This window comes from Triturus cristatus, chromosome 7, assembly GCF_964204655.1.
Source record: "Triturus cristatus chromosome 7, aTriCri1.1, whole genome shotgun sequence".
Taxonomy (NCBI): domain Eukaryota; kingdom Metazoa; phylum Chordata; class Amphibia; order Caudata; family Salamandridae; genus Triturus; species Triturus cristatus.
Genome location: NC_140590.1, coordinates 469,658,895 through 469,730,983, shown reverse-complemented (window position 1 = coordinate 469,730,983; position 72,089 = coordinate 469,658,895).

The window sequence follows — 72,089 nt, the reverse complement described above, 5'->3', positions numbered from 1 at the left end:
TTGGCTAAAAAAAACTTGCTTTGTTTCTCCATGGTTACACCTTTGGATTACAATTGCATTACGTTTCCTAGTCCTTTAGACTGGTTTTGTGACAGTGTTCCTTTTGCTTCTGAACGGTCATTTTATCCGAGAACACTCTACAGTGCACATGGTAAATTTGGTTCTGAAACCACATGCATCTTCACACCTTGAACTGAGAGACTAGCAGAAGGCAGCTGGTGCCAGGTAAGTGAGTTTCCTACATATACACCACGCTTGGTGTGAACCTTTTGATTTATTGAAAGACTGCACCCCTTTTGACTTTATTATTCAGGCTGTTAGTATTGCAGGACAGGAGGTTAAAAGCAGAGGAGGTGGTCATAATATATGTCCAGGCAGAGTTGTATTAGCGAGCTGCTGCTGCTGTGGTGTTGTGAAACAAAAAACATAATAGACAAACTAAAACAATAAAAACTGAGTTAAAACAATTCCCCAATGTCCCCACCAACACTTCCAGAACTGAAGCATCTGTCGCCTCTTCCCAACATTGAAACCATGTTACCGGAGAAAGTGGTCCCACATGGGCACCGCCCCCGTATACTACAGATAATTAGTGCCGACCGTTGTTGCATTGTGGTGGTGCAAAGTCAAGTCTCCTTCACCCAAGAGAATATATCACTTACCCATCATCCCTGAGATCCTCCTCCACCTGAAGAGTTGGTATAAAGTCAATGAGGTAAAGTAGAGCCAGCTGGAAGTTATTCTGGATTGGAGGAGTTCCAAAGGGTTTTCGAGTGGACCTTGGCTGGTCTCAAGGAATCATCACTACCTTCTTCCTTATTCACTCTATCTCGGTGGTGAGAGCCATCTGCATCAGGCACCCCTCGCGATCAGGTGCAGATAGTGGGGTATGGTGCAGAAAATCCTAAAATGAAAAGGATTTGTGAATAGAGCAACCCTTCTTCTGCTATACAGATAAATCACTTTGTTGGAGGTGACTATATTCAGACCACCGTAATACACCCTTGAAGAGAAGAGTGTATGGATATATGATCAAGTAACAATTGTTTCATTGTTTGAAGTTTTTATATATATGAATTTGTCCTGAAGAAGGCGGGGGATTGTCTCCGAAAATTACTGAAACGCCGTGTCGACAGATTTTTTATGTAAAATGACTTATGTGATAGAATCTTGATATACAGAGATTGATTGTAATTTGTTTTTAATTATATTTGTATGTTTACAATGTGAAATGTATAAAGTGTGTCTATAAAAAACGGAGGTGCTGTTCAAGAAATATTCTAAATGACTGTACTTTATGTCTGGGACAACGTACAGATTATGTTTGGTATGTATTAAGATGATAGGTGCATTTTCCTAATATTTTAAAATTATTTTTTACTATATATTAACTGACATGTGGACACAAACTTATTTGAATAATTTAAATAAACATACTTTATTATAATAAAGTAGACAGTCATAATTGGTGATATATATAAATAACATACATGTAGTATTATATTCTGTGATTCCAGTTGGGTGACTAATTCAGATATAGATGATTCACAAATATGTAGTGTGAGCACAAAAGGGAAATTGTTGTTTTTTATTTGCTTTCTTTACTTGAACATTTTTATTTCCTTTTTATACTGTTTCTAATCAAGAAAGTGTTTCTAATTCTTAACTGTTTCTACATTTAATTTTACTAGTTGTTGGTTTAGTAGTTTGAAGGTTATTTTGTACCTTATATGGAAAACACTCATTACGTGTTTTTTTCTGCAATTCGTTTATTTCATGTATCTGCATATATTTATATTGATTTAAAGAAATACAGGCAAATATATTTGTAATGATTTTTACGGATATTTTGGATGACAATATTTTACCTTTTTGCCTTTTGTCAAGTTCTTTTATGTTTTATTGTAATCTTTATTTTGTATTTCTCTATTTTTGTTTTTGATTTTTAGGGTTTGTACTCAGTGTTTGTGTTTTTGTGTGTTATGTCTACGGTGGCGATATTTGTATTCTCTATATTTTTTAACTTAATGTATGTAGCTGATAATATTCATAATGATATTATTTCACAAAAGCCAGCCAACATCAGAGGATATGTATCACATAAACCTATTAAGTACTGAATATAGAAAAGCATATGGTGTAGACCAATTTGACTCATATTTGGTGCCACACATTGATTAGTGTCAGACTCCATTTCGGGAGCCACAGGAGAGACAGGAGTTACTGGGCCCTAACCATTGTTGCTGAGGTTATTTTCCATTGGTCTCTTGGTTCTACTAAGCCTCTGCAAACTGGGCCAAGTACAACCCTTTCTGTACTTGACTGAGAGTAGAGAGGTCCAAAAGTCACAGGTTTCATGGGTAGGTAGTGTGGGGTTATGGTCAGGAACTCTGAACTCAGCAACCAATCAACAGACGCAATAAAGTAATATTTAGCCCAATGCTTAGCTATATGTAGAACAAAGTACTATTAATCACTTATCAGAAATAATACTACACAATGCAATTTGAATAGCAAATACAAGTAGGTACCCCTGGTAACGACTTCCGGTGGGCTCCACACCCTCTCCCAATACTCATCCTGGTCGAGCGACCCTATCAGTTATATTCTCTAGTGCTATGTGACAGAGACATGAATTACGCACAGATGAAAATTACTTTATGCTGACCTAACAGAAGCAGAATCAGTTTGCTTGTTTTAGCCCTGTTATTGAAATGATACAAGTCCTCTCACTTAAGTCTTCATGTGCTTACAGACTTTTTGTCTGGCTGCAAGCACAGCCTACGTTACCTGATTGTTGGTTCTGCAGCAGTCATTGAAGAAGGTTGGTTGCAGCCCATGTCTTCGGCGTATGCAGCAGCGTTCCTATGAAACAGATTTTCCAGATGAACACAACAGGTCAGGTCCTTTTGTAGCAGTCATAGCAGTCATAGCATCTTTAGCAGCTGCCGCCCTCCACTGGCCCAATGCAGACGGGTCATATGGCAAAGAAGTTAGTCAGTGAGGATGTTTCACTAGCAGTTGTAGCCTTTCCAGGCTGACTAGTTCTATTTCTGCGGCAAAGCAGCTTCTTCTTCCTCCTGTAGCAGCAGCACCAGGTTGTGGCCCAAAGTGGTTATCAGGTGGGCACAAGGGTTATTAGGTGTCTGCAGTCTTTGGGTCCAGTTCTCAACTGGTGCGTTAGAGAGAAACCATAGAACTCACACACCCACCCACAGGTCATTCCTTCTTTTTCCGGGTGTTCCTCATCCCAGGAAGATGTTGGACTTCTCCTTCTTGACAGTCTCTCTTACTACAGCTGTCTCAGGTGGCAATTAGACGCATAGGCATGAATAAGATACTCTGCTCCTGCAGCGGAATGTACAGACTTCAAGGGATGACCCTTCACCTCTGTGAGAAAGAGACCTGCTCTGGGCATACATCAGTCTTCAAGTACTCTGCTGAGCAATCCCTTTTTTGGTCATGAAACACTTGTAACTGTAAACAAATGTGGGGTGGTTTGGATCTCTCTTTTATAAACATTTTCAAGACAGGATATGTAGGTTTCAGGAATGGATTTGGGCTGGTTCTTTTTCAAATATTCTTCCCAGGCTACTCTTCAGACACAGCCTTTGTGTAAAGTGATGCTTTTCACAGCAGGTTGCAATGGGTCTGGTTCCAAGCAAGGGGAAACATTGGGCACAATGAAGTGTGTGGTCTTTGCACCTGGCTGTCATCAGCCTTCCTAAACTTGTAATCAGGAACGGACAAAAGAGGGGGCCTGACCTAGATGCTGCAGCACCTTGTTTAGAAACTGCAGTTCCACCCCTTCACACCTACATTTAACTAAATAGCAATGCTCTGGAAGAAAAAATCAGAAGCCCCTTGCTAGCAAAACCTTCATGGGAGCCCTGTCATCATTGTCCTCACATCGGTGTCTCCTGTCACAGAAATACAGGCAAGGCACTTCCACTGTCTGGGGGAGATGTCATCACCCGTTATCTTGTACCTTGTCAAATCAGTGTAATCTAAAATGGATCCCCAGACTCACACACATGTAGAGTCTTAATACCACATAGATTTACATGCTCACTGTACACTTACATGCACTTAACATACATTCAGGATGTCAGCACAAGGTTCTGAGTTTCACATGACACCAGAACATTATATAAGAGGGTTTATTAGACCATGCTTTCACTGACATAGAGAACAAGGTCTGGTTAAACCAGGGACCGTTTCCCACTGCTTCTTTTAGGGCATGCTTGTTGCACCATCCCCCTCGGTCACAGGACAGGTCCTGTAGCTCCCATTGTCATGAAATGCCTAGGCGTCTGCACATAAGCTAGGTAAGTTTGATGCCAGTGTCATAACTATGATGAAGTGTGTTATTTCAAACTTCATTTCTTTAGGAAGATTTAAATTCTTCCTACATTTAGTTTTTTTATTCTAGAATCTGGTTCAGAACCAGCTTTTCTAATTGACTAACCTAAATAACGCCCCTTCGCCAGCATATTCCATTGTTTCAGTTTTTATTGCACATGATTCCAATCTTAATTCAAATCTAACTTTTGATCAACCATCCCATCTTCAGCTGTTATGAGACTGAACAGCAAAAGTCCCATATGTAAAGGACAAACTGATTCCACTCTTGACTCAGACTTATACTCTATTACTTTTTTAACATTGGTAAGTATGATCATATTTTTCCCACATTGGTTCACTTCTATGGTTACCCCTAACAACTATATCTTTCCCTTTTTTGTTGCATTACCTAAAAGGCATTTGTCAACAAGCAGCGGGTGGATTTGACTAAAACGTTCTGATTCTCTAAGATTTCGAATGCCCACTACAAGTCAGGATGTGAGGAGACCGTCAATTCCTAGTTACTGATATTCTAACCTGTATTAACAGGCCTACGTAACCACAGCCCCAGTGGTTTATCTCAGCTCTCTGACTTATCCAGTTGCTTTTCCTGTAGGAGCACACATTAGGCAATGACTCCAGGTTCAGCTGACAGCTGAACGAATAAGTAAGGAATATGAGATGTTAGACTAATATAGGTTCAATATTCCTTCCACACGGCTCATTACCTATTGGTCCATGTCACCAAAAATTTGGAATTAAAACAGTGGTGCCAGGAATAAGTTTTGAAAAATTTACTAAGATTGAGATCTGTTACCTTATATGACTAAAGTATTAGGCAGTGCACACTTGTGTATCCTGTACAAAGTAGAACAACCTTCCCTTCTTTTGGCCAATCTTTTAACTCAGAGTAACCAACATGTGTATCTACAACTCCTTGAGGGACTCTTTACCCCAGTTAAGATGTTCCCTGAAACAACTGCCAGGTGAGACCTGCTGATGTCTCACATTACTCTTAAATCTGGAAATGTCCCTAACAATGCACACACATTGAAAGCATCCTTATGCTCCAGTCACCACTGAACCTTCATGCATGCCCACTTGAAAAGTGAAATACTCTCTACACAGCCTCAGATGACAGTTCTTCCACTACTGAAATTCTCCGTAATGTAGAAGGACTTGAATGGCAGGTGAAAGTAGTCCCATTTTTTAAGGTAGTTCCTGGAGTGATTTTCCTCCTTAAATCCAGAAGCAGTTCTCTTTTGAGAGCTTGGACCTTTCAGACAGAAAGTCTCATGGCTGTTTAATATTATTTAGAATGTGCCTATAAATTCAAAATGCATGCTGGGAATGTTAATGATTCTATAAGAGATCAAGGAGGTGATGGTCTTAACAAAAGATCCATGGCCAACACAACCACTGGTTACTCCCATCGAAACGTTTTCCACAATTCACAAAGGGTACCCGTTACCTTTTGCAAATGAGTTGCCACCCCAACTTGGGTGGGGTGGTAACTTTTCCTGCTTTGCAACAGTAAACTGTTAGACCTGACATCCATGGTGTGGTATTTGCCAGATTTTTTGCCTTCCTTCCCCTGTTTTGCTGAAGTCATTTTTGCTGCAAACCAGTAGTAAAACGCTAGTGCTCTCACCCTTAAGCATGGTAAAATTGGCCTCGACCTAATTGGTACATGTAATTTACTTATAAATTCTTAGTGAATGGTACTATATGTACCCACGGACTGTAAATTAAATGCTACTAGTGGGCTACAGCACTCATTGTGCCACTCACTAATGTAGCATGTAAAACATGCCTCAGGCCTGCTACTGCAGCCTTTAGTGTAGTTTTAAACTGTTATTTTGACCTGGTAAAATAAACCTTTTGCCAGGCTTAAACCTTTTTTTAACACTTATAAGACACACTCAAGGTAGGCCCTAAAAGCACATAGGACAGGGTGCATAGCATTTAAAGAGTAGGACATGTATACTTATGTTTTACATGTCCTGACATGGAAAAACTCCTAAAGTCTTTTTTTTTGCGGCTGTAGGCTATCTCTCTGATAGGCTAATACATGCTTACCTTATTACAATTAAAATGTTGCAACTTCAGTTTGGGAACAGATAAAGAAACGCTTCTTCATCTCAAATGAATTATAATGTAATATCTTTAATGGTAAAGTCTGATTTTAATTTACTATTATGGAATGACACTTTTAGAAAGTTGGCATTTTTCTGTCTAATCCAAATGTGCCTTATTGCCAGTGTCACCTGACTTTGAATGGGTTTCTTGTGGTGTTTTGTGTATTTCTTCTACACATGGAGACAAAGGAGCCTCGGGTGTGGGGCAGGGCGTTCACCTCCTGATCAGGATGTCTATAAGGGAGGGGGTGGGGGGTTAGTTCTGTTTTTTGACAGATTTGGTACCTCTGTTTTGGTGATATAATTTTGAGCTTCTAGTCCACCTTCTGATCATCTCTGCATTAGAGAAGGGACACTGAGTCATTTTTGTTTCTACTGGTTTTCTGTAGTGATCATTGCGAGCAATACTTACAGGCTAATCTTGAACTACAGCACTCTTATGAAAAATAACCATGGACTCAAATGAAAAAAAGAGAGAGAGACTTGGAAGGATGATAGAGGCTGGCCTCCTCTATCTCATACAAGAGGCGTGTGGAAGAAAGAGACGATGCAAAGTCATACAATAGATACTCCATCGACTCCCTCTCATCTCCAAATCCAGGGCTTTAAGTGGGCCGGGTCTGTCCGGGTCTGAGCACCGGCAGTTTTTTTTTGGGGCCCTCGAAACGGGTCTCTATCGGGCTCTATTTTCGTGGCTACTAAAGGTAGTCCGTTCTTTATTTTTTTTTTTTCGGACCCGTTTTGAGGGCCCCAAAAAAAACTGCCGGTGCTCAGACTCTGCCCACTGTTGCTGCACTGTTAGGTAACCTGACCCCGTCTCCCTTCGCCATCCTCCACTTTGCTGAACTTGTTGGAAACCTATCAGCTCAGTGGTCACGGCCTGACGTCACTACAGAAGGCCCCTCGGCGTGCACCTAGCTGCCTTGAATGAGTCTCCCCTCCTGCAACACAGATAAACACACGAGGTCCCGACTCTCCGAGGTGCCTTGCACGAGTGCCTTCCCCCGCACTTAAATGCCGTGGTGCAAGAAGGTTGGTATGAGGAACGTGTTTCTGAACCTAATTTCAATGTGCTGTGGTGCGTCTCTGTCCCGAAGCGTCTTGCACTGGAGCGAAGGTTGCACAGTGTGAACCTCTCTCGTGCATGCTGCTGCCAAGGTACATTCTTCAGCCCAGTTCTTAAACTCTTTTAAAAGTAGACGCAGCGCCACCAGGCAAGTAGGAGCCTGGCACTGTAATGGTTGGCATTCCATGCCCACGTTACTGTACGAGTCTCGCACACGGCCCCTCGTGGCTTGCAGCTTTCAGCTCATAGTTCCATGAAAACAACACGCTTCTAGATTGCTTTTCTTCGCCCTACCTGTAATGTTCTGCCCTGGGCTAAAACCCGTCCGTAGCCTTCCGTACACCCTCCTCGCCCCAGGGGCAGCCTCGAGGGTGCCCACCCTCCCCCATTGGCGCATCCCCCTTAAACTTCTGAAGTCAAAAGGAGGCTTGAACGAGCACATTTTTTGTAGGTCGGTTGGTAACTTGTACGTTTAATGGGATACAGGACGTTAAAGTGACAAGCGTTGTTAGCAACGTTTTCGAAGAATAACAGCCTCCGAAGCGGAAGTTCCGCACCCGGAGCGGGAAGTTCCGATTTCGGGCCGGACACTCCGCTTTCGGGCCGGAAAGTCCGCTCTCGGGCTGGAGGCTCAGATTTGGGGCCAGACTACATTAACTGTGGCCATTGATCATTTGAGCCAAGGGTAAACACCTGTCCAAGTCCCTACCATCCCCCACCATGACACACTCCAGCCAATCCTAGCTCTGCAGCATGTATAACTGCAGAGCAGACACACACAAACCCTTTCAACATGTCACTGAATGTGTTTGTTGCACTGCCCCTTGCCATGCGACAAAACTACTTGAGGAGGAGGAGGAGGAGAGCAGAGAGGATCTTCAGACAGGGAATCAACCTATTTGCAATTTCCAGCCAAGATGTAAGGGCCAGGTACTGTTTCCCTCCAGAAGTCATCTTGGATATGGTATGTGAGTGGGAGCAGGAACTTGACTCTGTGACCTGCTGCTCACATGGAATCCCAGCATATCTCAAGATCCTTTCTGCGCTCCATTTCTTTGCCACCGGGTCTTTCCAAAGGGTCTCCAGTGACCATGTGGGCATATCCCAGGTGAGCCAGTCGCGGTGCCTGCATCAGGTACTGAGATGCATCACTGCAAGATACCACAACCACATACAAATGCCACGTACACTGGCCCTGAGACAAAGGGCAGCACAAGATTTCTATCTCTTTGCACAATTCCCACTTGTGCTGGGTGCAATTGATTGTACCCATGTGGCCCTTCAGCCACCCCGCCACATTGCACACATCTTCTGCAACAGATACCGATGGCATTCCATCAACGTGCAAGCTGTCTGTGATGCCAGTGGGAGGTTCATTAATGTGCATGCGGTGTTCCCAGGCAGTACCGATGACAGCTTCATTTTCCGCATGTCACCTCTTGCCCGGTGGATGGCTGCGGGAGAATTTGGCAACATGTGGCTACTGGGTAAGTACCAAGCATTAGAAATTAGGTAAATGTGTTGTTGAAATGTCTGAATGTCCCCCAACATTAACCATTGTACAATAAGAATCATAAAGCTACATACATGGCCCAACAGATACTGCATGTAATACAGTATAGATCATGTCCTGCGCAATTCAAAGAGGGAAATGTAACCAACTGCCCTTTCTCTACTCCTCAGGTGACGCTGGGTATGCACTCACCCCACATCTCCTCACCCCTTACAGGCGTGCAAATACTGTACCACAGCGTAGGTACAGTGGGGCACACATACAGACTCGAGCCATCATAGAGCGCACTTTTGGTCTGTTGAAGTCGGGATTCAGATGTCTCGACCGTACAGGGGTTGTGCTGCTGTACTCCCCAGAAGTCATGTGCAAGATCATATTAGCCTGGTGTGTTTTGCACAACATTGCCTTAACGCATGGCTTACACATACCGCTGGAACCTCGGCTAGCTCTGAATCTGGGAAACCGGGCCATTGCACATAACCGAGGTCAGGGCATGCAAGTCCGTGAGCAGCTTGTTGCCACGTTTTTCACATGAGCAACCTGTAGTGGAATGGACAAAATGTGGTTTGCTGTCTGTTGCCAATGATGAAACTTGGATATACATGACTGTGTCAATAAATTCCTTCCTGAGACAACTTTGCAAGCCACACTAACTGCATGTAAATCACAGCTGTTGACAGTAGTCAAAAGGTTGAGCGTGCTTCAGCTCATGTGCCCATGTCAGCGATCAGTGTAGTGGATGTCCCTAAAGAATCTATTGACGCAGATGGAAAATGATACATGTTCTGAGAGACCTAGCCGGACCTCATGAGGATGGGTCACTTAATCAGAAAAGGCCATAACCATAGCATTGTCGGGCCTGTGCCCTCAACAGATGTGACTCCCCCACAAATTATGCACCCACAACGTGAGTGATGTCATCGGTGAATCAGACATCATGTGTCTGTGATATATCCACACTGCTCCACCCCAATGTTACGTAACATATCACACAACTCTGGTAATGAGCACCCAATATGGACTACCTGTACCATAATGCAAAGTAGGAGAAACTGAAACAGGGATTTGATGTTGTGTCAGCCCCCCCCACCCCATCTTTGCAGAAATGTCATTAAATGGTCTCTTCCCCCTTTTGTTACATATTTATAATTCTCACATGCACTGTCATTTTATTTTTATCCACAACAGAACAGCAGGATGGCAGTGGATTTGATTCCTGATTGTGGATGGATCAGGATGAATACAAAATGGCCAACTATTTCCTGTGATGTATTTCCTGCCTCCCACTCCCTGTAAAACATATCCTGTATGAAATAATGTGTTCCGGGTCATTTTCAGAGCTTACGGCCAGAAAGCGGAAGTCCCGATCACAGAGCGTAATGCGCGTGTGCGGACCCTCCGCTCCGGAACCGGAAACTGCGCTTACGGGCTGTAAACTCCAAAAATCACCTGGAACACATTATTACATACAGGAAATGTTTTACAGGAAGTGGGAGGCAGGAAATACATCACAGGAAATAGTTGGCAGCCATTTTGCGATCATTCTGAGTCATCCTCTATCAGAGATCAGATCCTCTGACATCCTGCTGCTCTCATCATTCTTATTTTCCCCATAATGGCTGAGGGTTACGAAGAGAAGGCACCCCCTTTCACTGAAAGGGAGTTAGACATCTTGGCTGAGGGGGTGCTGGCCAAATATCCTCAGCTATATGGGGACCCTGAACACCAGCTGAGCAATGCAGCCCGGGCCAGGCTGTTGGCCAACATCGGTGAGCGCTGCAGTGCAGTGGGAGTCCACACCAGGGGTGCGAGGGCATGCCGCAAGCGCTGGGAGGACCTAAAACGGTGGTCCCGGCACAAGGCACAAGGCTGAGGAGCTGGTGAGCCAGTCTTCCCAGCACCATGTGCATCGTCCTCGCCTCTCCCCACTGTACAGCGAGGGTCCTGCGAGCAGCTGGAGGAGCATGAGCAGCCGGAACATGGCAAGTGCATCATATGCAAAATGTGTCTGGGAGTATGATGTGAGTGAAACAGTGCTGTACCATTGTGTGTCCCATGCCTCCATTCACAGATGCCGTGTCCATGCAGCAGTCACCAAGATTAAAAAGGCACACTGTGGCGTATGGACTGTACAGTGCAGAGTGCATTTTGAGAGTTGTAGTTTCGTCATGACAACTGGCTAAATGAGCCACAATTGTGCATTCATACTGAAATCTGCTCTTCCCGCACCACTACAATTGGAACTAGGAAATCATAACTGATGTGTGCATTGGATGAGCAATGGTACAGACACTGTCCAGAGTGCGCATGGCAGGCCAAAGGTTATTGGATGCTGTGACTTGCATTGCATTTGTAGAGTTTGTGTTCCAATTGAGACAAATCATCACGTGCCATGGAGTCATGACAGACCCCTTACACAGAGGGGGGTGGTGTGGCTGCTGTATTAGGGCTGCTAGGTGGGAAGGTCACGCGCTCTACTGGCTGGAAATAAGCATAGTTGCGGCGTGAGTTTTTACCCCCTTGGTAAGGCAGATCGGCAGGTGAGTGGTTTGACACTACGAAGCTGCCTTGCCTGGATACCTACGGTTTTGGTGCATGGAGGCTGCAGCCTAAAGTTGGTGTTGGCCCTAAATGCCAGAGGGCTGCTGGCTCTAACGGACATGGCGTCTGCTGGCTCGTAGAGCCTTGAGGTTTGCAAGATAGAGCATAGTTCTGAATACACCGTCTCACCCCCTATACTAGCCATCCTGAGGCGTTGCAGTCGGTTGCGATGGAGAGCAAAGCTTTGAAATCGACATATAGCTAAAAAAACAAACATTGAAAATGCAATAGGTCTCGCCTTTTATTAAGTTAAAGCCATTTGCTTTGCTAATGGTATTATATAGCAAAGCAAATGGCTTTAACTTAACAAAAGGCGAGGCCTATTGCATTTTTAATGCTTGTTCTTACTCTGCATGTGAGCTGCATTGTACAGCATACAAAGTGGGAAAAGCCTTAAAACATAGATTTGTTAGTGGAAGAGACCCCTATAGTACAAAACCTATGGTTTAGAGAACAGAGACACCCTAGCAGTATGGCACAGGGGTGTCTAAAAAAGATTTTTTTTAAAGGGGATATAACTAGTTTTCAAATACATTAAATATAATTTTTTTATTGAAGGAGTCTTGCATTGTGGATAGATGTTTTTATTATTGTATTATTCAGTTTCATCTCCTGAACTCATAACCGAAATTGGAGTGGTTGTGTGAAGACTCCAGACACAGAAGAGGAGAGAAAATGTCCTTTTTATTTAACAACGCCACAGACGCTGACGATACCTGACCATATTCAACTGACTGACAATAGAATTTCCAGTCAGATCATCACCAGTCTAGAATGTCAGGAGACCACATTTTAGATAACAGCTTGATTACCACCCGTTGCATATTTGTGTATTCAATTTTGCAGCAGTGATTTTCAGATTTTTTCCTTTATTTTACTTACTTTTGCATAAAACCTGTACTATTGTCAAACATGTTCTTTTGAATAACAAAGGTAATCCACCAAGTTTATGCACCCTCCAACCTGATGTGGAGCAAGTATTTACTAGAGAAGCTCAACCTGTTTCTAAGCAGTTATCTAGATCAATCAAAACGTAACCTTGTACACGAAGGCTGCTCGATGGTAATCTTGTAGGTATGTTCAGAAAAGGTGTCTGTTTTTAAAGGTACACTTCAGTTTTCTTTTTGATACTTTGCGTTTCTGCTGCTCTAGACATGCACATTTAATCTTCTTCCAATGTTAGTAAAATCATATTGAGGTCAATAAGTGGTGACATATGAATAAAGAAACATACATTTAAGGAGAAGGGTCATCTAACTGTAATGCATATCCTCAGCATCGGACCCTAGATTAGAAAAGGCTGATAGATATTTAATAGCAAAGATGTTCAGATTTCTAAGGACCTCCAATCCGAAATATTTTACATTGTTAATATTCTGAACCTTTTGGGGTTGGAGAATGTCAGCTTGCATGCTACTCACATTATTTTATTTTGGTTAGATTTGTTTAATCCGATTATATGCTGAAAAATCTAGCTTCTCTAACTATAGTAGTTAATGCCTTTATCAGATCATCTGTCAAACCCATCATCAGTTTAAATAATATCTTATTGGAATTGGCTTGGGCGGTATGTATGAACTGGTACAATAGGTATATTAACAGGTTGATTTATACTTATTTAAAAGTTTTTTTTATTTGCCAATTAGACCAGAAAGCATTTTTGCACTGAAAATTTAAATATGCACGCCAAACTAACAACTGCATACTATGACGATGAATATTCTGGCTTCGAAATGTCATCACTTCTGGTGCTCACAGTCCCTGATGAAATGTTCATTTATTTGGCAGATATGTTGGAGTTTTCAAATTAACCGCTATAGATTTCAGCCTGGTCTTTAGTGGCAGTTAATGCATGCAAAATTGGTGTAATGTGTCAAACCTGTGACATGGAGAAAAGAAGGTTGGCCATAGCAGATATCATTGTCTATCACCCAGCTGATTAAATCGAAGCCCCAAACTGTGATTTTTGACACATGTGCTTTTGGTTGATTGCCAAGAGCTTTCATGCTTTTCAAAATTGTATTCAAGAACCCCACTTGTTGAAGACAACCCAGAAATACGCCCCGCTAATGCAATCAATTGTCTTTTCGGCATTCATAAAGACAACTATGAATAGAATTTTGTATCATCATGGGACTGGTCAAATATTGAAAAAGAAGAAGTTCACATTTTATGCCATTGATCAGTTCTTTAAAACATTTTTGTTAATATTTTAGAAATAAATGTATTATCAGGCTCGAGAAGCAATATCACCTTAGCACAATGTTGATAATGTCTGGCATATTGTGGAATCCATGCAATAAGTATGGGTCTTGCGGTATGGTTTTAATTGGTGCCAAATTACGATCTTCCATTTCACAATGGTAGTCATTCTTGACATATTACCTGCTTCCATGATATAAAGGTGCCCACCCCTGGTATCATGCTGAGCCCTGCCTTGTGGTAATAATTAGCAACATATTGTTGGCATGCATGGGGTGATGATGCCCGACATGACATAAAGCTGGGCTTGGCTTAATGGTTATAATACCCTGCATATTGTTGGAAGCCATGGTCGGATGGTGCTAAAATATGAATGTAAATAGTTTTTTAATATATTAAAGTTCAGGCAGCTTAAGAGAAAAAAGGATCCATTGTAAGAGAACATATGCTACATGCACACTAGTGTATATATTTAGCTAACCCTCTCTTCAAAACCCACGGCAGACACCTTATTGCCAATGTACTGATTTTGGAGACAGGGTTGGCAAGGTGCGACCTGATGCATTTGTGGATGCTTGCTACTTTTCGCAGCAGTTACAGTGTCTACCACGTCTTCCTCACACTTTGCTAAACTAAAAAAAAGTCATGGTCCCTGAATATAATGTAGCCAGATACACGTGCAGGGGTTCCTTACGCCAGAAATAACATTTTAGCTGGCATCTCCACACATAAATCAATCTATTGCCATCATTTGTCTCCAAAATCAATGCAGCACAAAGTTTGTGACAACTGAGTGCGTCAGGCATCTGCATCAACCATGGTCAATCCGTCTGATGGCTGGTATAGGTGCCGGTATTCACCTGTGCTGGTCATGAGACACATTCACTGCTGACCCTTGCTCTTCATAAATCGAAAAAAATATATGACTATATTAGTAGTGAATAATACCTTATTACCCACTATTAGCATAGTACAAAAAAGGGTGAAGAAACATGGGGGCAGATTTACAAAACTTACAAAACTGACGCATCTGTACAGATGCGTCAGTTTCCCTGCCCCTGCGTGAAAAACCCTTGCGCCACCATAAATGCGCTGTATTTACAATACGGCGCACTATGGCGCAAGGATTGACAGATACGTCAGAAATTCTGATGCATCTGTTGGTGGAAAATTCACACATTGTTGGAGTCGTGTCGTCAGCACGACGCAACTCCAGCAATGCGTGTTGCAGCCTATTCTCAACAAACTACGTCACTCCTTACGCCTGCTTCAAGCAGGAGTAAGGTTTTGACGCAGTGGCATCCTAATCTAATCTAATCTTGTAGATTTCACTGCGTCACTTTTACGAGGCTTTCCTGCATGCCAACGCCCTCGTGCATACATTATATCTGACGCAGGTATAATGTCATGCAGGGATTTACAACGTGACACATCTCCCTAGATGCATCAATTTGTAAATTTGCTGCATTTTTTACGCCGCCGTTGCATCACAAAAGTGACACAATGGCAGTGTAAAAGTGACGCAAGGGGCTTGGATATCTGCCCCATGGAGGGTAGAGCTATTGATCCCCATCTATGAACATTCATGTGTACCTTTACCTTGGACACTGGCTATAGCATGCCTTACGGGGTGCAAAGTTCCCAAATTTCACCCTCCTCAAAGGTTGTGAACGCTCCTTGTTTCCTTTACTTTCGCTTGTGAAAAGATCGGTCAGCACGAGATAATAGATATTTTCATTCTATTTGAGCTGCTCCACGCCAGACATGACTGTGGTGTTTGAATCATGCTACTTGTATATCTACCAAATCATTGCCTTTTGGGAAATAAATGCAGAATATTTTTCGGCTGATTTACATTTTGTAGACATTTTCAACATACAACTGCTTGAAAATAAAACTTTTGAACGAATTTGAGAGTGTGCAGTACCATCCATTTGTACTGCTAAGCAAGGAGAGAAACAGCAAACATTAACAACAATTTTTCCACTTTAAAAATTGTATGAAGTTACAGCGTGTTCCATGGACCTTCGTGGAATGAAAAAAACTTTGCATCTTCATGTCTCTAGCGAGAATCCTACAGACGGGCAACAATACACCATAGCCAACACGTTTGAGCTTAATATATTGTTCACCTCTTTTTATGGTCTGGCATGACAGCACAGCTCAATCAATCAATCAATCAGGCGTTTATTAAGCACGACTACTCACCCATAAGGGTCTCAAGGCGCTGAGGGAGGGGGGTGTAGGTTCCAGTCCATCAAGGAGGGGGCCTGTCGAAGAGCCAGGTTTTGAGGTTTCTTGCGAAGATGGGGAGCGATGTTGCCTTGTCTGAGGTGGAGCGGAAAGGCGTTCCAGGCTCTGGCCGCGAGGAAGGAGAAGGAGCGGCCACCCGATCTGGTCTTTCTGGTGCGGGGAACCATGGCGTAGGAGAGCTGGGCTGATTGTAGGATGCGTGGAATTTGAGTCAGCTATTCAAGTATGCTGGTCGAGGAGGGTCTTGTGTGCGTGGGTGAGTATCTTGAAGGTGATTCTAGCCTCGACGGGGAGCCAGTGGAGTGTGCGCAGGTGCTGGGAGATGTGGCAGTGTTTTGGCAGGTTGAGGACCAGTCTTGCGGCAGCGTTCTGGATGTTCTGTAGCTTGCGGGTGAGGTTTTTTTTAATTCCGGTGTTGAGTGTGTTGCCGTAGTCGAGTCTGCTGGTGACCAGGGCGTGAGTGACAGTCTTTCTGTGTTCGAGGTGGATCCATTTGAAGGTCGAAGGTCTTACGTAGGAGGCAAAGGGTGTGGAAGCACGAAGACGAGACGGAGTTGATCTGGCAGTCCATTTTGAGCTCGGAGTCCAGGATGATTCCCAGGTTGCGTGCGTGGTCCGTGAGGGTTGGCGGGTTTCTGAGGGCGAGGGCCACCAGGTGTTGCTCCAGGCGTCGGTGTTTGGGCCCATGATGAGTACTTCTGTCTTGTTGGTGTTTAGTTGTAGACAGCTGTTGCCACACAATTTTCTGAACTTTACTAGAGAGGGGCTCTGGCTGAAGTACATGTTTTGATTGGGCAGACGTTGTGCGCCTCCACGACAAAGTGCTCACCCACAATTTAATCAACACCAATGTTATTATACAGCTTTTTGCTTCCACTCAAAGACATATCTATGCACATGCTCTTTACTTGTAAAGCTTCCATTACCACACAACATGGGTTGTTATTACTGCGTTTGTTTCCGATATCAGCTAAAATAACAAATAAAGTGAAGTAGGGGTGATTGTGTGAGGAAATCAGACTGCATCATTTTTCTGTATTTGTTTAAATATATATTTTAATTAGTTATCAAACTGTGTACCTTAAGGAATATTAAGATGTACATTTTTATATTTAATTTTTTTTTAAATATACAATTACATTTTAACATGCCATAGGTTAAATTGTATAGTGCATAACATGCAAACAAAGGATAAGATCAAATGCACTTTTTGTACTTGTATGCTTTTTGCGGCACAGAAATTGATGTGTTTATCGGAGTTAACAAACTTTTACTGCAAACCACGGTTTAAAATGCCCACTCGCCAGCCCCTTCATGAGTTTACTCTTGTGTACTACAATGCACCTGGAAACATATTATATATACAGCACACTTCCCTGTTTGTGCCTTAGCGCACCTTTCAAAACTTGCACAAGGATGCAAACAGGAACAACGCACAGTATTAGAAAGAATGCGCTGCCCCCAGGGCAGCCTTGAACTCGTGCTGCCCTTGGGACTGCACATTCAAGTGAATTAAGGAGCAGCTGCTTTTAAGCCGCTCTGTGTTTCCCAGTGCAGGTGGCACCTACCTAAGCTTTCAAGAGGTAAGAGAGATCCCCTTGAGGGGGGTTGCATTGAGTGACTGCACTGGCCTGCAGGGAGATGTCTGGGGGTCCATGGGACCCTCTTTTCTCTCCTCCAGAGGGCTGCCTTTTTTTGTTGTTGTGTATTTTCAGTGCGCTTCCTAAGGGCATGTTGGCCTCCATGCCCATGTCCATAATTCGGCGCGGGTGCAAAGGCAAAGTGTGCCATCTCATGATAGCGCTGGTGTACATGTAGCACAAGCGCCTACAGCCCATTCTGTCGTATCATTTTGTCCCAGGGGCGCACTAAGTGGACGCACTCACCCGTTGCGCCCACAGGTTGCAATGTGTAATATGGTCCTTGAAGGGTAATGAATGAATAAAGAAGTTTTAACGAGCAAATATTCACCAAACGGCATAGAGTATGGAGAAAAAACATTACCAAATATACAGTGAGGAACTATGGCCTTAATACTGATTGATAGTGATTCCACAACTGAGTTCCGCATATGGCTAACATAATATTAAGCAGGAGTAAATTGATCACCACCTGCAAGTCAGCTTTGTTAGGCCAAGGTCAAGCCATTTGCAATGTAAAGTAATCCTAAGTGAGCAAATGCCTTTAAGAAACTCAAGCTTAATTTCGTTTATGCAATGCCATGTAATGGATGTAAAAAGCAGTGTTACATTGGACATGAGAATTTGAAACGTCTCTCCATAATGCAGGTTTTACTGGGTTAGAGTCAAGAAGCTGAGTTAGGTTTCAAGAACAAACAAATATGCTGTACTAAAATAAACTCCAGAGAAAAAAATGGCAAATATGAATTCCATTGTAGGACAATATACATAATTACGGGAGGAGCCTAGCGCGCAACCAAGATGGCCGCGCAGGTGCGAGGCTCCCGAGGACCTCCGCGACCTCCTGAATTAATCCTGGCGATATCCTGTCCTTGTTGAGGGGACTGTGTCGGGGAACCCGAGCTGAGGCGCCACCCGTTTTTTGGGCTCGAATCGGACCCCGAACACCGGTGGGAGCATCGATCGAAGGTTGCGGCCTTCTCCTCGCCGGCCCCCCGGATTGGAGTAGTGGGGCGATCCGGGGACAAAGTGAATAACAGCGGCGAGCGGGGCTGGGCGACTCGCGTACCCCGCACTTTCGCTTTCGCTTTTGCGCCCTCCTTGCTCTCAAGCGGGGTTGGGCGGCGGAGCGGGGTGCGGTGGTGTGGCCTTGTCCAGGAGCCCAGCTGACCCGCCGGCGGTGGGTTGACCCGCGGTTCGGTGGTCGCCCCCGCCCCCCCCCTGGCACCCGTGACTTGGTATAGCGGCCCGCTCGGGGAGCTTGACACGACGGTGGAAGAGCCAGCATGTCCACCAAACAAGATGGCGACCGGGCGAAGGTGAAGACGACTCGCCGTGGCACGGCGCACCAGGCTAACAGTATGGACCGCTACACGCTCCAGAAGGGTTCTCCGGAGACATCGCGTGCATCCCCGGTGGGCCCGACGGAGGCATCTGCTCATCCGGTGGATCTGACCCTCCGGGACGTCATGGGCGCCATCGCAGAGATGAAGGCCTCGGTGGACCAGCGTTTCGACACCTTAGCGTAGAAAATAGACTCGGTCCTGGTGGATGTGAGCCTTGTGAGGGCAGACTTGTCCAAAACAAACGACCGAGTCGACTCCCTGGCCCACACCACAACGAGCCTCACGACAGACGTGGTGGCCCTCCAGAAGGAGGTGCGCCGGCTTGGACAGGCGAGCGCCCTGATGGACCGGCGACTGGAGGATTCCGAGGGTCGGGCCCGGAGGAATAATGTCCGTATTGTGGGGGTGCCGGAGGGACGAGAGGCGGAGGCGGCGGATCTTTTCGTGGAAGAGTTGATCCTGACCCATCTCCAGCCCCGGGGGCTGAGTAAGCTTTTTGCGGTGGAGCGTGCTCACCGGGTCCCCGGGGGCAGACCTAAGACTGGTGCCCCGCCGCGGCCTCTCATTGCCCGGATTTTTAATTTTCGGGACAGAGATGCTATCCTCCAGACCTCCAGGCAACAGGGACCGGTCAAGCTTGACAACATAGAGGTACATTTCTACCCAGACTTTACTCCGGCGGTCCAGAAGCAGCGACAGAGCTTTCTTGGTGTTAAACGTCGCCTAAGGGACCTGAACCTCAAGTACTCAATGCTCTTTCCAGCTAAGCTGAGGGTAGAGGTGGATGGTCGCACACATTTCTTCGACCGGCCCGAGGCGGCTGGGGACTGGCTGGACACTCTGCCTGGGGATCGGGGCCGGGGGGGCGGGGGGGGGCGCAGCTGGCGAGGAGGGCCCGCCGGATCAGAATTGAGGGGTGACTGAATAGGCCTTGCTCTGGACGTTGTTCCTTCACCATTTATTGATTGCGTATGTTCCCCTCCTATGGAGGTCGTGCGGGGTCTGTTGGGGGCTTCCCTCCTCCTCTGGGGGACTAGTTAGTATTTAGTTATGGGGCGACAGGCACACTGCACTTTGGGGGGGCTGTCTGGGCTCATGCAGGGGTGCAGGGAGGGGGGAGTTCTGTTGGGACCGGGGGGTGGGGGGGGTGTGTTGTTTGTTAGCACCGCAAGGCAAACCCGCTACTGTGTTGTTGTTTTTAGAATGCTCGATGGGGGACGACCGATTGTTCCGACGTATGATGGGGGGTAGGGATTTGACTGTGTTGTCATGGAATGTTAACGGCCTGGGGGATAGGATTAAGCGTGGTGTGGTCCTGCAGTACTTAAAACGTATTTCACCAGATGTTGTCTTCCTGCAGGAGACGCACCTTATAGGTAACTCCTTTCATGCAATGAATCGGCGGGGATATCGTTTGGCGGCCCATTCCGGCTTCACCTCGGGCTCGCGGGGGGTGGGTATTATGATTAAGAACTCACTCCCGTTGGAGATTGATGAGGTGCGCCATGATGATAGGGGACGCTACACGGTTCTGGTGGGAAGAATGGAGGGTAGAGTGTTTATCTTTATATCAGTGTACGTCCCGCCTGGGTTACAAGCCACCACATTTGCGGACCTGGGGCGCCTCCTTCTGGACCTTCCGAGTGGCCTGCTGGTGGTTGGAGGGGACTTTAATGCGGTAGCCTCTGGGTCTATGGATCGCCATCCCCCTAGGGACCTCCCCCGGGCACAGGCGTGGCTGCCCGGCCTTTTGGACACGCTGGGCCTGGTGGATTGCTGGCGATTAAAGCATCCCGCATTGCGACAGTACACCTTCCACTCGGGTGCCCATGGTAGCCTCTCGCGGCTTGATTACCTCCTTGTCCCGGCGGCCCATGCAGGGAGGGTGGGGGAGGTGCGCCATCTGGCGCGGGGTATCTCAGACCACTACCCATTGTTGTTGCATTTCGATGTCTTCCCGAGGGGGGATGGCAGGGTGGCCCCAATCAATGCATGGTATTTGCGCGACCCCACCATTCGTGCCGATTTGATTAAATCCTTACAGCGATATTTCGACGAGAATGTGGGGTCGGTCCCCTCGGCCATCTCCCTGTGGGAGGCTTTCAAGGTAGTTCTTAGAGGGGAGGCCCTCTCCTTTATCTCCCATGCCCGGCGGCGCGAGCGGGAGGAGGTGACCCGGGTAGAGGCCGAGATTGCAGAACTGGAGGGTGACCTGGGGAGCGGGGTAACAGACGCCAAGTTGCATGTCCTACACCTAAAGCAGGCGGCCTATCGCGCCCTCGTCACGGAGGCGGCCAGGGGCCTCAGTAGAGAGCAGCAGGGGCGATTGTATGATGTGGGTGATAAGGCTGGCAAATTGATTGCGTGGTTGGATAAGAGGGAGAGAGCGAGCCGCGTGGTGCCTTTGATTGAGAGTGTGGATGGTGCATGTGTCACTGAGCCGGAAGCCATTGTCTCCTGCTTCGCGGATTATTTCCGCGAAGTTTACTCCCCGGTTTCCCCCTGCTCGGAGGAAGATTCCCATGCCCTGCTTCGGGATATCGCACTGCCCTCCCTTACGGTGGAGGACAGGGATTCGCTGGACGCCCCTCCCACCTCGGACGAAATTGCCTTGGCTATTCGCTCGGTTGCATCCGGCAAGGCCATGGGCCCCAATGGTATTCCCATCGAGCTATACAAGCTACGCCCGGATGTGTTGGCGCCCCACCTGCGCGCGATGTTCCTGGCGGCCCACTCGCAGGGTTCCCTCCCGCCGGACCAGCGTCTGGCCACAATTGTGGTGATCCACAAGGAGGGGAAGCCCCGTGAACGGGTCACATCCTATAGGCCGATTTCGCTCTTGAACGCGGAGCCCAAAATCCTCGCCAAGGTGTTGGCCAACCGGTTGATTGGCGTGGTGGGCGATTTGGTCCACCAAGACCAATCTGGCTTTATACCGCACCGCAACACGGCGCTCAATCTGCGGCGCTTACACGGGGTGCTCGCGCGTATCCCATTTGTGCGGGAGCCGGCCATCTTGGCGTCCTTGGACGCCACCATGGCGTTTGATACGCTTGAATGGCCATACATCTGGGCGATGCTGGCGAAATTTGGGTTTGGCCCGGGTTTCATTAGCTGGGTCAAATTGCTATACTCGGGCCCATTGGCGCAGGTGGTAGTGAATGGGCGAGTCTCGGCCCCATTCGCGCTGGGGCGGGGCACGCGACAGGGTTGCCCCCTGTCGCCTCTCCTGTTCGCCCTGGCCCTGGAGCCCCTGGCGGAGTGGCTGCGGTGGCACCCTTCTATCCGTGGTCTCCGCTGGACCCCCGAGCATGAGGACCGTGTGTCCCTCTATGCTGACGATATCCTTCTGTATCTCGCCTCCCTGCGGAAATCACTGATCGTCCTGGTTGATGTTTTGCGCTCATTCGGTCGCAACTCAGGCCTGGTCATCAACTGGGCGAAATCCTGTGTCTATGTGCTTTCCGGGGAGGCTCCGGTCCTACCACGGGACTGTCCGATCCAGATTGCCTCCCAAGGTTTTCGGTACCTGGGTATCTATATCACTCTTGACCCGGAGGCCCGCTATGAGCGGAATTTGCTACCCCCCCTCCGGCGCTTGAAGGAGGACGTGGTGCGCTGGCGGCGTCTGCCGCTCTCGCCGCTCGGCCGAGCGGCCTTGTTTAAAATGATGTCCCTGCCGCGCTTCCTCTACGCCCTCCAGAATACTATGGACTTGGTCCCGGCACGCTATTTCCGTGAGGTGGAGGGCCTCCAGCGGCGCCTGTTCTGGGACGGGAGGCCGCGCATTGCTCTGGCTAAATTGACGCTCCCGTGGTACGATGGGGGGGTCGCCCTCCCGGACATTAAACGGTATTACTGGGCCTCCCAACTAGCTGCAATTAATCATGGCCTTTACGGGCCCGCCTTGAACCCGGCATTTGAGATGGATAAGATGCTCCTGCCCGGTGGCGATTACAATCGAGCGCTCTACGCTGGCGCGCCCGACTCCCGTTTGACGGGACCGACGCGTGTCATGGTGCGTGTCTGGCACGCGGCTAATGCAGCTATGGGGTGGAAGGACCGTTTGACCCGGGCGTCACCGCTGTATGCGTCTGAGAGGTTGGGCTCCCTGTGGACGTCGAAGGGCTTCGAGAAGTGGGACACGATCGGAATCAGCACGGTGGGAGATCTCTGGACGAGGGGGGGATTCAAAACTTTTGAGACGCTGCAGGCGGAGTTTCAGCTGCAGGGCAGTGAGTACTTTCGGTACCTACAAGTCCGCCATGCGCTGGGCTCCGTCTTCCCGGATGTCGCATCCATTCCGGAGTCTTCCCCCCTGGAGGACAGAGTGCTAGATGGCCATGTCCCGGACAGCACGATCTCCCTCATATACAAAAAACTGATCAACGATAGATCGTGCCTGCTGACTAGTCTCCGCGAGGCTTGGGTTGCCGACGGGCTGGATCTGGACGACGAGGATTGGATTTCCGCGGTGGCCTCTCCGAAAGAGGTGGCCATCCCGGCTCGCCTTCGTTTCGTCCAGCTCAAGATCCTTCACCGGGTTTACGTGACGGGGCCAAGGCTTCTGCGTATGGGTTTTGCTGGTGACGGAATGTGTAAGCGTGGCTGTGGTGCGTTGGCGACTTTCATGCATATACTGTGGGAGTGCCCGAAGGTGGAGCGATTCTGGCGTGGTGTGCATGAGGTCCTGCGTGTGGTTACGCGTGTCGCGCTGCTGCCTGAAGCGAGGAGATGCTTGCTGAATGTATGGGAACCGAATGACTGTTCGGTCCCGCAGACGCGGTGGGTGACTCTGGGATACATGATAGCCAAGCGTGACATTGCTCAATTGTGGGGATCCCAGAGGCCCCCTGCGGTGTCGGCCTGGGAAGAGCATATGGATTGGTGTATGTTTCGTGAAAAGGTGGTGTATGTGGCGAGGGGTAAGCCTGGGGCGTGGGTGCAACTCTGGGGCCCCTGGAACGCCTACCGCGGGGGTATTTGTGAGCCACCACTGCTACCGGCTGCCTCGCCTGCTCCGTCTCCCTAGACGGCCCCCCTCCCTCGGCCGCGGGCGCGCGGTCCCCCAGTCCCTGATCTATTCCCATTCCCCTCTCCAGAGTTCTGCTGCTGGTTTGGATCCCCCACTTATGGAGCATGTGCTGTCGCTTTGGATCGCGGGTTGCCTTGCGGGTGTGGTTTTTTGGTGTTGTTTTGTTCCAAGAAAAGGGAACCGCACTGTGGGCATGGAGCTGTGTGGCCTGCACCATTGATTACTCCTGCTTTACTACTCTGCACTGCCGAGAGACATTTACTGTATGTATGCAATATGCTTTTGTCATTCTAGCGGCCGGCCGGGTGGTTGTAGGCCCATACCTGTAACTTTTACAAATTGCAATAAACGGTTTAAAAAAAAAAAAAAAAAAAAAAAAAAAATATACATAATTACATCATTGTTCCTCCCAAATATCTGGATCGGTAATTGGGGTTAAGATTGCTGAGGATATTGTTGCAATGAGGAAATATAAAAATAAATATCTCTTTATACACACCAAAAATAGCCAAATAGTTATCTAACTCCAAACCCCCAAAAGTAACATCCCATGTAATCAGTCCTGTCCAGATATAAACTTTTCTCTAAACCAATAGAACACTTTAGACACACCGCATGGCACCTCATGAGCACAGCACAACTCCAAGACATATGATTTGCCACCTCAGCAACACCTCAATCATATATTAATTAACTGAAAAAACCATAGGTTTCAGGCACGTTATAGTAATAATTAGCATTTAAAAAACTTAGAAATTCACTGAAAAAACCATAGGTTTTAGGGGCGTTATAGTTAGCTGGACTTTTCACTCGTACAATACCATTGAAATTCCCCCATTATAGTTAGTTCAGCTAACTATAACTCGCGCGCCCGCAATGCACTGCTGATGACGTCACATATTACATCACTCATGACATGGTCAGTGACATCATTCATGACATCACTGATGACATCTCAAATGACATCACTGATGACATCACTGATGACATCATCCAGTGAATGTGTGTTTTTCTGAAAATTACATATGTTTTATATATGTATATCTCAAGGTCGATGGAATAATAAATGGGTATATAAGTGTCTAAATGGATGATTTGTTTTTGAAAAATTGATTGTATAACTGACTGATTAAGTGTATCTTAGTGAATACATGGCTTAGTGAGTAATGTTTAAATATGTAAATATCTGTATCAGTCTCTCACTTTGTGTATAAGTGGCTGCATGGGTTGGTGAGTAGCTACATGAGTGTCTATACAGACCCTCCAGGATTTCGCGATTTCGCGATTTCGCGGCTTGCCGCGAAATCGGCACTTTTGTAAAAATGCCGCGATTTTTACAAAAGTATCCGCGAAATCGGCACTTTTGTAAAAATGCCGCAATTTTTACAAAAGTGCCTGCGAAATCGGCAATGTACAACCCCTGAACCCAATCGTGGTAACCAGCTGGTCTCCACTTAACATATTGTGTTTGGAAAGATCAAATTGCTCTTTCTTCCATGAGAAATCGACTGTTCCCGGATGTATCACTACTGGTTGATGGGTCACATGATGGAAGGAGGGTCTTGAGCCTTCACCTTTCAGTGCTTCCCATTGTTTAAAGCGTTGACTACCTTGAAGAGGCTTCAGAATATTTATAGACTGCCTGGGGTACGGGATGTTCTCCAATTTATGCACCAGTTACGGCACTTACACCACCTGACAGCCCCTGAGAGTCACATCGTCCTGCGCCTTAGCACTTGACAAATGGTACTTTTTGCTTTGCAAATCCTGTTACAACTAGGGTCCTCGTTCCATGAACCATGCTGTTAAAGGGAGGACATTAATACCATGGAAATAGCTTTTACTTGGAGTTGTAGGAGATACATAGACTGACCTTCAAAAAAGGAAATATAAAATTACATTTTCCTGCCACGCACAACGTTGTTTGCATTAAACTCTTCTGTATGGATTCAAATGAGTTATAATGAAAAAGCTTTTATTTCTGGACAGAATACAGGGTGAGATTTTGAAACTGCTTGAATAAGTCCCTAGGATCAGTCGGAAACAGCTTACCAGTGCCGGTGCATTGACTGTAATTAGTTGTCAAGTAGTTAAAGGAGGCAGGCTTAAATAAAATTAGAAGTGACCATTTTGTCCCAGAATGCATATTTTTAGATAAATTCTTGGCTTTACTTTAAGTTGTATGAATTGTAGTTTTAATGATTTTATGGGCTCATCCAACATTAGTAAGGTTCACGATGTAATTAGATGAGAAGTTGATGAACTGCTTTCACTGGAAGATAAATCACACAGGGCATGCGGCGAGGCCTGGGGGGCATAATTCTTTTTTTAAACACTTATATGTAGCCTTGAAGCCAAACAAAGTGTCTACATTGTACATAAACCAAATATACATAGCTTCAGCTTGTCAAATACTTATAAAAACGAAGATATCTGTGTTTGTTGTAGGAAATACTGCAAACTAAAATGCCGCAAAATTGCCGCTAAATTTCCATATTTGTGTCGCTAAATTTCCATATTTGTGCCGCTAAATTTGCTAATCCATGCCGCTATATCCTGGGGGGTCTGTCTATATAGGTTATTAGTTGGTTTTTTGAGTATCAGTATGAGTGTCTGAGTGTCTGTATGGTTCGGTGGGGGGTATTACGTAGTGCATAGGTGCATGAATGAGTGACTCACTGTTTGTATGTGTTGAAGACAGCATGTGTGCAGGACTTTATGGGTGGATGAGTGTGTGCATGGGTGTGTTAGTGAGTGAATGACTGTCTCAATAGTGTCTTTATGAGTAACTACATATGTTTTAAACTAGTATATGTGACTATTGGTGTATATAAGTGAGTATATGTGAGAGTGAGAGATTGAAAGACTTCCTGTATGAATAAGTATGTGTTTCTATAAGTGATTGTTTAAAAGACTAAGTATGTGTACGTTTCTGTAGAAGTAAGTGTGGTGGTGTGTATATAACTGTATATGCAAGTAAATGGATGTTTGATTCTTTATTAGCATTGTTGCAGGGATTCTGCTTATGCACAGAACTATGCGCAGGAACCCAGGCCCTCAGTGAATTGTGGTGTACCAAAAACTCACCTCAGAACCCAGAACCCCTTATCCGGCCAGCATCAGTGTCCCATTCGTTATCCGAGGTTTAGCGCGGCGGTCCCAATGTATAGACAACCCAGAACAAGCGACTTAGTATATTTCTCAGGAATGGTAGGAATCAGAAATACCTTTTCGTAATTATTCTCATACCAGTCCACAACAGAATAAACAGAGACACGGTAAAAGTTTAAAGAGTTTATTTTATAAACCTCATGTCCTAAGATGCAGCAGTTTGGCTAACATAAGCAGACAAACGATTAAAATCAAAACCATCAGCATAGTTACAATACCATAAAAAATGAAAGGAGTAATCATACTAAAATGACAGTGGATCTAAGCCACCTTCCTTTCTCTAGCAAACTAATAGTATTATTATTAGACTAGTAAAAAGGTCTCTAGGCTTGAATGGGGAACCCCATACCGTAAAGATCAGCTCAGTGAGAATGATCACATCACAGGATCAGCTATGCTCTGCTCCTGGGAAAGCTCTTCTTCCGAATGTAATGAAAACATGTAAAACTGCAATATTAAAAGCACCCGACTTTCAGGTATTTGCAGCTGCGTGCGTGTTATGGCTAAACTAGTGGGTCGATCAACCTGAACTCAACAACATGCACCGTCCAGCGACCCAGACTGTTTCTTTACACTGTGTACAGACCAAGGTCGCAGCTCACTGTTTGGGATGTTAACACCAGACAGTTCTCATGTGAAGCAAAGTCGAGTAAGCATTTCTCAATTTAATAACATGTGACTACAGTGTCGTGTGCAAAAGCAGCAAAAGCGGCAAGATGGCTTTCTAACATCTAACGCGGTGGTGCTAACTTGGCATTGTACATATATAGATAATGATCTTCACTACACCCCCCCTTGATCGGACCACTAACCAGTAGGGGCGCACTTGCAAGAACGCAGAGTTCAAGTTTGATAGAACGGAACCAAGGGCATAAACTGTAAGTCCATATAAGGCAAGTGAAAAAGTTTGAAGAAAAAAATAAAGAAAAGATTAAAACGTTGTAAAAAAAAACCCATGTAGAGGAGTAAAAAAAAAACGTCACTGAAGGACCTAGGACGAAACGATAGTACAATAGTCAATCCATCAGTGTATAAGCACAATAAGTTGCAACAGCTTCCAAGAGGAAATCATTGGAACGTTCCGCAAAATTATCTGCCATCCAGTTCAGCACCGGGAAGGAACATACATGCTCCTCAACCACCGGAGCATCCAGCACCAGACGAGCACAACTGGCGTGTTCTTCAAGATAACTTCTTGCTAAGAAGTCAATCGCAGCCGTTCCGATGTCCAAATTCCCAAGGACTCCATGTGCTGCTCCACAGGCCATAATCCCGACGCCAGAACAGTCCAACTCATGAGCCACTAAGGGGCTCATCAGACGATCATAATCCGGGGCAGGAGACACCGAGTTCGACAGACACAAATCCAGAGCCCATTGGAACGGACAATCTAGGCAATGAAAGACGGGCTGCACACAAGTAAAGTAGGGAAACCGGAAGGGCAATCCATAGGCTATGCTTAAGGTTGCCAGTGGTAAAGTACCATAGTATTCAAGCATCCGGTTACGAAGATGGAGCAGCCGGGACATGTTGTCGTGTGACGCAAGTTGTGCATCCATAGCGCAGGGCGCAGATCAACAAAAGTATTCCAGCTATGAGAGCGAGAAGTAAAGGGAGACCTCCGAAGACGCTGGAAAAAATAGAATGAAAAAAGGCCAGGATCACACCAAAAATAGTTTGAAAGAATGTCACGAGGCCGGAGCCCACAATTTAAAAAAAATGAGTTATGCCACTTGTTGACGAGGCATTAAAGATAGTCTGAATCAGGGTCCCAAAATGAAGTGGGAGATGAGTATTCAAAAGCGCTTGCACCTCAGTGCGGGTGTTTGCTACGTGAAGGACAAATGTTTCCCGGGATGAAGTCAACGCGACTTCTTTTTGAGACAACAGAGCCCTTATTCTGCTCATCTTGTTGAACTCTGCTTTCAAGGTTGGAATGGAAAGCCAGATGGATACATTGAGCCGGCCATGCAGGGGTGGGAAAAGGACGTTATTACAGCAATCTACTCTCTGTGATACAGTCACTATGTAGGGTATTCCCACTAACATCCCACAGCAAGCTTCATTATTTAATAGCAAATAACTACCGTTAGCAAGCAGCGTGAAAGACGGTGTTATAACTGGCACAGGAATCCCTTTCAGGACGCAAGCTAAATTAGGGACGTGCACATTACATGCACCATGCAATTGAATGTGCCTACATACAACAGAGTGATCCGGAGTGGAAGTGCACTCTTCACCTTTCAAGTAAACCTCCTTGCCGTCTCTCACACATCTATACGTGAATGGGAGTGACCAAACTTCGTGCAGGAAGGTAGTACTGTTGTAAATTGGCAGCGATTGGCTTAGCATTAGCGGAATCCATCTTGTATTTAGAGGCTATCTTGTCCATTTTGCGGAATCCATTTTGTATTTCTGACAGCCATTTTGTTTGCCATGTGCTCACCATGTGCTTTGTCCTCCCTCAGTGTTGACTGCTCTTGAAATCTGCCTAGAAACGAACTATATTTAGCATCTTCCACCTTGGCACATGCCCAGTGAGTTTTCAACTGTCCTTGCAGCTGTTAGTAGTATGTAACTGTCAGGATGTGTTTACTAGCATTGGCAAACTGTTAACTCCTCCTACTTGTCGACTGTGCATTTCTCTATGACCTTCTATGTACATAAAATCTTCTGCTGTACTTGTACCGCCCTCTTTCAAGCCCCTGTGTGGGTATAAAAGGACCATGCTCCTTCTGTTTGGTTTGCTACTTCATTCAATACCGAAGGGTGCTGTGTGAATGTAGTTCCACCTCATGAGGTTTATTAAACTTTGTGTTTTCTATTCCAGTTTCTGTGCCAACTTCTTCCTATTGGTCTGAGGACTCTGTGCAGAGAAGGGCGAACCCCTTGCACTGGTAGGCCTAGCTGAGGTCCACTTCTACAGTACCAAGTTGTTCATATCTCCCTAGAGCATAATGTTTCATGCACGAACTGAACTTAAACAGAGGAAACGGTAATGTGATCAACCCATGTATAAGCCACACAGCAGAATTCAATTCAGCAACAGAGAAAGGCAAAGGTTCTAACTTTTCAATGTGCAGTAAGGAGTATGTAGCATCTTTCATGGACATGAACTGTTGTTTCGCAGTTAAATTAAAAGGAAGGAACAAAGATGAAGTGTTCATGTAATCCCAAGGGACCTTCCCTGCCTTTAACGTTTGCAACGTCCATGCAAACTGTATAATAGAACGCAACTGATTTTGACCATGATACAATACAGACAAATCATCCTGCACAATGTCTACCACAGATGATACAATATTATCTAAGGTATAAATTCTAGAAGATAGGGTGTTAATACTAATATCTATAACAGCCAATACCTTTTCCATATTGGCTTGATCAATAGCACGTATTCTGGACGCAGCCTCAATTTGTGATAACTTCCAAACTTCGTTATAAACAGCATACACCCATCTTTTGGACCTGCCCACAGCAGGACCCTTAACCCCTTCGGTGCTCATGACGGAATGGTTCCGTCATGACCCACGGTTGAGCTGTGCTCATGACGGAACCATTCCGTCATGACCACGCCCGCGCAAGATTCCGCCAGCACAGCGGCGGAATCTGCGCAGCATCGAAGGGGTTAACAAAATCATTCAAATTTATTTTGTCATTTAATCGTGCTAAATGAAGTTTAACAGATGCTAAAGTGGAATGTTGCAGCCAAGACTGGCATAACTTCCCTACCGAGTAGGTAGTTACAGTGTGAGAAGATTCAAAATGGGGGTCTACACGAACCTGTGTATACCCCGGTGTTAAATCCAGAAACCAATGTTGACAGGAATCCAAACTCATTTGCACCACCCTTCCAGATTCAATTCAGAAATATTGAAGGATGTGTTGGAAACAGACGTCTGCAACATAGCAAGAGATAGATCCGTATGATTACCCCAATTGGGATAAGCACCCAGACACGGAACGGTGGGGAGAATTTAATCTTTTAGAAGTAGCCAATCCAAAACAGGTGGTCTGAAAAATGGCCGAATTTAAAAATAACATGTGATTCGGGATAAGACAGGCACGATGCAAAGCTTCTGTTCCCTGTACTTGCCATCGTTTGGAGCCCCAAACCGATTTAAGATCAACAGTAGCTTTCCACAGATCATACCCGCCAATTGCCAACTCGTCCATAAAGGACTTGGAAATTGGAATACAACAATTTGGTGTGTGTCAGTCTAACTTTAGAAGCAGACTCAGGCGCAACCTTAAAATAAAAGGAGGCCGGATTTGACACACTAAAATCAGAAAAAAAGGTGAATTTATCCACTAACGTGGCAGAGCTGCCCATCCTAGGGGCGGGGCAGTGTTCCCATTGTGTATAATTTGCAAAATTTCGAAACGTATTTGCTTTGTGTAAGAAATGCGTGCCATAATGTTGAGAACAAAATTGCTCATCATAATTAGCAGTATCCAAATACAAATCCTCAGCATCAAATGCAGCATAATATTTCAAATTAGAAAACAGTGCTTCTATGGCTTGAACATCCCAGTCATCTGAGCGAATGTTCTGCTTAACGACATCACCCATAGAAACACAAAATACATTTGGCACATTAATTACTTCAGTGGGGCCATGAATTTGAAATTTTACAGCATCCCAAGCGATCCCATCACGTACAGGCCAGGCAGTAATGTTCACAAAAGTCTGGTCCGTTTTCATAATATGTGATGAGGAGTGTGGGGCCAAAGTTCCATCAATAGGTCAAATTGTAGATCTTTCTTTCAGGTAGTGTCCATTGATTAGTCTAAAATACACTACCAAAAAGCCAATGGACATAAACAAAAAAATACATATGAGCACCAGCCAAATGTAAGTCCAAGGGGGAATTAAAAAATGTCTTTTGAACCAGGCCACAAAAATCGAAACTTTGGACGGGGCAATGGAAGTCATTGAATGAGAATCAAAAGAGTCTTGTGAGTGGGCAACTGTGGCGGATTGTAAAACAGGCAAGGTAACATCCGCAGGATAAGCATACTCAACATCTTCAGGCAGACCACTAGGTGTTGGTGGCAACAAGGGACCAGTAACGGTATGCATCTCGATGGCAACATCAGGCACTGTGTTAGAAGCTCGGGCCACAACAGAATTTCTCAGCATCGAAGGGCAAGAAACTGCCGGAGTCACACTAAGAAGAATCGGCCACTCGCTGTAGCTTGACATTGTCAATTGAGATTGTCAATTGAGATGTACCTGTTATCCTTTCGACCAGGAAGTGGAGGTAAAATGACTGTTCTAGTACCCTGTACTCCAAGCACTGGAACCGGTGCACGATAAGAGGGGCCGAACTCCTTCTTGTTCTCCACCTTCTCAGAGACCAGATCACCAACTTGAGGTAGTCAGCCGACTACCGGAACCTGAAGTTCAGCATCAGATGAGGAGGGTACGTGTTCCTTCGCTAGACTGTCTCTGGCTTCTTGAAGATTCTGCAATACAGCACAGTGTTCATCTACGTCAAAGTGTGCGGCTGACGCCGCCATGTCTAGACCATCAAGGTCTGGGACAAACATTCGTACACCAAAGAGCATCATGTATGGGGTCCGCCCACCCAGAGACCTTCTAGGGAGATTATTAAGTGCACGTTGCACATCATACAAGTGGGCTAGCCAGTTCCGGCCAGTACCTAAAACTCTGGCTGTCAAAGATTGCTTTAAGTCACGGTTCATTCGCTCCACTACACTATTACCCTCAGGCCGGTATGGAGACGAAAATTTGACTTGGACCCCCAAATTTCTCATGGCTTCTTTGTACGCCTTAGAGGCTAACGCAGGGCCCTGATCAGAATGAAAGGTACCACATGCAAAACTTCCAGCAAAGACACGCAAATCCTTTATGACAGTGCAAGAATCAGCACTCCTTTGTGGTCACACCCACAGGAAACGTGTGCACGAATCAACTGCAACCAAGATGTATTTGTACGCAGTATCAGAGGTAAAAGGACCGCAATGATCTAAATAAACACAACCCATTGGTTTATTAGATATGTACAACTGAGTTTGTGGTGGGCGCGCCACAGTTGAAGGTTTAATCTGCTGGTAAATGTCACAATTAAGAACATAAGCTCTGGCTTGTTTATACAAACCGCACCACCAGTAACGTTGTTGTAGCAGAGATACAGTAGCTGCAACGCCGGCATGCGCGGACGCCATGCCCTCGTGAGCCGCTAATATCAAAGATGGTCTGCAGTACGCATTGGGAATCAATCTGTCACCAACGTCATTAATCCTCACTAACGGGACGTTATCAGGACTTAAGCGATAATGGTAACGAGCAGGGAAACCTCTGGGAAATTTCGTTCCCTGCTCTGTAGCAGCAGTAGCTGCCAAGATGTCATCATCGATCTTACTTTTGGATCTTGTAACTGCTGCTACTAAGTATGTCGCCACTGCTGTTTTTGCTGCCTCGTCAGCTAGGCTGTTGCCGACAGCATGGACACCAACTCGTTGGTGACCAAGATTGTGAATTACATTCACGAGAGGCAGACGTTCTTTAAGATCTGCCACTCGAACCCAAAGCAGTTTTTGCTTAATCGTGCTACCTTTGGAATCATGGTAGTCATTCTGAGACCAAAAATGTAGATTGTCGTTGTAAGATTGAACACAATAAAAGGAGTCACTCACTATAAGGGTAGTGACTCGGGGATCAGCAAACTCTAGCGCTAGCACTAGAGCACGAAGCTCCGCCAACTGCGCGGTACAATTACCCAATGACTGCGAATGCACGACATAGGACTGGAATTCTCCATTTACGAAAGTACCGACCACAATTGCGCAAGCCGCTGAATAGGCGTGCTTTGATCCAGTTGCCGGTTGCGCAGAACCGTCAGTGTATATGACACAATGGTAATCCTCGAGCGGGCGCAAGGACAGAGGAGCCGGATGAACAAATTCATACTGCAAAAACTCTTGAGTCTGAAGTGCCGCGTCAAAGATATATGTGACGTCCGGCGATGTCAAGGAAGTGGCCCATTGTATCCATCTTGGATGCATAGCTTTAGAATTCGGTACACTGGCTTTTGTCACCGCCTCAAGAGCAGGATACGGTGTTACCACCAACATGCGTTTACCTTGCGACAGCGCTCGTTCTTTCAGAATCGTCATCTGCACTGCCGTCAGAACTATCTCGACAGCGGAAAATCGCAGTTCAGCCGAAGTGTACAAGTGAGATTTGTAAGCAATGGGGACGGTGTCGCCCTCATTGAACGTTAAGTACGTGAAACCCACTGCGCCAGGCACAATTCTTATGACCAGGTTAGTGTGGTTATCACGCGTCAGTAAGTATTTAGAAGCAAGAAGATCAGCTTGCAATGACTGCAATATAGCTGAATGCTCTGGCAGCCAACAAGATTTGGAAAAAGTAGGTCGTACCAAGGCATAAAGCGGCTTGATACGCTGGGCATAATCCGGAATGTAAGTTCGACCGAAATTCAGAAAACCCAGCAGAGATTGTAATTTCTTCAGTGACGTAGGAGCACGGAGGCATGCGCACTTTTCCAGAGAGTGCGGAGCCAGTCCTCGACCTTCATTGTTGAGTTCGTACCCCAAGAACAACACTGTATATTCCGCAATGTGTGACTTCGCAAAGTTAAATTTGTATCCGAAGTCTGCAAACAAAACAATAATGCGATCAACACGACGGAGATGCGGTTCCAACTCGTCATCTGTGAGATAAATATCATCCACATACGAGTACGCATCAGGGTCTATGCCCTCTAAGAGAGAGACCACGCGAGCAGCAAAGACTCCAGGGCTATTTTTATAGCCCATTGGTAATCTTTTGAATTGTTTTTGTTTGACACCCGAGGTGAACACCGTCCACTCCACTCACTACTAAGAGAGGACAGGTTATGGCTGTAAAAGCCATTGGAAATGTCAAGTGTGGTTTTAAACCTTTTTCTCACGAGACTATCGACGAGAGCCGAACTGTGGGTGTTTTGTACTGCACAGGTCCGGCAATGAGAGTTTAGGTGCCGGTAATCCAAAACTAGGCGGTACGACCCGTCAGGCTTCGTCACAGTGAACAAAGGATTATTCATAGGTGACAAACATGTTTTGATCACTCCTTGATATTCCAATTGTTCAAGGATCGACGCGACGTGAGGTCTAGCTTTGCGACGCATGGGGTATTGGGGTTGAGGTTGGGGCATAGTCCGCAACGGAATCTCATGGCCGGGAGACAATTTATCCCAGCCAAGCTGATTTCGATATAACGCAGGCGCTTGCACCTGAGCCCATTCCTCGGCGTACTTTTTAGCTTGGACCTTCGGCACTGTGTGCGCATAGGACGGGAGGATTACCTCCTCCCCTCTAGGAGCATCTAAAACGAAAGCCGGGGGCCAATCCGCCTCCGCCAACAGAACATCATAGGAAGTGGTCAGATTATCCCAAAAAAAACCTTGAATTGTACGTTGTATGTCACCTTCAATTTGAATGACTATATTATACAGTCTATCAGGGGGAGACACCCGAGTGTCAGCAGTTTCAATATTCACGAATATATCAGTTGCTGTCGCCACCAGATATGGACGCAGTGCTTGTCACACTACTGTAACTTCCGCCGCACTGTCTAGCAGCGTTAGCGCCCATGTCAGGTTCTGAAGCTGCGTCCGTACCATCTGAGGCATACCTCGCTGTCAGCGCAGCAACTTTCTTCTTCTGAAACGGGGGTCTTTGACGCGCAGATTTGTCCTGCTTGCCTTTGCCGTCCGACTGGCGGGGCTGCTCACGACTTTGAGCACCCCTTCCTTTCCCACGGTCTCCGCCACCGGATTGTGAAGCCGATGTTTCCTGTGAAGAACGAGGAGAGTGTAGTTCAGAAACCTGAAATCTATCAGGTGACTTAATACGAGATCGATCGCGCAGATCATATGTGCGTTCGGTCGACGACTGTACCGGTGAGGCAGGACGTGACCCCTGTGTCTGTTGCTGTTTCCCCTGTTTCTTAGCTCTACAACTTTGTTTAGGAAAGTTGGGGCATTCGTCTTTCGTAGACGAGCTCACCTTAGTTTGCTGTACTATATCAGGAATGATCACAGTCGGTTTTACACCCAAGGCACTATGACCCACGGTCCTATATGCCTTCGCAATTACTTTAGCGAACTCTTTGGGCTTGTCGAGGTCATCCACGCGGTCCACCATATTTGCAACTTGGAACTGCATGGCATCTCCTTTGAGGTTGCCCATTACCATGGAGCATACCACATCGAAGCTGTCGACAAGCCTCATTCCAAATTCAATAGCAGCCTCCGCACCATGATTCTCCTGGACCTTTTTGATGACGGATGGTAGCACAGACATAGACGGAGTGCCATAGCACTTCGAATAGGTCGCGGCAAAGACCTTACCCCAGTTGTCACAATCGGCCATATCCGGGACCAGGTCTTTAGGCAAAGTAATGGTGAGGATCCTGTGTTTCTTGACGGGAGATGTATTTGGAAAAACCGCTTCCAACTGGTCAAATTTCTCAGCAAGCCAATAAGGAAATTCATCCTTACTTTGGGGGCGCTTGCCGACCACAGAATTAACCATAACAGGACTAATGACCACCACGTGGTGGTCCGTAGGTTGTCCCGCAACAGCAGGTGCCCCCACCTGCACGTTGCGCGACACGTACTGCACTAAAGCCCTATGGACCGTAATCAGGGCTGTGTTTAGTACACGCAACTCAGCCACCCCCACTGTGAGATAGCGGGGATAAGGCGTAAAGCCGGCCAGCACCGGCCATGTGGCCCCTGCAATAGACAACGGGCCCATTCTCGCTGGTGCAACCGCATGGGGTAGGGCGCCATTAAACCAAATAGTATGCTGCCAGGCAGAGATTGGAATTTCCTGTGTCCTATATGGGGTATAGACCGCAGGTAGCTGTGTGGCAGTATAGGTATGACACGTATCATCGTCATCAACCGTCGGAAAAGTCACCCATGAGTAAAACAACTCATACGGGTATGACGCATCAGCGCTTACCACAAAAATTACAGCCATCCCATCATCCGGCACCCCATACGTCGTCAAATGACGGCGCACAGGTGCACGGCTATGCGCGGCTATGTCAACCGCCATCAGGACACACTAAAGAGTATCAACGATATCAACTGTAGCACTAGGGTTCAGAAAAAATTACCTTTTTAATGATCAAGCTTGAAGGAACCTATTAGTTGAAACACAGGTAGGTTAAACGGTCACTCCCGTTATCCGGAAACCAGAGTGAAGGTGTTGTGGACTAATACAAGCACTACTAACGCGTTTCAAATCAATAGACCAAACGTTAGGTGCGCCATGTTGCAGGGATTCTGCTTATGCACAGAACTATGCGCAGGAACCCAGGCCCTCAGTGAATTGTGGTGTACCAAAAACTCACCTCAGAACCCAGAACCCCTTATTCGGCCAGCATCAGTGTCCCATTCGTTATCCGAGGTTTAGCTCGCCGGTCCCAATGTATAGACAACCCAGAACAAGCGACTTAGTATATTTCTCAGGAATGGTGGGAATCAGAACTCATACCAATCCACAACAGAATAAACAGAGACACGGTAAAAGTTTAAAGAGTTTATTTTATAAACCTCGTGTCCTAAGATGCAGCAGTTTGGCTAACATAAGCAGACAAACGATTAAAATCACAACCATCAGCATAGTTACAATACCATAAAAAATGAAAGGAGTAATCATACTAAAATGACAGTGGATCTAAGCCACCTTCCTTTCTCTAGCAAACTAATAGTAATATTATTAGACTAGTAAAAAGGTCTCTAGGCTTGAATGGGGAACCCCATACCGTAAAGATCAGCTCAGTGAGATCACATCACAGGATCAGCTATGCTCTGCTCCTGGGAAAGCTCTTCTTCCGAATGTAATGAAAACATGTAACACTGCAATATTAAAAGCACCCAACTTTCAGGTATTTGCAGCTGCGTGCGTGTTATGGCTAAACTAGTGGGCCGATCAACCTGAACTCAACAACATGCACCGTCTAGCGACCCAGACTGTTTCTTTACACTGTGTACAGACCAAGGTCGCAGCTCACTGTTTGGGATGTTAACAACAAACAGTTCTCATGTGAAGCAAAGTCGAGTAAGCATTTCTCAATTTAATAACATGTGACTACAGTGTCGTGTGCAAAAGCAGCAAAAGTGGCAAGATGGCTTTCTAACATCTAACGCGGTTGTGCTAACTTAACATTGTACATATACAGATAACGATCTTCACTACAGCATGAGTGACTATGTGTGTGAGTAACTCTATGGATGAGTGGCGTTGTGTAACATGATGTATAGGTGTATGAGTACATATGATGAGTGAGTACATGTATGAGTGACTGTATAGGACTGTTGGTGAATGAGTGGATGTGTATGTGGATCTTAGAATTACAGAATAGGTTGTTGTAACTGGTATTGGTTTGTCCATTGTTTTGAAAATTTTAGTTTCTATTTTTGAATGTGTGTATCAAAGGTTATATTAGGGGGAGAGGAGGTCTGCCACTCTATCACCAGGATGATGTCATCAGTGATGTCATTTGAGATGTCATCAGTGATGTCATGAGTGATGTCACTGACCATGTCATGAGTGATCTAATATGTGACGTCATCAGCAGTGCATTGCGGGCGCGCAAGTTATAGTTAGCTGAACTAACTATAACGGGGGAATTTCAATGGTTTTGTACGAGTGAAAAGTCCAGCTAACTATAATGCCCCTGAAACCTATGGTTTTTTCAGTGAATTTCTACGTTTTTTAAATGCTAATTCCTAACTATAACGTGCCTGAAACCTATGGTTTTTTCAGTGAATTTCAAAGTTTTTTTAAATGCTAATTTCTACCTATGCCTACAGAGATAGGACATGTGAACAAAGAAGAAAAAACGCACAGAAAGAAAAAAAAGAAATGCAGAAAGAAGCAACAGAAGTCCTCAAAGACGAAGAAAAGTGCAGAAAGAAGGATAACGTGCAGAAAGAACAAACAGAAGAGCAGAAACAAGCCCTGTTGCAAAATCATCCTGTACCCTCCACTTTTTCAGACGGATACTGGTGGTAACTGAGTCTGACTAACCAGTCCTAGAGCCAGTGCTATGTTAAAAGACACTCAGAATACAGTAAAAACACCTACATACACTAGGGAACACTATGCGTTGGGGTCCCGCTGTGATCAGCATGACCTCTTCTGTAAGCCCCTAGTATATAATAGGGCAGGGGATTAAAACTACCTCTTAAAACGCGCCACAGGGCGTGTTTGCACACGTCACCTCAGGCCCCGTCCCCTCACTTCCCCACTGTGTAAACACGCCCTGTGGCCGTTTTAAGTTGAGAGATTAAGTCCCCTTGAATTCTGAGGGTCCAACTAGACCACTAGGTACGTCCAGTAAGCGCCATTGCAGAGAGGTGTAAAAAGGGGCATGGCCTGCACCACCTCTCTGCAACGCATAGCAGTGGAGCTTACTGGAAGCACCTGGTGGGCTAGTTGGCCCCCAGGGTCCCTCAGGATTGAAAGGGAATTATTTCCCCAACTTGAAACGCACCATAGGGCGTGTTTGCACACGTCACCTCAGGCCCCGTCTCCTCCCTTCACCACTGTGTAAACGCGCCACTATGCGTTGGGGTCCCGCTGTGATCAGCATGACCTCCTCTGTAAACCTCTAGTATATAATAGGGCAGGGGATTAAAACTACCTCTTAAAACGCGCCACAGGACGTGTTTGCACACGTCACCTCAGGCCCCGTCCCCTCCCTTCCCCACTGTGTACACACGCCCTGTGGCCGTTCTAAGTTGAGAAATTAAGTCCCCTTGAATCCTAAGGGTCCCTAGGGTCAAACTAGCCCACTAGGTACCTCCAGTAAGCGCCACAGAGCTGCGTTGCATAGAGGTGTAAAAAGGGGCGTGGCCTCAGAACGCCTGTCTGCAACGCATCTCCCTGGCGCATACTGGAGGTACCTGTTGGGCTAGTTGGCCCTCAGGGACCCTCAGTATAATTCCCCAACTTACAACTGGCCAGGGGGCACGTTTGCAGAGTGCTGCAAGGAGGGGGCATGGCCTCCGGCGCGATGCCGGTCTTTTATTTATTTTATGTTTTTTAAGAAGGAGGGCTGTGTGGCCCCCCTTCTTTTTCTAATTTACTGGCCCTGGGGACCCCATCCTCCAGGGCCTGCACCCTTTTTTGTTGAAAAAAATACATTTGGCCCTCCCAAGGCCTTAATCGGCCCCGGGGACCCCAGGGGTCATGGCCTTTTTTTTTTATTATTTAAAAAATATATATATTTATAGAAACACCTAGGACATGCTAGACAAACCGTACGTACCTATCACCATGACGATTTGTGTGATATTCATTAAAAGGCGACTATGCATAGAATGAATCCACATGGAATGTATTTACACCGCTAGTGAAGCTCTGACGTGTCTGACGCCCTACCGTGCCTAATCCCGGCGCCCCCGCCGGTGGGTAATCTCGAAGTGGACACCCTTGTCGTTTATTTATACAAACATAGGTAGCTATTGACGGGCACATTTAATATACACGCACACCAAGCCATTCAAAGGGGATTCGACAAAAATTCGACCAAACTATGCAAGAAACCCCCCTCACGGTTAATAAAATACACATCTACCGCCGGATGTGTAATACTTTTTATTTTACTCTCTGGAAAGGAGACGAACCTCACTTGAGAGTCACAGCGTGCTCCTGGCTGAGCGCAATGCTGTGTTACACCCACCAGTGCCCGCCGAGTGCCTCACACCTCTGTGTTGTATTCCACCAGCTAGTGCGTATGCTATGACACTCTCTAGCCCATGTGCACTGTAACACCACCCCATGAATATGTCATGCCACACTTGCCTTCGCACGGGTTATATTGCCCCATATAACGTGCCTTCCTCGATGCCTATGTTATAACACACAGCGCTATGCCATACATATTACAATCTGGGATCCATATCTTTGTCACAGTGCATATGCAACGTTACACTCCCCAGCACATATTTTATATTACAACTTTAGAGACTAGTTAGGTTACACAACACTGCCCTTTGCATATTACACTCCAATGCGCATATCGCATAGCACGCGCTAGTGCCTGTGCTATCTCACGCTCTCCAATGAATCTGTCATTGCGCACAATGTATTGCATATTATATTTCACGCCCCGGTTCATCTTATATCACACTTTTTGGTGCATAGTTTATACCATATACTATATCAAGTTTTCATTTTCAATCGTGCTCTCAGGACTATGTTCTATATAAAACTGCGTCCACCTACCCTTTTCACAGGCATTACATTTTGCGATGGGGGGTGGAGGGTCAGGGGGTGTTTCTGCCAAGTGAGCCCGGAGTTACAGTCACAAACGTCCCCTTCTTCCTGAATAAAACTGAGATTATGCTGCATACTTGTTCATATTTTAAGTAGTTCGCACAGACACACATTTTAAAAACAATAAAGTTCCTAATACCCACCTTCTCTGAACAGTTAGCTTGCTGCCCCATCCACCTCCTCCCTATCCTCTGTTGTCTGAATCCATGGACTAGCCTCCTCCCTCCTGCCATACATGGTCCGATGTGCTGCCACTGCCCTCCATTTAGCATGATGTACCAGTCCACTCCTCCTGCCCTCCATTACCCAAATCTATGGCCCGTCATTAACATCCTGCTTAGCCTCTGTGCTTAGCTTGCTGCCCCTATTCTCCTTCCCCCTGCCCTCCGACGTCTTTGTGCATGCCCCTGCTCCATCCTTTTTGCCCACCATGTTCCATGGACCTGCCACTCCTATCTACTCTGAGTGTTCTGTTGAGCTGCCACTCCCCTCCCACCTGCCTAGCATTGTCAGATGACTGTAACCTGTCCCTGCCACCTCCACCCTGCCTGTCTACATGCCATGCCCCTATCCCCTTCCTCCTGTCCTCCATGGTCCATTTTACTGCCACACCCTTCTGCCCTCCCTGGTCTGTTGTGCTGCAACTGCTCCTCCTGCCAGCCCCGCGCGGTCTGTTGTGAGGCCCCTTCCCCTGAACTCTCTTGTCTGTGCCCAGGTCCTGACCCTCCCTTCTATCCTCCATGGTCCTTTGTGCATGCCCCTGCACCCACCTTCTTGCCCATCATAGCCATTGTGCTGCCACTAACCCTCCCGCTTGCCTTGCATGGTCTTCTGTGCTGCCATGGCCCCTCCCACCTTCCCTGTGTGGTCAGCTAGCTGCCCCTGACCCCCTCCCACCTTCCCTCCATGGTCTGTGTGTATGCCATCATAGTCTCATTGTTGCTCTCCATGGTGTGTCTTGTTTCTAGTGCCCATCCTGCCTGACCTCCATGGTCATCTTGCTGCTCCTGCCCTGCCCCTTTGCCCCCAGCCCTCTGTTTCCATGTGCAGACCCCTATTCCCTCCCTCCTGGCTTGTCTGTTCCATTGTATTGCCCCTGATCCGTCCCTCCTGCCCTTTATGGTCTGTTATGCTGCAGCTTTCTCTCCTGTCTGTCCATTATGTTCAGCTAGCTACCATTGCCTCTTTCCCCTCTGTTGTCTGTTGTCCATGTGCATGGTCCTGTTGCTTTCTATGGATTGTTGTGCTGCACTCCCGTCCCGCATGCGCTGTGTGGTGTATTGTGCTGCTGCAAACCCTGATGCCTGCCCTGTAGGGTCAGTTTGGTGCACCTCTCCATGTCCCTTCTGTCCTCTGTTATCCGAGACCATGTCCCTACCCCAATTCCTCCTGCCTACCATGATCCAATGTACCATACTTGCGAACATTTTGAACTTGGTAGGAGGGAAATTTTGAATAAAAACTGGGGAATTGATTTTCCCCTTTGGGTTACATTGAAAAAGAGGACATTGTAGACAGGAGACAGAACAAATAAAGCCCATTTGAGCTTAAAAACATTGGACGTTTCATGGCTGAAAAGGGTCTGTTGGCATGTATGGTTGTACTACCACTGCCTCTTCCTTCTGCCCACAATGGTCTATTATATTGCCACAGCCTCTCTTGCCAGTCCTGTATTGTTGGTTTGTTGCCCCTGCCCCCCTTTCCACTGCCCTCCATAGTCTGTTGTGCTGCCACTGCCCTTCCTGCCTGCCCAGTGTGGTCAAATTGTTGCCTCTGCACTCTCCTACCTGCCTTCAATTTTCAGAGTCCGTGCCCCTGGCCTCTGCCTCTCAACAGTATCCCAATGAACAACTAGATTGCTAAGATTCTATATTTATTACAAAAGTGTGGAACGCCTGACGTCATCTTGATGTAATCAAAACTGTAATGCCTAGAGTATTTCCTTTAGAAATTACATATATGAGAGGGTCTTATTTGCATCAAAAGTATGGTTAGTGCTCTAAAAAACTAAAATGAGGACATATTTTCTGAGTTTTCAAATAGCGACAAAGAACTTTTAAATTATTTGTAATCTTTATGTTTTTTTATCCAGTTGACCACTTGATTAAATATTGCACCTAGGCGAGAGGATGTGGTGTTAGTTCCAGAGCTGCAGACTTTGCAACTGGGGAACCAGGTTGCAGTTTCTGCTTCAGCTCAACATTCTGTGATTCTGGTCAAATCACTTAATCTCCCCATGTCTACAACCAAAATGAATTTGATCTTGTGTGATGTAACCAATGCTCATGTAAAGCACTCCAATACCTGACAAGTCTGCACTATATAAAACTGCAAATACACAAAAAATAAGTGTTTTGCACACTTCTGTCATTGGGCTACATGTGGGCTACATCTGGGTGATATTTGTGCTGCATTTGGGCTCTTTTGTCGCTGGTGGCCATCTTAGGAGATTTATTTGTTATGAAGTTTCCTAATTTCCTCATTTACTGCAGTCTCCTCAATAGGAAATGCTTTCAGTTTTTTACTTTGATTCCATCAAGAAGGTATTCAGATATGTTACACATTTGCCATAAATTCTGAATGTTAGCACTCTAGTTGCTCATTAGATCACTGTAGTAAAGCTACTGCTCACCAGGGAAGTCTGCTGCTGGTATTCAAAGTGCATGTTTCAGTCTGCATGTCAGAATTATTTTATGAAATAGAAGAGGATTTGAGAAGTCAAAATGTGCCCTAATTTTTCTTTCTGCAGCACTAATCATAATTTATATGGCAAAATGAACGCCCTCATTTTGTTCCTTTTTAAATTAAATGTTTTAAGTGTTACCACTTTATTCCAATCAAGATGGCTTCAGGTGTGCCATACTTTTGTCATAAGTAAGACTGTTAGCGCTCTAGTTGTTCTTTAGAACACTCTGGGAAGCTGCAGCAGAACACAAAGGAATCAACTGACAGTCTCTGCCCTTGTTGGATGTACATGTTTTACTGAGAATGTCAGACTTCATTCTGACATGACTGAGGAAGATAATGTGAATTTACAGAAAATATGCTCTCAGTTTAGCTTATAGATCACCTTTCAAACCTCTGTGGGAAAAGCATGAGAAAATTGTTTTCTCTCAAACATGATTCCTGATATCACAGCAGAAGGCTTTTTCACATGATAAAATCACCTTAGAACACACCACAATTCCTAAAATGAGTATGGTACCATCAACAAATGATTTATAATGTAACTAAAGTCTTAAAACCTTCTATTAACTGCAATGCTTTTTAATGAGGTGCTATCATGTATATTGGTCCCAAGATGGCTGCCAACACTTCTTGGATGAAGTGCTGACAGCCAATCAGATCTCACGATGAGATGTGTGGTTAGGCTCCGCCCAGATATATATGTGATTTTACTTTTGATTTTCTCAGGAACTACTGAACGGATTTACACCATTTAAGCAAAAGGCACAAGTCTGAACTGGGGACTACCTCTTTGCCAAATTTGGTGCAATAAATCGTAATACTGGCTAATTATAATTTCTACCGATATCTCCCTCAAGGCAGGCAATGAGCAAGGTGTACCACACTGGACTGGTGTACATATACAGGGAAGTTATCAGGGATTACAGGTGGAACCCTGAGGTGCCGCTAAGAGATGAGGAACTGCTAGGGGAATCGGTAATTTGGGGTCAGATTAGACTCCTGGTTCCTCTTCCTCTTCGCATGTTTTTCCTCAACCTCCTCCTCCATGCTTGCCTACACCCTGGAGTTTCACCTGATTAGTTTGGTTACTTTCAGCAGTCATTGCAGACCTTAAAATTCTGAATTCAGACCTCATAATCAAAGCCGTAACATGCTACAAAAATCCATGTCTGAGCCAAAACATCCCAGTCAGCCCATTACCCAGCACAGTTGCAATGCACACAATATATCAGCAGACAGAATTCTCATTAACCAAACAGAAAGACAACAGACTGCCTTGACTACCGTGCAAATCTTTAGTAAACAAGCTTCACAGTTTGTCGGTGATGGGGAGGGTTGCGATTTCCAAGATGGTGGTGTTGCCCCGTCTCCTGTATTTCTTTGTGAATTTACCTCTCGTGGTTCCTCAGTCTACCTTTCACACTCTTGATACAATACTGCTGGAGCTTGTTTGGAGGACAGGCTGACGGAGGATAAGCCTCAAGAAATTGCAGTTAGAACCTCATAAGAGTGGATTGGGGGTACCTGAATTTAGAGCCTATTACCATGCTTGACAGCTCCAATGGTTGTCTTATTGGACAGCAGGCAGGAACCTACAGGAAATAGGATATGAGACCCGGGACTTAGAGCGGGGAGCCCTACATACCCTGCTCCTACCGAAGGTAAAGATCCCCCCCGTTTGCGCCTCTACTACTTAAAACAGCACTTCACTGCTGGAAAAAGGCCCTCCTCTACACCCCAGCTGCAATTCCATATGCTGGTAACATCCCACTTTTTGGAATACCAACCACTGGTGGCAGACTCACGAAGGCCAGGCTAACTGTCTGGGTGGACGCAGGTGTAGAGGAGGTTGGGTTACTGTTTGGTGATGGAACCCTCCTGGATCATGACGCCTTTGTACAGGCCACTGGTGTATCAGACCGACTTTATTTAACCCATGCAGCAGTCTCTCACTATGTTAGAATGACATGGGCACCTCAATGCACTGAACACCCGCAACACGAGCTGGTACGTTCTCTCTCTACTATATAGGGGAGGGTTGCCATCTTATTAACTGGTTATACGTTGGCATCCGGGCGCAAGCTTCCATTCCACTCACCGACCTTAGAACAAAATGGTCAGAGACAACTGAAGTTGCACTGACTGATAAAGCATGGGCGAGTATTCTGGAACACCCTAAGCGTGTATCCCGCAATGCCAGACTGATATTCATACAATGCATGGTGTTACACAGATCCTACTTAACCCCAAAAAGGATTCATCGCATGTTTCCTGACGCCCAACATCACTGCCCACGCTGCAGGTACAAGGAAGCAGGCTTTACTCACATGGTATGGGCCTGCCCCCACCTTCGCGACTACTGGGGGGGGTCCGAACTACACTCGGGGAGATTACACACTTACAACTCATGGACAATATCCTGGAGTGTTTGCTGGGCCTCCGTAAAGGCACAAGTGCTTTGAAAGCTCCACTGCGTTTCCTTGACATTGTCCTCATACTGGCCATACGAGAGATCACCATGAGATGGAAATCCCCTAGATGCCCTACTTTGACTGCATGGCAGGAAGAGGTGGTACATTGGTGCGGTGCCGAAAATGTGGCAATTAGACACCAAGAGGCCCGCGGGCTGCGTAAACATCCCATTTCTATGGAATGGGATCTCATGCTGGAAGGCTTTAAAGCATTAGATCTTCACCCTCCACGTATCACTTCTATCCCATAAGGTGCACAGTGCTGTGCGGTCCATGGTATACAGGGTTGCTAAGGGTCCTATTCCCTCTTTTTCTGCACTCCAGTGGCACCCCGCAGCCAGTAGTCTACACACCCTCACACCAGGTCGAATGTTATATAGGAAACAACAGGCCAGGAAGGAGGGTGGTGGGAGGGGGGCTGTTTGTTAATGGAGTTGTTTAATTATATATTATTAATTGAACTGCATGGTATTCTATATCTTGTGTGTGCACACATCTTTTCTTAACCATGAGCATACCCTCTCCTAGTTTGGCATATGCTAGCTGTTTCTTTAAAAGTACATGTAGGAAATAGGTGTCTACGATTAGAAAAAGACAGAAAGTGCCATGTTGTACTTGTCATGGCAAATGTGAATTCACTTTGTCGTGCTCAATAAAGTATGTTAAAAAAAAACCAAGCTTCACAGTTTACCCTTGTATTTGGTAGGGCCATTTTCTTATCAACTTTGAACTGTAAGGGTTTCAACAATAGAACACTGAACCCAGTCTGAATAAATGTTTTTGGAACTGGTCCCACGTGGAAAAGGAAAATTTTTGTGCCACTCGCCTTGTTTCCCTACCTGCTCCTGGCCAAGATGTCCACTTAATGAAAAAGGAATTTACCCTCTGGCTACTTAAAGCTAATAATACACATGCCCCTCTCTGCAATTCTATAATCCTCAGTTGAACCGGGTCTCTGAGGAATTTAAATCACCCAAGTTGAAGCTCAGCCAAGTGGAGTGAAAATGGTGCAGTGATTATACCCCGTTAATGAGATTCTCTTTAAAAAGAGTGTGAATCACAATAAAGTCCTACTATTACAAACTAAGACTTCTTTTTTCACAAATAAAATATTGCAGTCAGCTAACACATCTATGGCATTTTTTAAAATTGTGTCGGACCTTTGTAAACTAGATAGGCTGTCACTGTTGATAACTCCTTCCCAGGAATTGTGCAATATGCTGAATACATATTTCACCCAAAAAATAAGAATATTAAAAGACAGTATTCCTCCAGGTAAAAATTCCAGTATACTCAGAGGACAGGAACTCAATTATTCTATGTAGCTTCTTGACTATCAGTGAAGCCCGCTTAACCAAATTAATGTTATGGTGAAGTCCAGTTTGCCAAATGATCGTTGCCCTTCCAAGGTTCTCAAATCTGGTTCTCCCAGATATTTTGGGACCCATCTTTTCCTTATTAAACAACTCTTTATCTCAAAGATGTGTGCCAATGTCTTTTGAAGAAGCAGGAGTTATTCTCTTATAGTAGAAACAAGGTGAAGATCTCCTATTGTTGAAGAATTACTAACCTATTTTCTTGTTGCCATTTCCTGCCAAACTTGTAGCAGCACATGCGGCACAGTTTCTTTGCTCAGAGCTTGAGGAGTCACAATTCTTAAACATGCGTCAAGCTCAATTCCGTCCAGCTCCCTCTCGGGAGTCAGTTATACAGTCGCTAGTGGATGATAGGCAAAAGGCAGCCTTTGACACGATCAACCACAATTTGCTGGTTGACTGCATGGAGCCTGCTGGGCTTAGTATGCTCAGCTCTTAATTGGCTGAAATCTTTCTTGGAGAACTGTACCCAATCCGTCTGCTTATAGGGCACCTGCAGTTCAATTAGATTGTGGTGTGCCATAGGATTCCTCTTTATCAGTACATCTTTTCAACATCTATATCAGACCCTCAGGCCTTAGGTAACATGAATTGTAAAATATACAATTATGCAGATGATTCCCAGTTACTTTTTCGATTATATGGCTCTCTCGCATTTCAGAGACACTTTCAAGATACCATGTGTTTTACCTCAGACTGGATGAGTTGACATTTTCTAAAACTCAATGCAGAAAAAACAGAGATTGTCATCCTAAATAATAAAACTAACATTTGGAATCATTCTAACGGGCACGTTGAAATGAGGAATCTCCCTTCCCCAAAAACCTTGGCAAAGGTTTGAGTGTCATCATCAACAATGAGCTCTTCTTAAAATCTCAGTTAGGATCTATGAACTTACCTTGCTTCCTGAACCTCAGGAGAATAGAGAAGATCTCTAGGGTTCTCGCCCATAAGGCCTTAATCCTGGTGTTTTTGGCACTAGTAACCTCCAGACTTGATTATGCCAGTTCTTAAACATTGGCCTTCCTAAATATCAGCGGAGCAGATTACAACCTAGGAACTGCCACCTCACTCTATTTTTGAGACATCTTTACTGGTTCCCATTGAAACAAAGAATTATCCCTAAAATCTGCATTATTACATTCAAGGCATTATTAGATGAGGGCCCCTAATTCTTAAAAGTCAGACTCAAGAAATATGTTCCGGTCCAGAAACTTCACTCTTCTTCCTGAAACCTATTGGTCATTCCTAAATTTAAGAAGAAAAGGATGGCTGGTTTCAGGTTTTCTGTACAAGCCTCTCTGATTTGAAACTCATTGCCTTCCACAATACGTCTCTTTATGGATTAGTTGAAGTTTACGCAATTACTTATGGCTTGGCTCTTCAGGCAAGCCTATTAGCTAATGTAACTTGTATATCAGCTCTGTTTGGCCATATGACCTCTAGTGTACCTCAGTGCCAAGAAAACGTATGGTGTATGAACGCACTACAAATTCTGAATAACACACATAACACATTGACTGTGGTATTCAAGATTCCCAGAGCCTTAAGGTGTACCCAGACTCCAAATGTGCTATAGGACCATACACATTGAAGAAGTGTGCTATGCAAATATTAGCATACAATAGCATAAGCGCAAAATTAAGCAAAGAATAGAAAGATTCTCAATATAACCTTATCACAGTATACATTGTAAAGTTATCACAGTATACATATTGACATACATTTCATGTAGGTGTGATCACGGCAGCAGCCCTTTTTTGCAATTTAACAATGGTGTAGTGTGTAGGATTTCAGGAATGATAGATACTGGCAAAGTGAATATTGCTGGCAGGATACATTTGACATGCACAGTGAGTTATAGTAGTTTATTGTTGTATTATGTGCCTGTGTGTTTGAAACATAACAGATATGTGAGCACTCAACTGCACGTGTCAATGTCTGCTAAAGCACTATGTTTTTGTCCACGGACTTACACCTTTGGGGTGTACTCCATTGCATTTTCTATTAGTTATTGAAAGCTATGTGAGCAAGAAGACCAGTCTTGACGAATTCAAACTTGGTGCAGAAATTGAACTTTCACAATTCGAACAATAATGCAGACCTAGGAGCAGGTATGGCTCTCTGCTTCTTCAGAATAACTGTAACATATTTAGACAAACACATAAAATATTCAGAGTTCTTCAGCAATCTCTAGTCAACAGTGGGCAGTGGCAAGAGACCTTATTTATTAATACGTTTTGCATAGGGCTGCATGTCACCTCTCAGCTACCTCAAAGGCATGTAGAGCAGAAAGAGAGTATGGAACAATTGGAGTGAGTTAGATTCCAGTTGGTGATAGCAGCTTTAATCCAATATTGTTCATCTTAATGTCAGGCACAGAAATGAGTCAAAGGTAAGTTAAAACAATCAGTCATCAGGGCTTTCCTGAAGTGCAGTAGTTGTGTTCAGACCTCAGGCATGGATTAAAAAATTACTAGAGTTTGGGGTCCAGACTCATGCATATGTAACTGACCTGGTTGAACTCTCTTTGGGTAATTTGGTAAGCAGAAGTAGAGTGGGGGTAGCTGTTTGGGATGTAAGGGAACAATAAACTTTGATGGTATGTTTGTCTCTGTGCCACATGCATTATGGGCTGTGAAAAATGGCTTTCTCTGGCATCTACTGAAAGTCAATGAAACACCTTCATGACCCTCTTAATATGGTCATACCTTTCCAGGATCAACCTTAGCCTGGCAGTCTAGTTGCAAATCCTTTGCTTTATGGCAGCAATATTTTTTGCAGTCTGTTGTACATAAAGCTGCAGTAGTCTGTGTCATCACAAATGCTGTTTCCAGCTCTACCATGTGATCCTGACAATGGAGTGAGAGGGTTCATTGCGAGAAGGAGAGTGGCAGATTGATGGCCTTGACCGTCATGTTGACTTGGGGAGCAAAGGAGAGTTTATCAAAATGACCCTATTTGTAGTGAAGTCAGCAATGGAGCCCCTAGCTAGACCTTAAGGCCATTCAAAGGATGGAGCTCACCACCAGGAGTTTAGCCTTCATGTCATTCAGACTACATGTATTATCACACATCGGGCCTATAGAGGCGTGTTTTATCCTACCAAAGACGTACTGTTCCCAAAAATGACAGTCTTACACACTATTTGTACATTTGGTAGTATACAGAAAAGAGAATTTAGCTGTTATGGACGAGAACCCTCAGCCACCCAAAGGTGGCATGCTTCATCATAGAGCTCCCTCCTCACACAAGGACCACAAGGTACCTTGTGTGAGCCAGAACTCCCAAATGCACTGGGAGGAGCGGAGGTGTTTTTGATTAGCTGAATGGTAGTGTTTGTGAGTGAGGGGCAGAGTGCAAATAAAGGAGAGAATTACAGTGTTATAAAACTATCTCCAGGTGGGCAACATACAGTTTTATTCTGGTGCCCCCATCGGATACAATAAAAAAGATGTGAGGACAGGGAGTAGCAACTACCCTATCTCAATGGGTCAACATGTTTCAGCCCCTTGATGACTATGTAAAGTTCACGGGCATTAGACAGGACCAGAGATAGCCTGTTACTCTGCTTTCATAATAAAATCAAATACTAGCCATACATTCGACTCGGTGTTACACTGGGTAAATTTATATTTCCTCAGTTTTCACCTATGGCACTAGAAGAGGAAAGAAATGAAGGGGGGGCGTGGCCGAGCCGCGGGCTAAGATGGCCGCACGGTGCTGAAGCTCCGCCGTCGGCCCAGCACAATCGCATATGTCCCCGGCATCCTGACGCGAGTAATGGACGGCGGGCGCTGCCGCTACACCTCCAGACCCCCGAGGCACGATCCGATGTCGGTTGAGCCACGATTTTGACGGCGGCGGCCTGGGGGAAGATCGGACCCGGTGGCCTGCGGCTGCAAGATGGCGGCCTAGATCGGCGATCTGGAGCGGCGCTTGGAGCGGCGGCGGCCGGCGCAGAGACAGGTACCGTGAGGGGGCTACGAGGGGGGGTTTGGACACCTGCGTGCGGCCTGGACGGGGTCTGCCCTGCCTCCCCCACTGCTGCTGGTACGGGGCCGGCCGTGCGCTCGGCAGTAGGCCGGCGCCGCCGGGGCAGCCTCGCTCGCTTCCATCCCTCAGATCCCTCGCTGTTCAGACGAGCGGGTCGAGGGGGGAACGGGACTGCCTGCCGGTGGTGGTGGGGGGCGGGCTGGCTCCCGGTTTGGACCGGGCGCTTGGGTCGCTCCTGCCCCGTGCCCCGGGCCCATCTCTTGGGGCGCCTTGTGCTCCAGTTGCCGGGCGGTCTGGCCTCCATGACCCTGCGCTTTGGCCTCCGGCTACATGGCGGAATTCGAGGGGCCTACACAGCTGAGATCGGTGTGATCTCCTGCTACCGTGCCCATTGGGGATGCTGGGATGCCGCGCAGGGGAGCCCTGGTCCGGCCCAGAGGGGTGTCTCTGGCCGGCCTGACCTGCACACTGCTGCGACCTGCGCCCGAGGCCCAGTGGGGTCGGGGCAAGCTGGATACAGCGGGTGAGACTGCGACATCTGGAGGCCCGCGTCGAGTGGTGGTGGACTGGGCTCCCCGGCGGATCTAGCGCCATTTCAACGAGTGGCCGACGCTGATCCATAGAGGGCTGGCTGGAGTCCAGTCGTATGTGCTGGGGCATGGGTCGTAGGGACCCGAAGCAGAAAACGCTGTCGTTTGACAAACCGGCTGAGCAAACATCGGAGAGGCCCCCTGACATGGCAGTGCGGGGCAGGGGCATGCCCGGTGGGTCGGCGGCTCGTGCCCCAACTCCAGACTGGTTGCAAGGGATGAGAGCTGGGTTTAAATCCATTGACAGTCGCTTTGACTCCTTGGACAAGACGCTGGAAACAATGGGTGCCAAGATTCAGGCCCATGATCGGCGACTGGACGAGGCGGAGGCCAGGATTTCAGCCATTGAGGATGGCAATGCGCAGGAAACCAAGCGCGTAGATAGGCTGGAACGCATATTGAAAGAAGTGGCCATTTAGAACGAGGACCTAGAATCGCGCAGTCGCCGCAACAATGTACGTATTACTGGGGTCCCGGAGTCCACAGCGACGGGCCAGCTGGACGTGTTTGTGGAAAACCTATTGACTGACATCTTTGGGAGAGACTCCTTCACATCAGTCTTTGTGGTGGAGAGGGCGCATCGCTCCCTGGGGCCACGGCCTCAACCGGGGCTCCCTCCTCGCCCGCTGATAGCCCGCATCATGAACTTCCGGGACCGGGACACTGCTCTACGTCTAGCCAGGGAGAATTGAGAAATATCTTGGCAAGGCTCAAAGCTCTCATTCTACCCTGACTTCACAGCTATGGTTCAAGAGGCCCGACGGAAATACGCTGGAGCGAAGGCTGCGCTCCGCAATCTCGGCCTGAAATACGGCATGCTCTACCCGGCGCGGTTGCGGGTTGAGGTGGACGGCCGGGTTAGGTTATTTGACAATCCTACTGCGGTGCAGGACTTCTGTCACGCCTACTGGCCGAATAAAAGCCCTCCACGGGGTGGCGGAGGTGGTCAGTCCCCCCCACCCAGTGGATCGGCGGCCAGCCAGGATTTGTTCACGGGCTCTGGGGTTGGGTGAGGTGGCGCCTATGTCTGAAATGTGTTTCTCTCATCTATTGCTATATGGGGACTATGGACGATCTTTGTTAAACTGTTCTACATTGCTGGGTTGATGTCGGGTCGTTGCCACCCCCCCTTGGTGGAAACCGCTGGCAATCATTTTGGCCATGATGCTCCGTTTGTTACTGTTTGACTGCAACTTTCGAGTCTGTTTGGAGCTCCCTTTTTTGTTTGCAGGTGTGGGATTGCCTCCCGTTTTTGTGGTATGGCTGGGTGGGGGGAGGTGGGTTGGGGTAGGTTGCTTAGATCTCAGAAACATTGCTTGGTGTGAACTAAACTTGACGCTATATGGTGGTGATGCTGTCCCCTGGATCCCACTGCTTTGTTTGATGTTTAGATGGCTCGTGTAGGCTTGACTGAGAACCCCACAAACTTATCATTAATGTCTTGGAATGTAAGGGGCCTTAATAACCCACGCAAAGGCAGACAAGTGATACATTATCTGAATAGACACCAAGTCGATGTTGCCTTCATTCAAGAGACACACTTACACTCCACTAACAACGCCCGATTTGCGGCGTCCTGGGGCGCGCACAGGTACTTTGCCAATTTTAGTAACTATGCAAGGGGTGCGGCAGTGCTGATTCACAAGAGAGTCCCGTTTCATTGCCAGCAGTTTATTGGGGACAGGGAAGGGCGCTATTGCATAGTGAGAGGGGTGATGATGGGACACGGGATCATCCTGGTGTGTGTGTACGCTCCCAACACTGACTCCCCGGACTTCTTCCACGCGCTTGCAGCCCGGCTCGCGACCATGGAGCGGGCTATGCTCATAATGGGCGGCGACTTCAACCTACTGCTAGATGTGGGTTTGGATAGTACCTCAGAGGCCGCTGACTCTAAACCCAGGGTGCGGCGCGCCCTCTGAGAACTCTGTCGCCAATTTTCCCTGATTGACATATGGCGCAAACGCAACCCAGACACCACCAACTACACACATTTTTCAGGCCAACACAACACCTGGACTAGGATTGACTACTGGCTCCTTTCCCCAGGTCTATCCCCCTGGTTCCGGACTTTGAAGACCTTTCCTAGAACATACTCAGACCACTCTCCGGTTTTACTGTGTTTGGATGTTCCTCGCCCTGAAGGTTTTGAGCGACAATGGCGATTCCCGAGTAGGGCGCTTTTGGACGACCTATTCTGTCACGAGGTCACTGAGGCGATTGAGGACTATTTTGCGCTCAACACCGGCTCGGTGGACTCATGGGCCGTGCTCTGGGAGGGGTTTAAGGCATACATTCGGGGAGTTTGCATAGCGAAGCATGCTGGGGTCTTAAAGGCACTGCGCGCAACGCTCACTCAGCTGGAGGTGCAGTTAGAATCGCTAGATGTGGAGGCGAGACAAGCAGCATCAGAAGATGTGTTTGCTAGGCGGCTGCACCTCCTGTCAGACTATAGGGAGGCCGCGGATAGAGAGATTCTATATCTTGGCAAATACCACACTGCACGTCGTTATGGTGAGGGAGACCGGCCGGGGCGCACGTTGGCGCAGGCTTTGCGACCGCCGTACAGTAAGTCCTTCATAGCTGAGGTTAAGGGCGAAGACGTGGCGCTCCGTACGACACCCTCGGAAATCAGGGATGAATTCCTGTCCTACTTCTCGGCGCTATACACGACCAGACAGAGTGATAACTCCGCGGCGCGGGAAGACTACTTATCTGAAATCGCGCTGGTGTTTCTGGAAAAGGGCATGCAGGAATTCATGGCGGAGCCCATAACGGTGGCAGAGGTTCGAGGGGCGATTAAGGTATTGCGGGGCTCCTCGGCCCCGGGTCTTGACGGCCTATCAGGCGATTTCTATAAGGCATTTTCGGATCTGCTGGCACCCAAACTCATCGAGGTGTACGCGGAGGCCTTGGAGAGAGAGACACTCCCGCCCACTCTTAGCGAGGCAGTCATTATTCTGCTTCCAAAACCAAACAAAGACCCGGCGCTATGTGGGTCATATAGGCCCCTTTCGCTATTGAATATTGATTATAAGATTCTCGCCAAAATAGTGGCCAACAGACTGTCGCAATTGATGGAGTTTATTATTACGCCCGCTCAATCAGGCTTTTTATCCCATCGCTCAACTTCCTTGAACTTGAGGACCTTATTTACAGTATTGCATAGAATAAACCCAGACACACCCGCGGCGGCCGTTCTCCTCGACACCGAAAAAGCCTTTGACTCATTAGAATGGCCTTTTTTCATCTCCGTAATGCAGCGAATGGGCATGCCGGCTGGCTTCATTGCCACCACGCGGCTCTTCTATAGTCGTCCTACGGCGCGATTTCGTATTAATGGCACCTTGTCGTGCCAGTTTGCTCTTACATGTGGCACACGTCAGGGCTGTCCGCTATCTCAGCTATTGTTTATTCTCGCCATGGACCAACTAATCCGGCACTTTCAGGAGCGACACCTGCACAGAGGTCTCCAGTTCCGGACGGGTCCCCTGTTGGTCTCCCTCTATGCCGACGACACCATACTGTATGTCAGAGAGCCTCAGTTGAATCTGGCTCCCCTGCTCCATGAAATACTTCGCTTTGGGCGCTACTCAGGGCTGGGTATCAACTGGCATAAGTCTATAATTGTCCCATTGACTAGCGGCACCACCCCTTGGCAGTGTGAGTTTCCCCTGGAGTGGTTCTCGGAATCGGTAAGATATTTGGGCATCCATATACATCAGAGCACGGAAGAAATCATCCGTCTTAATTATGGATGCGCGATTGCAAAGCTTGAATCGCAGGTGGACAGTTGGCTGCGGCTCCCGCTATCCATGGCAGCTAGAATCGCCATCATAAAAATGATAGTGCTCCCCAAATTTTTGTATCTTTTTAATAATATCCCCATTCCCCTCACCCGAAACTTTTTCGCCTCCTTGCGGTCCCAGTTGATTCGATTGGTCTGGGGAGGAAAACACCCCCAGATCCGCTGGAAGATCCTCATGCTCCCGCACGACAGAGGCGGCTTTGGTGTACCGGATCTGTACTTATACTATATGATTGCACAGTGTGCCCCTGCCTATGTCTGGTATCACCCTGACGCGCGGGTTCCATTTCTTCGTCTGGAGGCGGATTTTGTGCTCCCGGGCCGCTTGTCCGCGGTATTGCCCCGGGGCGTGCCTAGAAGTCCGGTGGACATTCAAACGGTGTCCACCACCAGTTGGGCCTGGAGTAGGTTATTGCGCTACCTGGAACAGCCTGTGTTATACTCCTCCTCCCTCCCATTGCCGAATGAGGGATGGCTACCGGTCACTGGCGAGAAACTTGTGCAACGCACCTTAACGAAGGCGGGCACATATTCTCGGTATCGGAAGAGGCGCGCTTCAGTGATGCCACTTTCATGGATAGATTCATCCTCAACCGGCTCTATTTTACAGTTCGGTCGGAAATTAAGGGATTCCCCCTCGAGCCGGCTTCCTTCGAGCCACTTACTCTCCTCATTGACAAGGATACAGGTGCACATATAGTTTCTAAACTGTACAAGCTATGTGTGTCACAGATTCCCTGCTCGGATGACAAACTACGTATGGCCTGGGAGGGGGATTTGGGTAGGCCTATCACGGAAGAGCAGTGGACAGCCTGCTGCAAAGTCACAAATAGGATATCGCTCAATAGTCGCCACAAACTTATACACTACAAGTTCTTACGCAGAAGTTACATGACGCCGGATAAACTCCATTCCCTTGATCCCAGGCGACCCCACACGTGCTGGAAGTGTGCCTCCCCGCATGCGGATTTTGGCCATATGACCTGGACCTGTCCGAAATTGCAACCATACTGGGCACAGGTACACGAGGTCCTGGGGAAGATGTTGGGGCTCACACTGGTTCCTACCCCGGAGGTGGCGTTACTGGGATACACGGTCAACTTTCCCAAGTCAGTTAGGAGGCTTGCGTCTCTGGGCTTTCTGTTAGCAAAACGGGAAATAGCCCGGCGCTGGGGTAGCAGGAAGGCCCCTACTGCTAAAGCGTGGCTCACGGCCATGGCGTACTGTAGCCTAAACAGCGAGGTTTACTCAAGTCTACTTCCCACCATAGCCCGGCCAAAAGACATCTGGGACCCATACAAAACATACATCGCGAATCTGCCAAGCTCCACCCAAGCACACTCCGACTCAGGAATAGTGCCCACGGGGGTAGGTTAGAACTTGCAGTGGGGAGGCGGAGCGATCTGGTGGGCCTTGGGGTGGGGGTAAAACTACGGACTCCTTCACTGCGGGTGTAGGACTATGGATAACGCCTGGGTTTGACATGGCACAGCTGAATGATGGGCTCTAATGTACCAGATGGATTTAGGAAGGCTCAGTGCTGCCTTGTTTGCTGCCATGGGTTCTGACGGAATATATTGTTGTAATAGAGAACGAGAAGTTGCTGCCTGGAGCCAGGCTCTAGTATTGTTCAAGGGCAGGGGGACATTGTTATCGAAATGTATTTATCACACTCACGAGAATTGTATTCAGCGCAGAGATCTCTTTATTGTTTGTTTACGAAATATAAATAAAGTTTCACAAAAAAAAAAGAGGAAAGAAATGAAAAGAAAACAGCAGATTCTCATATTTGAATTAATAATTAGCCAATATATGAAATTTAGGGAAAAATTGGTGTACGGCAGTTTGTCCATTACTATCAACCACACTTGTGAAGGGTTAGTGAACAGGGAAAGGAAAAGAAAAGGGTAGTATTCTTACCCATTGTATAAGGACCTAATCCTTTCTCAAAGTATTAGTCCCCATCATTGTATACAGAGCTAAATTAAAAAACATTTGTACAGAAAATGTGAATATATGAGCTACTTCAAAATAGACATCAAATATTGCTCAACCTTATCCCAGATGCATATCTCTCTTCCACACAGAGCTCATTATCTTTGTGTAGGACTTTCATTGTGGTATAAATGTCAGGGTCCCTCATGCTGATCACCTATTAATTATTTCAATGTATAAACTATCCCAAGAATTTTCTCTCTTAGGAACAGTCTATATGGTATAGGTAAAGTCCTGTGCCTGATGAGATTCCAAGGCGTCTTGCGGAGCCTGAGCATCACGCGGGATGTTTCTGAGCAACACGTCGAGATCAGGTGAATGCTTTGGATTGATGCGTGCGTGGGCATTGCTCGCCTGTGGTCCGTGTGACTCCTCCGGCAGCCGTCTCCTCCTGCCCGTGTCAAGTGTGGTGAAAGTTTTTGCTTATAGCTACAGTTCTTTCAATTTTCCTGCCCTAGCACGCTAGGTTGGCCCTGAGTTAAGTTGACTTCAAGATGGCGCCCATTTTGTGCACCTCTATTAGCGTCTTGGTGAAGCTATCATCCATTTTGGCCCCCTCCCTCAGAAGTTGATGAAGGGCATCCTTGAGCACTAGGTACGGCATGCCCTGGAATAAGAAATGGGACTGGTCCATTCCCAGCTGGTGGCGGCCATCTTGGAGTGGGTGCTTCCTCATGTATCCCACACAGTGGCTCTCTTAGTTTGCCCCATCACCGCAGAATTGGAGATGGCTACTTCCTCTATGGGCTTTCAAGAAACAGCCAGCCTGAACTCCTTACCTGCTGAAGTTGTAAACTCCAGGATTGTATGAGTATGACAGCTCCCATAGTGAACACCGACCAGACCATGCTCATTTCCCCCACCCGCCACCCTTCAGGACATGGAACCTGTGAATCTTGCCAATGACCGTAGAGACGTAACATTTTTGGCCGATGCCCGGTGGAGCTACTTTGTAAGCTATAGAGTAGATGAGCTGTTGACTTCCCCTTCAGCTGTCACCTACTCAGCTGGACATTGGGCAAACTCAACATGCTCTACATGCGAAGAACTTCGGTGCTCGTCCGATTTTCCTATCATGGCTGTCCTTCGATACTCACGACATGGAGCCACCATTTTGTTGTTTCTTGTCCTCTCCCTCGGTCCATTGGACTTCATCCTGCCGACCCTCAGACATGCTCCTCGGCTGGACTGCCTTATCTCTTTCTCCCCCCCAGGCCCCTGTCTCTTCTATCACCTATCTCATCTCCCCCCCCCTCCCTCTCTCTCTCTCTCTACCCCCTTGGATGTCTTATTTCTCCGTTCACTCTGTAGATAAGTAATATACAATCGTTTTTAGCCTAATCGTTGTGTAAATGGAATCCTGAGTGAATTTACTATTTGCATAGTTACAAATCTAACCACTAGTATATGTAGTAGTTCTTTGTACTTTAATCACTATTTTGTGATTCTGAGCTTTCCCGTTTGCATCTCTCCTCTGAGTGACTCTACAATGTATACATTTCCTTTTCTGCTATCTGAATCTCTTCCTTGTGGGACTCTTCAACTCGCTGACTCCCTCCCTTTGTTCTCCCTGACCCCTGCCTTTCGTAGATCCTGTCTTTTTCTGGATCGCTAATTTACCCTGGTATTGAATGTGTTTTCTTTCTGTAATTAATGTGATTTTTTTCTTTTGCCGTTTGTTCCCCCTCTGTTGACCTGCCAGCTCCGACCCGCCTCCTAGCCCCCTGTCCCTTGTTGCCCTTTGACCAACCACTCCTTCTCCCCTTGTTGGGGAAAGATCCAATATTCATACTCTGGAGTCTCAGTTACCCCTCTGAGAGAGTCCACAGCATCAAGTTGAGGTATGGTATGGCGCCCCTTGCCAAAGCACTCCCTCTCCCCTTGTTGGAGAAGGATCCAGTAGGCAGGCCTTGGAGTCTCAGAGACCCCTCTGAGAGAGTCAACTGCGTAAAGGGAGCCTCACTCAGCAGAGATGTGGGAATGATTCCACTTTCCCTGGGATCACAGCTTATCGGACCTTGGACGTTGCTTTAACTTGTTGTTCTGCTTGGGTTTTTAGATCGGGTGGAACCTGCTCTACAGAGCCCTTCTAACCCAAATGCAGAACGTTACCCCCTCCCTAGGGCCTTTTTACACCTAAATAACCACATATATGCGTACCACCTAAGGACAGGGAATTCCTATTATAATTATATATGGAGGCCTCACAGCCTCGCAATCTTAGACCCAAAATCTCCTACCCATTCGGCAGCGACACCCACAGTCTCGCGGCCCTTGTTAGACCCAGAACCTCCTACCCATTCGGCAGCGACACTCAAAGTCTCGCGGTCCTTGTTAGACCCAGAACCTCCTACCCATTCGGCAGCGACACTCAAAGTCTCGCGGCCTGTGTTAGACCCAGAACCTCCTACCCATTCGGCAGCGACACTCAAAGTCTCGCGGCCTGTGTTAGACCCAGAACCTCCTACCCATTCGGCAGCGACACCCACAGTCTCGCGGCCCTTGTTAGACCCAGAACCTCCTACCCATTCGGCAGCGACACTCAAAGTCTCGCGGCCTGTATTAGACCCAGAACCTCCTACCCATTCGGCAGCGACACTCAAAGTCTCGCGGTCCTTGTTAGACCCAGAACCTCCTACCCATTCGGCAGCGACACTCAAAGTCTCGCGGCCTGTGTTAGACCCAGAACCTCCTACCCATTCGGCAGCGACACTCAAAGTCTCGCGGCCTTTGTTAGACCCAGAACCTCCTACCCATTCGGCAGCGACACTCAAAGTCTCGCGGCCTTTGTTAGACCCAGAACCTCCTACCCATTCGGCAGCGACACTCAAAGTCTCGCGGCCTTTATTAGACCCAGAATCTCCTACCCATTCGGCAGCGACACTCAAAGTCTCGCGGCCTTTGTTAGACCCAGAACCTCCTACCCATTCGGCAGCGACACTCAAAGTCTCGCGGCCGTTGTTAGACCCAGAATCTCCTACCCATTCGGCAGCCTTAGCACGAGCTTATCCTATTATAATTATAGTACACGACAGGGGAGTTAGGATTACCACATATCCGATCACACAAAGACTACCAGTTGAGCACAACCTGTTCTCTTAGTTCGAGGGACTTGTCTTTCCCCTCATCCAGTTACCCCTTACCTGACCAGGATTAGTCTCTGTTCACTTTGAAGTAACTCCGACTAAAGAATAGACTGTTCTCCTATACAAAAGTACACAACACATGCTAACGTACAACAAGCTAAATACTTTATTCAAATGGCACATGCATAGTTATAGAACATACCATACATATGGAACCTGCAAGGAAAGTGAAAGGTTAAGTTATATACTTCAAAGAAGAAAAAGGGATCGACTGCACCTTATATCTGTGTAGGCTGTGCTCGATGGACATCTGGGTTCCCTTCTCGTCTATGCCTCGGTTTAGCCTGGAAGTTACCCCTCGGCAGTTGTGGGTCTGCTTCCTTCTCCCTCTCCGAGTCACTAGAACCTTGTCCTCCTTGACTACTCCCTTCTCTTTGGATTTGAGTTTGCCATCAGTCTTCCCTGAAACAAGCAATAGCTTTTCTGCTAACGGCCAGATGCCGCCTACGGTCTAGAAGCCAGTGTCTTATCTCACTCAGACTTTCACTAATATGGACGTGCATTCCCTCATGGAAATTTCCAGCTCAAGACCTGCCGCCCACCAAATTCCTGTACCTCCCCGTACCAAGGACACTTTCCCAGCCGGCCGGCCTGTTGTAGTGTCTTCGGCATGAAGAAAAATACAATCCTTCGATAAGGGCCGGCCCGAACCAGTTCTCTCCGAGCGAATAACACTTCATAACTAAAACATCCCCCTCCCTCTGGGAAGGTCCCGGGCTGCCGGAGCAGAAAGAAAGATGGAGTCTCTCCCGTTTGAGGCCTACCAGGCCTGGATTCAGTACAACTCTACGAAATACCCTCACCATAGGGCAAGTTATCCTCAATACTAACGAATCTATCCCCTAGGCTATGTGTATAGGCCCTAGGCTATGGGTAGCAGCACGGAATTGTGTCAAAGTGTCTAACAAACAGGCTCTACTCACTACTCCAGACTTGAGACTTAGATGGAAATAGACTGAAGTCATATGGACTGCCCTGCAGCACCAGAAAGCCGGGAAAATCAAGCAGTACATTCCACCCTTGACTTTAGTCTATTTACATATACTAAGCGGAGCTAACATCTGTGGAAGAGTAATAAGAAACAAAACTAACCGATCTGTGTCTAGTACCAGATGTGCAGAATTGAAGCAGTGAAGGAATACATTGAATAAGACAACAAATAGAAATCAAAACAGCAATAGTAATCAAAATGCCACCTAATGCTTGACGTAGCATCTTCAGGTCTGGCAACCAGTTGAAGAGCCAGTCAAACCAACCCTGATCAATGTGTTTCTTAACTTCGTTAGTTAGATCATGCAATTTATCTATGTGTGCACGAATGGATTGTGTATGATCAGATAAGTTAAAACAACAGAGGCCTTCAAAATCTGAACAGCCATGTCCATGCTTAAGTAAAAGATAATCAATGGCTGCTCTGTTTTGCAAGATAGCCCTACGTTCACCCTGGGCATCTAATAGTAAGTCAGATAGGACTGTGGAAGTATGATTAATAGACTTAACCATCCAGCAAGCCATTTTTCCAATGGATTTAGCATTATAAACCGCCAAAGCAGGGACACCAATAATTGAGACAGCTAGACTAAGGTATTCAGACTTAGAATATAAATGCAACGATGAATCACAATCCTCTTGTAACATAACTGCATCTCGGAGCACACGAGAGTTGGCATTCGGGTTCGAGGAAAACATAAGCAGACTAAGTCTAGTAATGGCACACGGACCTCCGGAAATATTTGCAGGGACATAGGGCCAGGAAGTATTACCACATGAGAAAAGCCATCCGGCAGGTAGCAACATTGCGCGATAGTGACTAGGAGTAACTACCAAACTATTACAAGTCATATTATTTTGTATGGAAGCACATGAGGTCGGTGTCCTCTGGAGGCACAAAGTTCGCTCATGGGGTGTGAATGAAACAGCACCTCTTAACTTGAGACGTAGACATTCAGAGATTGCATTTGGATTACATGTGAGGAAAAAGCACAGGTCACCCTGTGTGATGTTATACGTAGTTATTTGGGATTGAATAGGAAGTTGTTCATTCGGCAGTTCAGTACATAACGGACAATATGCATGGGTAGCAAAATCACCCAGAATAATATTCGAACGAGCTTTTGAAACGTTAAAAATGCTCGTTAAAGTTTCCAGCGAAGCGGGGACAGCAACTAGGCATGTCGCCAGAATGTCATGTACAGATCTCATCGGTGTCAAACAGAAGTGAGGGGCATCAGTCACTCTTTTCGCCAGCAGTGTCCAAAAGTTCGATGACGAGTCCCACGCATTGAAGGAACGCAACACTCTGGTTCCCAATTCATCCCGGGTTAATGGGATCCCTCCTTTCTCTCCGAAGTAGACCGAAGGGTGTCCAGTACCGACACATCCCGCAGCAACAATCCAAAGAATGATCTGAAAAAGAACCAAACACGGGCATTAATCATTCTCGTAAATAACATTTATCAGCTGGGACAGCTTCCCAGCTATCTTTCCCTGGCCTCATAACCAAAATGGTGTTATCCTGACCGGTGGCAATAACCTCTGCTTGTTCAGGAGGATTCTTAGGCGATTGCACCCAAATCTTGGCTCCAGGATTATCCGTAGAGCCAAAGCCTTTCTGGCCTCGTACAGTTAGCAAAGTTGGGGCAGTGCCTTTTATTATTCCACCACTGAAAACAGGCATAATGAGTAATTGAGCCACTCGGTCGGTGCGGTGTATCAGTAGGTCATCCTCACTGCTATTTAGCAGAAGTATTTTGATTTCTCCCTGATAATCACTATCAATTACACCTCCAAGTACCTGGATGCCTTTTACAGCCAACCCCGATCTAGGGGCGATCAATCCAAAATTTCCCGGTGGTATATGAATACCAACACCGGTAGCAATGATGACCCGATTTTTGCTTTTTAAAACGGTGTCATCCATAGCATGCAAGTCCAAGCCTGCCGACCCTGGGGTCGCTCTGCATGGAGCTAGAGCTCCGGAAGTAATTTCCCAATACATCACAGTTTCATTTATTATATTAGGCATTGTTTCAACCTGTGGGGGGAACAAACGCATAAGTGGAGATTCAGCATTTAAAAAAGGACGATTATTCAAGATCAATAATGCTTGAGGTAAAAAGTCTCGCCAATTTTTATACTTGTCATCTGTTAGTTTGCGCAACTGGTCCTTTAGCAGACCATTCAATCTTTCCACCAGGCCTGAGGCCTGCGGGTAATAGGGTATATGAAAGATCCACTCAATGTGATGTTCCACACAGAATTCCTGTACCAATCTTCCACGAAAATGGGATGCATTATCAGATTGAATTTGGAATGGCACACCATAATACATCATAATTAATTCCAATGTTTTTATGGTGTTCAATTGGGTGGCTTGCTTACATGGAAAAGCTACCAGCAACCCACTATATGTATCGACAATTGTGCAAACATATTGACAATTTCTACTCATGGGAAGGGGTCCGATGTAATCAATCTGCCAGATTTGAGCGGGCAATTTCCCGCGATGTAAATGGCCTCTAACAATTTGGGGTACTTTACGCTGCCTGATATGTTGGCAGACGGGACAATGTAGAATAACATCTTTAATTAGATCTAGGGGAATATAGATTCCTCTGTCAGCAGCCCACCTGCTAGTGGCCTTCTCTCCAAAGTGTCCTGCCTTCTGGTGTGCCCATTTCGCCAATCCCGCAATGTCAGGATCTTGTCTGTCCACCACTGCCTCGGCAATTTTAGATTTCTCATCTGCAATGTTATGAAAAAATTTGTCAAGGGAGTCTATCGGGGTGTGAGCATCCACATGGAAGATGGTAACAGTACTCTGTGGGAGCATTTCCCAAATTTCTTGCCATAACTCCTTTCCCCATAACTCTTTAGAGTGTAATTTCCAATTACGAGAATGCCAGGTTGGTAACCAAACAGCCAGTCCATTTGCAGTAGACCAGGAGTCAGTGAAAATATGGCATACGCCAGGTAACTCTTGTTTCAGGACTTGATAAACAGCATATAGCTCTGCGAATTGACTACTTTTTCCTTCACCAGTTGTGCTCAATAGTCTCTGTGTGATCGGATTATAAGACACCGCCTTCCAGTGCCGTGTATTTCCAATAAATTTTGCTGACCCATCTGTGAACCACACATGGTTCCTGTCCTCGACGGACAAATCATCAAAAGGTTTACCCCACTTGACAGGAGACTCCTGTTCTAAAGGTACAGAACACTCACTCTCAGTCTCAGTCGATGGTACTTGCGCCACCTGCTCATGTAAGGACGCAACTCCTTTCGGACCCACACGTGCCCTGTCTTGTATGTACCATTTCCATTTAATCACACTCGCCTCCTGAGCATGCCCAATTCGATGAGTTTTTGGTGAACTCAAAACCCACTGCATAATAGGAATTTCAGGACGCAAGAATATGTCATGTCCCAATGTTAATTGCTCGGTATCCACCAAAGCCCAATAACAAGCAAGTAGCTGTTTCTCAAAAGGTGTGTAACGCTCACCAGCATCAGGTAGCTTTTTGGTCCAGAATCCTAATGGTACTTTGCACCTACCCTGTTTCTGCCACAGACTCCAGTTTGCATAAGGGCCTTGCACAGACACATTCAAATCCACATCACCATCACATACAGGCCAAAGATCCATAGCATGTTGAATCGCCTCTTTTGCTAGGCTAAATGCATCTTGCTGTTGTTTACCCCATTCGAATGCATTCTTCTTACGTGTAACACGATACAATGGGGCCAATATTTGACTCAGATGAGGAATATGCTGGCGCCAAAAACCAAATAAACCAATAAAGCTTTGGGCTTCCTTCCTATTCCTCGGAACCGAAAAATCAAGAATCTTCTGTTTTACCTGAGGGATCACCTCACGGTGTCCCTCATGCCAATTAATACCTAAAAATTTTACAGCTTGGGATGGACCCTGTAATTTGTCCGGATTGATCTCCCAACCTTTCTCACGCAGACATTCAATGACTTTATCTAATTGTATCTGAACATCCTCTTGTGTTTCGCCTTGAATCAGCACATCATCAATATAATGACATATCTGAATTTTGGGATGAACTGGTACCTCAGTCAAGTGTTCTGCCACCAGCCGGTGACAGATCGTAGGGCTATGCACATAGCCCTGAGGAAGACTTCTGAACGTCATCTGACGCCCGTTCCACGTAAAACTGAACTGTTCCTGACACTCAGGGGCAATTGGAATAGAAAAGAAAGCATTAGCAATATCAAGGGACGCATACCATGTACCTGGGTGTGTTTGGATTCTTTCAATCAGAGTAATAACATCCGGTACTGCAGCCGTCAAAGAGGGCGTGTGTTTGTTCAATTCTCGATAATCAACAGTCATGCGCCAAGAATTATCACTTTTACGCACCGGCCAAACAGGATTATTCCAAGCAGAAGTAACTGGAGTTATAACACCTGCATTAACCAACTCCTGAATGGTGGTACTAATCTCTTCATGACCACCCGGAATACGATACTGCTTCTGACAAACCACCTTTGTCGCCTGGGGAACTTGTATGGGGGGCATCCTTAAACGACCAACCCGTATAGGTCTGGACGAGATATAATGCGTCGTTCCAAATTGGTAACACCCATCATCAAGATGCAACGTCATTCCTTTCAAAATATCAATTCCAATTATGAATTCTAGGAGTGGCACCACTAATACAGAATATTCCTTTCTAGGAATTCTACCTATTCTCATTTCAAGCAAAGTTTGAACTGCGGGGGTTTCTTTTCCTCCTAATCCAGTAATAGTAAAAGGCTGCCCTGTAAATTTCCTCGATTTTCCATGAATAAGAGTGGCCTCCGCTCCTGTATCAACTAATGCTCGGGCCCTTTGGATATTACGATGTCTCCAATAAATTTCAATATCTACATAGGGTCTATTATCTCTGTGAGCCCATCTGTGTACCGGAGCTTGACCTATTTCCTAGTCATTCTTATTGCATTCTGTGTACCAGGACAAATCAGGATAAAGACTCTCACGTTTTTTAGGTATCAGTGCTTCCTGTTCATATCCATCTCTATTGCGAAATGGATTCCTGTCCTCTGCACTGCACTGCAAATTTCGATCGTTAAAACTGTGTCTATCCTCCCTTCTTCTCAGCTCAGGGGAGTGATCCCTATCATCTCTACGTCTGTTGTAGGCATAATCATTTCTCCCCCTTTCCCTTTCCCCCTCTCTCTCCCTGTCCCGCTCTCGACGGGGGGACAGATTACGTACAGGACGCCGATCATCACGACGATCAGAGCGCCCACGGCGATCATCATCACCGCTACCATCAGAACAACCATGATCACACTCAGTCGTTCGAACACGCCGGGCACCCTCCTTCCGATCCAAGCCCCGTTTGCGAAACATCTCCCACAAACGGGCAGTAGTCTCACCATCAATGTCTTCCCGACGCACACCATCAGCCAAAAGACCAGTAAAGATGTCACGTCTAGTAAATTTATATTCACCAGGAGTACGAGTGTCAGGCCGGGACTGACGTTCAGGTTTAAACCACTCACCCAACTCACCGAGTTGGCGTACCGACTCCAACACCGTAGATAGAACATTACCAGTCTGGTTAATCAACAAAGTCATCATGACCTGCTTGTAGGCAACAGGAGAAGAGCGAATGATACGATTCCGCACAGAAGAAGTCAACATCCCATCAAGCAACCTGTCAGCAGTGCCCAGAAAAATAGCCGTTTTCATCACCTCCTCCTTAAGACGTTGCGCAGCATCACGCAGGGTATACCACGGCTTGTCATTGACAGGCCAGTCAGACTCAGTAGGATACTTCAAATTACAGCCCTCAGTCGCCAATTGGAGCAAAGAAATCTGACCACCACCATTATAGTTACGAAAATGATCTTGTACAGAAGAATCTAAACTCAAAGAACAAAACTTCAAACAATCGCCAGTATCCAACATAATACCAGCAGCGCCTAGTTCATAAAGGCGCACCATCCAAGTGAGCAAAGCCTCACCAGTCCGCTGCCGAAAGCGCTGCAAAATATCACTAATTTCTTGTTGGGTAAAATCCTCCAAGCAGTCTAAAGAAACACCCTGCGGAGCATTGGGAGACTGCTGCAACTTCCGACGAAAAACCGGATGCGCAGCAACCACAGGACGAGCATCAGAAGGAGCCCGAGTAGTACTAGTAGAGGGACAATCAGTGTAAGAAGCATCGATGCCGCCCGAAGGACGAGCGCAATCACGGGGTGCACCATCAGAGGTGCGGGAAGTAGACTTACTGTCATGACGGGAACGAGAAAACTCATGCACAGCACAGTCCTCACCCGAGGAACAAGACGTAGCCGAGTCCCAGATATTACCATCCCATTCATCAGGATTCCAATCCAGTCCAGCCTTTGCCACGGCCAGACGCACCTTACGCGACGAAACTCGACCACGCCTGTGTTTGTATTTGTAACGAGCAATCCGCACAGCCGCCCGTTCAGCAACCGTCTGGTAAGTGTCAATTTTGTCGGAAAGCAACTTGTTTTGACAGCGCAATAAAGTATTGGAATTTTGAACCTCAACAAAGTGCGAATCCGCATCCTTAAGAGCGGTCTGCAATTTCAGCAACTTCTCATGCAAAATCCGATACGCAGATAGAATAACCCAACCTCTGCGCCCTAAAGCGGGAACCTCCTCTCCCTTCAGGACAGGTGCCGTCTGCAAACAAGTAATCACGTCAGCCGGTTCCGCCGACTCCAAAGAAGAGGTCCAATTTTCACTCAAACCAGTAGAATCAGCCCACTCTCGGGCCAAGGCACCATAAGGCGTTGAATCCCATCCGGGAATATCAACGGACAATTTAAGAGTAGCTTTAGATTTCCTAGAAAACATCGCGAAAAAGAAAGAAAAAGAGACGCAGAGAAAAGAAAGGAAGAGAGAAAGAAAGAGAAAAAAAAACTATACACGCAAATATACAAAAAAGAAAACCACGCACACGCTGAAAGCAAACACAAGACAAACACAACGCACACAGGTTTCGTAAACAGTTCGTGACGCCAAATGTTCTGCTTGGGTTTTTAGATCGGGTGGAACCTGCTCTACAGAGCCCTTCTAACCCAAATGCAGAACGTTACCCCCTCCCTAGGGCCTTTTTACACCTAAATAACCACATATATGCGTACCACCTAAGGACAGGGAATTCCTATTATAATTATATATGGAGGCCTCACAGCCTCGCAATCTTAGACCCAAAATCTCCTACCCATTCGGCAGCGACACCCACAGTCTCGCGGCCCTTGTTAGACCCAGAACCTCCTACCCATTCGGCAGCGACACTCAAAGTCTCGCGGTCCTTGTTAGACCCAGAACCTCCTACCCATTCGGCAGCGACACTCAAAGTCTCGCGGCCTGTGTTAGACCCAGAACCTCCTACCCATTCGGCAGCGACACTCAAAGTCTCGCGGCCTGTGTTAGACCCAGAACCTCCTACCCATTCGGCAGCGACACCCACAGTCTCGCGGCCCTTGTTAGACCCAGAACCTCCTACCCATTCGGCAGCGACACTCAAAGTCTCGCGGCCTGTATTAGACCCAGAACCTCCTACCCATTCGGCAGCGACACTCAAAGTCTCGCGGTCCTTGTTAGACCCAGAACCTCCTACCCATTCGGCAGCGACACTCAAAGTCTCGCGGCCTGTGTTAGACCCAGAACCTCCTACCCATTCGGCAGCGACACTCAAAGTCTCGCGGCCTTTGTTAGACCCAGAACCTCCTACCCATTCGGCAGCGACACTCAAAGTCTCGCGGCCTTTGTTAGACCCAGAACCTCCTACCCATTCGGCAGCGACACTCAAAGTCTCGCGGCCTTTATTAGACCCAGAATCTCCTACCCATTCGGCAGCGACACTCAAAGTCTCGCGGCCTTTGTTAGACCCAGAACCTCCTACCCATTCGGCAGCGACACTCAAAGTCTCGCGGCCGTTGTTAGACCCAGAATCTCCTACCCATTCGGCAGCCTTAGCACGAGCTTATCCTATTATAATTATAGTACACGACAGGGGAGTTAGGATTACCACATATCCGATCACACAAAGACTACCAGTTGAGCACAACCTGTTCTCTTAGTTCGAGGGACTTGTCTTTCCCCTCATCCAGTTACCCCTTACCTGACCAGGATTAGTCTCTGTTCACTTTGAAGTAACTCCGACTAAAGAATAGACTGTTCTCCTATACAAAAGTACACAACACATGCTAACGTACAACAAGCTAAATACTTTATTCAAATGGCACATGCATAGTTATAGAACATACCATACATATGGAACCTGCAAGGAAAGTGAAAGGTTAAGTTATATACTTCAAAGAAGAAAAAGGGATCGACTGCACCTTATATCTGTGTAGGCTGTGCTCGATGGACATCTGGGTTCCCTTCTCGTCTATGCCTCGGTTTAGCCTGGAAGTTACCCCTCGGCAGTTGTGGGTCTGCTTCCTTCTCCCTCTCCGAGTCACTAGAACCTTGTCCTCCTTGACTACTCCCTTCTCTTTGGATTTGAGTTTGCCATCAGTCTTCCCTGAAACAAGCAATAGCTTTTCTGCTAACGGCCAGATGCCGCCTACGGTCTAGAAGCCAGTGTCTTATCTCACTCAGACTTTCACTAATATGGACGTGCATTCCCTCATGGAAATTTCCAGCTCAAGACCTGCCGCCCACCAAATTCCTGTACCTCCCCGTACCAAGGACACTTTCCCAGCCGGCCGGCCTGTTGTAGTGTCTTCGGCATGAAGAAAAATACAATCCTTCGATAAGGGCCGGCCCGAACCAGTTCTCTCCGAGCGAATAACACTTCATAACTAAAACATCCCCCTCCCTCTGGGAAGGTCCCGGGCTGCCGGAGCAGAAAGAAAGATGGAGTCTCTCCCGTTTGAGGCCTACCAGGCCTGGATTCAGTACAACTCTACGAAATACCCTCACCATAGGGCAAGTTATCCTCAATACTAACGAATCTATCCCCTAGGCTATGTGTATAGGCCCTAGGCTATGGGTAGCAGCACGGAATTGTGTCAAAGTGTCTAACAAACAGGCTCTACTCACTACTCCAGACTTGAGACTTAGATGGAAATAGACTGAAGTCATATGGACTGCCCTGCAGCACCAGAAAGCCGGGAAAATCAAGCAGTACACTTGTCTACCAGTTTGTACCCCCTTCACCCTCCCTCTCCTCTTTCATGCTCTGTCTCTCACCCTCCTCCACCGCTTTCCCTCTTTCTTTCTTTGTCTACTTCTTCTGCTCCTATCCCCTCTCCCCTGATTCTCTCCCCTTGTCTGCTACGCCGCCTTGCCCCCTGTCCCTTGTGCCCTTTGACTAAGCACTCCTTCTCCCCTTGTTGTGGAAAGATCCAATATT